The following is a 72,089-nucleotide window of genomic DNA, read 5'->3' as shown; positions in this document are numbered from 1 at the left end:
TTCGATGTGATAGATATGAAACTCGTTACTAATGATATTTATCACCTGTTATTAATATGTTGGTACGAGGTAGTGACTGAAATTCCGTCGCCGGTTCGATATTCTCAAGGGATTTACGTGGCATCTGTCTGCAATATTTCTGCTAGCGCACTAGTCTTTCCCGTGGCGCACATGTTTGCCCGTGCCGTGCCAATAGGCATAATTAATTACCCTGACGGTTTTTAGGCGATCTCAGAAACATCCCATTGGAAAGCTCGCAAAATTTGAAATTTGTCTTACTAACAGCTGGCACCGGTGCCTCATCATCAGACTTTGACATGAGGTCCAAATTTAAAAGGAGAATGATGGAACCAATTTGGGTATGTATTGTTGAAGTATAAGTGAATTATTATTTTTTATTAATTTACGATTTTTGTTGAATTAATTTGTGCACGCAATTCAATATAGCATCAAAACTAGGAGTCTATAGTTCTAGTCCGTTGAGTAAGCTTTCACGTGATGACAGTATTAAAATATAAGTGAATTACCATCACTTTAGCCTTTTGGGTAAATTAGTTTGTACATATGCTGCTCAATATATACGAAGAGAGGACTGTCTATTCAAGAGAAGATTATAACGGGAAAGTAGACAAATTATCGTTTGCACAAATCAAATACAAATATAGATGAACAACTTTTTGATCCAGATTTATTTTTTGCTATATGTTTTGATCATGCACATATACAAATAAACGGCTAATTAAACACAAGCAGTACCGTAGAAATAGTAAAAACACATCAGCTATAGAAGTTAGTGGACTAGGATTTATTTTTAAATATTAATTAAAAATGTTAGTAAATAAATAAATATGTCACTTGGCTACCTCCCCATTTTGTCAAAATCCACCGTCTTCCATTCCATCTAAAACCTCGCCTTCCTCCGGCACTTCCGGGAGAATTTGCATAAGCAAAATCATAGATACTACAGTAAATCGTGAGTGCATGAACATTAAAATGCAGTATCACTAAAATCATGACCGTTCATTCGCGATCCGACGGACAGGAAAATACAAAATGCGATTTACTGTAGCATCTCAGAGGATGCGTATCCCTTCCGGGACCTCCACCCGCCCCGCCTCCTAGGCTTCTAGGTCACCACCAGGTCGATCCTTGGGATCTCCTCCATTCCAATCTGACGGTTCATCCCGATACTGCCTCAGCCCTCAGAGCTCGCCGGCGTCGTCCGCCGGGGGAGGTTCAGCTTGGACACCTACAAGAGTCGGTGCACGAAAATCGTGGACTGCCGGGGTGGCAGAATCTTGTAGTGCACTGCCCGCTCCATCCTGTGTGAGGCACGGTCGCCGTGCCCCGCCACTCCCAGTGATGTTTCGCGAGGATGGCAGATGCGACAGTTCTGGCCGGTATGCTCCTGTCCAGAGGAGATGGGGACGGGCTGTCGTACTTCTCAATGGAGCAAAACAATTTACACACCTCAGCTACAACACAGCATTCCAGATCGTGAACACCCTTCTTGTAGGCGACAGGATCTATATGGCAACAACCTTGGGCATCATCCTTGGTTTGGATTTGACATCATCAAGCTTCTTCAGAATCAACCTCCCAGTCAGGGTGATGTTCCGTGGAGAGATCATGCTATCACGGGCTAGTGCATCCGGGGTTTTTCTTGTCCATTTGAAGGATCTCCATCTGGCTCCATGGGGGAGGGGGGGGGGGGACAATGGCAGCGTGGGAGACTGGTTGTTATTCGATATATACCATTTGTTTGCGTGATATGTGTGCTAATGTGAGGGTCTCAAACCGAACGATTGGGGATAGGCGTACTACTGGTGTTTATTAGATGCAGTGGGAGACAAAGCCGAGCTTATTTTCTTGAACATTGGTAAATCTGTACTCTGCTTGGATGTTAGGAGCAGGGTACTGCATAATGTGTATGACGTGACAAAAACGGATCCATGTCAGGGTCTGATCGATCCCGTTATGATGGTCTGGCCTCCCATCTTCCCTATGCTGAAGGAATGATCCTGCGTGGTTGTCTTCGGGTGATCTGTAATCTGTAATCTTTTGCATTGTGCTAATCTCATTCTGGTTTGTGATGTTTTCGTTATTCTTACAACTAGTTGAAAATTGTAGTTTTGATTGCATTACTAAAGAGCAGGCTGTCATTGTCGTTTTGGAACTGGCAGTGGCTTCAAAACCAGCAATGATAGTAAATCTAAATAAATAGTAAAAACATAATTATCTTGAAACGAATGTGCTCTCTGCCATTTATTTAAATCATATTATTACCATAATCTTGAACACATAACTTGCCACTCGTTTAGATAGAGAGACGGAGGTGGGGAGACAGGGCCACAGGCTCGGGAGATAGGGCAACATGGAGACGTGGTGACCGAGCGATGAAGGGGAGACAGGCTCCAGAGATGGGGCGACTGGCTCAGGAGACAGGGTGATGAGCTCAGGAGATGGGGCGACAGGCTCAAGAAACGGGGCAACAGGGTGATGGCTCGGCGATAGGGCGACGGGGAGACGGCCCAACGACGGGGAAGATGGGCCCGAGAGGTAGAGACGGTCAAAGCGGTGATGGTGATCATCGCACCACTTCGACCGCCACTACCCATCGGGATCGGTTTCTGGAGAGTGAAGTGAGATGGGGAGTGAAATGAGGGAGACCGATTTGGGATTTATAGAAGGATTATCACTGCCCATTTGGAATATGAACCGGTTATCACTGTCGATTTGGAATATGAACCTACTATGACATATCACTGTTGGTTTAGAATACGAACCGGCAATGATAAGGATTATAACTGTGCTATAGATTTTCTAGGACTCTACAGTGAAACCGCGAAAATTGTGATTTACAACCTTGATATATAATAACATTACTTCTGCTATCAGCAACAATTAAGTACGGTGAGAAAACGAAATATGAGATATTGAGAATAGGGATAATTCTTTGTATGCCATTGCAATTTGCTCAGTTTTGTTATTTGTCATCACAAAACCTCTAATCCGCTATATACCATTGGGTTGCGAATTTGTTGTCTTTCATGCCATGGCCGTTACCTCTGTCAATAAGAACCGTTGAAAGTTTTCCAAAATGGTCAAACTACCCCTGTCTCTTGTGCTATATGGCAATTGGGACCAGACCGTAGCTTAAGGCCGACAGGTGGGCCTGGGTTCGCACCTATACGAAAGGGGGTTCTCGATCCCCAATCTCTTCCTGATGCTAATCCCTAGCACCGCTTCGTCTCTATGCTCGCTCGCCTACCGCCTCCCTCCATCTAGTCACTCCACCGGCCGCCTCATCTACTCGTTACTCCGGCTGCTCAAATCGAGCTTGGTCTTCTTCCTCATCTTCTCGGGGGGTCATTCCACTGGAGGCACGATCCAGGGTGCGCTCCGCTAGGAGCTCGTGCATGCAAGCACGCTTCATGAAGCGCCATAAGGGTCCGTACAACGAGAAAGGCCCGTACACTTCAAAGAATACCAAGAATGTTGCAGCAACTCCTTCCAAGTGCAAGATACCAGCTAAAGTGCAACATGATAGTCCAACTATGGGGACTTGGAGCAAAAGGAAGATGGATGACTTGTTCAATGGTTGATTGTATGACTTGTTCATTGCTTTCTATCTTTTTTTGCTTGTGCGTACTAGAGCTTTGAACCTTAATTAGCACTAATGCTTTTATATGTCCTACTCCACTTATGTGCTGAGTGTGGGTAATTATTACACTGATGGTTTGTGAAAATTTTCCCTTGAATTATGTGCTACTTATGTACTTGTTGTGAAAAATTCCTCTTGAATTATGTGCTGTTTGTACTACTTGTGAACTGCATGTGGAAAATTTCTGATGTATTTGCTTGTATGTTATTGACTGGCACATGTAAATTTCAGCATATTCATTTGTTTGCACTCTCAGTGGCAGTATGAGATTACAAAACTGTAGCTATTAAGTACATGTGACAATGACATAAATGGGATTACATTTTGAGGCAGCCAGACACATCAGGAGCAAATTGTTCTTTTTACACATCAGTCACTCGAAGACTAATAGAAAATAGTCAACAATGACATGGAAGGGTAAGAAATTGCAACCCGATGCCACCAATAGGATAAGCAATTTTATGATGGTAAATTCGGAACCAAATAAAATTGCAATGGAAATTAAAAATTTGCCCCTTGAGAATACTAGAAATGCCATATACACCAACATCAACATTGCTTTCTCCCAGCATTGATGTGCTCTAACAAATGCAGCTAAGATTAACGAATTCAAATAAAGCAGATAAAGAGTTCAAATTACAAGGTCGAGGCATATAGAACATAAATAGAAAGATAGTTGAGGCAGCATACTTGCAACAAGCACAATATAAATTCTGAAAATGCTGTAGTATAACAATGTAGATTGACATAATACTCTTCCCAGTAAATTAGAGCTGACAAAAGACACTTCCAGTCCATAAAACAATAAAGAGAGAAATTCAAAAACTACATCAACCTTCACTTAGATTGTACTAGACTGCCGTGCTTGTTTCGAATGTCATCCTGTACCATTAGCTAGAAGTCTGACTTCTAGCCAACCTTTTTCTGCCCATATTGCCACAATCTTGAAGGCCTTGCTAAAAGCTTGTTCTCACCCCTATAGCATATATACCATATTCTTGGCATGGCAAAATATATCGCTGGAGTGGCTTCTTATATGTGTGCGCACTGCAAGGCAGTCAGATACAGTTTTTTTAATAACGAAAGTTTTATTAACTCTTTTATCACATCAAGATGATACAGCCGTCAAAGATCGTGCTCCTGGCCTCTGCATAACTAAGATGCCCATATCCAAAAGGGGGGAAAAACAAAATATACAACTTTGAAAGGTGAAACACTACAAAGTGGGTCTAAAAAGTTCAATCTGCTATATGTAGTCTAGACAGCTACCCAAAACGGGTAAAGAGCACCATGACTGCCCGCTCCAAGTGCACACATGCTGTAGCCACCTGTAGCAAACATGGTCCTTTTAGGGCATGTGTGAGAACCGTCCAAATCAACTCGGTTTAATCAAATAGGCCGACCATCTATAAAGATGAGAGATAGCACACGCCTGTCATCCGGCATGCCACGTGCTAACCCATATCTAAAGATGCCCAATGCAGCCATTACTTGACTAAAGCGAGCACAATTCCGGTTGTCCTGGTATGTCCTCACATGCTCAAGATCACAACACATACCTTTACAACAAGCATATCATCTCAAGACATAATAAAGAGTGGGTAATTAATTTAGGATACAAGTCTTATATGATATAACAAGTCCACAACTTAATTGCTACAACTGAAGTTTAAAGATTGAGAGCTAACATTACTAGTTCGAGCTCTCAAATAGACATTAAAATATGCTAGAGAGAATATTACAAGGAAAGTTCATCATCTACTAATGTCTATGCGCAGCAGAAAAGTAACTAAAACAGTAAAAGGCGATGGTGCCATTTGCACTAAGGCACCACTGGGTTAGCATCAAGTGCAACATCGCTACTCTTGCCCTTCGCTGGCATCGACGGGCACAAAGTAGCCAAACACTAGCTCATCATCACCTACATAAACTCAACAAAAGCACCGTGAGTTCGAAGGTACTCGCAAGACTTAATCCATAATGAGTATGTATAACAATTTGGAATGATAGCAAGGAGTAAGCCACAAGTTAAGTTGCATTTAAGCATAAAACAATTCAACGGACACATGATGTGAGCATCTAACATAGACCACTACATAGTCTAGTCTCATGTGACAACATATCATAAACATAGTCAACAATAGAACAGTTCATCTCCTCAAGGAATCATGTCAAACATCTCCCGACATGCCACTTATAACCACATATAACCAACACATCGGAAACTCTATGATTGATGTGGATGGACATTAAGCATGCTTATAACCGAGAGTGCGATAATTCGAATTGATCTTACACCATACATGAGAGGTACATATTTATCCACACGACTTGGGTCCATCCACTTTAGCCCCTGAGACGACCTTTCTTATACCCAGAATCACCCAACTGCGCTTGCCCCTATGGCACCGGGGTTACCGCGAGCGTATCCCGGACACCTCCGGCTCCCCTCCACCTTGCTTCTCCTCATTCTTTTTCTCTTATGTGTCGTAGGGTCACAAGTCAAGTGTTAGCATGGCGTATAATAATCGGCTCATTTGTATATTCATTAAATATGTGGAAGTACGGAAAGTGCTTAAGCCAACATCAAATAATGGTCGATGCTTAATCGATGTAAGCGTCCTATGACATTCGAGTTTCTCCCCCGACCTACCCTAACACCGCCCACATCTCGCCTCATTCTCACAAACTCTTCATCCCAATATTAATTTTATTGTGAATAATAATTAAGCCCTATAGCCCGCGAACGATGGAACACCCCATCGCTCGACTTCTACCGGTGACCTAAGCTTGCTAAGCACATCGAGTTCATTTTACATTTGACAATTATATAATGACAACCCAGGTTACAATGGATCAAGAGATAAAGAATGTTAAGGTAGGGTAATACAACAATTGGGATCTACCCGTAAAATCCGATATCAGCTATCTAAGCATGCATGATGTATATAAAGTGATAATTTATCAATTAAAACACATATGATCCAAAGTAGGGGTGTAATATGCTTAGATGCTTGTCTTGCTCAGGTGCTTCACCCATAAACTCCACCTCATGACCAGCCTTGGGACCACCCATGTCACTCTCCAATGCACCGTTCTTTAAAACAAGCAACGATGCATCGAAATTAATATGCACGTAATGGTATGCGATGATTTGTAAATGTCATGTAACTTGGTGGAGAGGTGATGCACTGAGCTACGGATAAAATGCAATAATAATCATCTAAATTGAAGTACGAAAGCTCATGGTATAAATGCTTTACTTAAGGTCTATAAAAAAAGACTTTAATTAAGCTAGCTATCAAGATTAAATGAACTTCAAGAAATTAAACAGAACTTTAATACCAAAGTATATTTTTCCTACATAGCACTAATGATAGCATGAATTTTCCAAGTGGTTTCATAATTTTAGGACATTGCATTAATTAATTGTGATTTAATTAAGCTGGAACACATTTATTATTTATTTAATTATTAGAAAGTATTTCTTGAGTTCAAACATTTTTATAATGTTGGTAATACTCATACAAAGCTAACCTAACTAGTTTCATAATTTTTAGAGTTTGTATGAATTAACTGCAAAATATAGAAGCTATCAGCAAAGTAAACAATTTAAGGAAAAAGGTTAGATGAACAGAAACTTCGGAAGTTCCGAGTCCAGTTTGGAAGTTCCGACCCGTCAGAAGTTTCGGGTTGTGGTCGGAATGAGCCTCTCAGCTTGGAGCTTATATTTGAGTCGGATGTTTCAAGTTTTGACCGGAAGTTCCGATCTTTACTAGGGACCTCTCTGGCGACGATTCCGACAGCTTTTGGGGTAGGAATTTTGGATCTAGAGCACAACCTTGGCCTCCTCTACCACGTAGGATAACATGCATAAGCCGAAACCCGCCCTAGCTAGGTTGCCTCCAAGCAATGGTGGTGGCGGACATGGTTGAGCTCTTATGATCTCAATGCCGACAAATCCGGCTATGGGAATGAAATGGGAGGGGGTTGGGGGTGCTCACCACATCCTAGCAAGCTTGTGGCTCGGTTGTAGGAGTTTGGGAAGGGACGGAGCTTGATATGATGTCAGGGACCCTGAGGGAACGTGCCCACTTCGCTTGGATGTACACCGGGCCTCGTGACTTGACGAGGACCTGCATAGGCAAGGATGGGGACCTCGAGGAGGGGGCCCTGGCGACGCTGCATAAGGTGGTGACCGGCGTTGACGACCTTGCCCGGGCGGTCCTGCCACGCAAGGACCTGGCGCTTTGCGCAGACCCGGCCCGGGCAGCTTTGCAAGAGTCGATGCTGGCTTTTGATGCCTAGGGGCCGGTTGACTGCCCGGGGCGTCGAGACCCCGGGACTCTGCACATACCCGGGGCAGACAATGATGGAGGGCGGGGCACCGTCACCGACGACAGCAGGTCACCGACCCGGGGCGACAAGGCAAAGCGTCCCCAGGTGTTTATCCCCCAACCGTCCTCGTCCTCTTCGTCACCGTCACCTCCGCGATCTCCGCGCTGAGGACCACGACCGACGGCAGGTGGCGCGATGACTGACGGCCGAACTGGCCAGTCCTCGGGAGCAGGTTCCGAGGCGGAGGCTGGGACCAGCTCACAGTGGCTCGGGGGCCAGAGCCCACCCCCGAAGAGGAGCAGGTCAGAACCCAGGTCGGAGCCCAGGCCGCAGGCCCAGAGTTCCAGATCCCGCAGTCCCGATGGTGGTACCGCGGGCCCAAAACCACGTAAGCTCCCTTTTCTTTCTCAAGCTCGTTTTTCCCGTGTCTTTGCCGGAGGTTAACCTGTTTTTGTTCCAGGCCGCCCAAGGACTCTGCAGGAGGCCAGACATCCCCGGAGCAGCCGAGGCCTGCCCTTGAGCCGAGAGCCCCGGCCGGCTCTGAGTCGAGAGCCCCGGCTAGCCCTACCCTGAGCCCTCCGACCGGGGAGGAGGAACCAGCTGCAGGGGAGGTTGTCGCGACAGGTGCGGCCACCGTAGGGGTCCCCGAGCGCCTCTGCTGAGAGGGCTCGCAGGGGACCCGGCCCTCGACCATCCCCTGGCCAGGCCCCAGAACCCCTCCCCGAGGTGCTGGGAAGCGCCCGGGAGGTCATCGGGTGGCTTGAGGCGGCCGTTGCAGCGGAGCGGGCCGAGCTTGAAAAAGTGCGCACCGCCCTAGTCGACGAAAGGGGCCGGCTGGAGGAGGTCTGCAAGTTGCTGGAGACCCGCGTGGCCATGGCTCGCTCAGCCTATGAAAGGTCTATGCAGGAGCTGGCCGTGGAGCGGGAGGCACTGGAGGAGGCATGCGATGAGGCCGTTGCCGCACAGGAGAAAGCTGACCGCCTGGGATGGCTCGCGGCGGAGCACGACCAAGCGTCGAGAAAGCGCGCCAGCGTGCTGGCCGCTTGCGAGGAGCAACTTGCGCAGCGCGAGCAGCAGGTTGCCACACAGGAGGGGGCGGTCAGCAAGCGGGAGGAAACCGTGCAGTCTGCACAAGCGAACCTCCACCGCCAAGCCGACGACCTCGAGCGCGGACGCGCTGATCTTCTCCACCGAGACGGATGCTGATCTGGCGGTGTCATCTCTTGCCGCCTGGGAGGAGCATGTCGCCAACTAGGAGGCCGACCTAACTTCCTGAGAGCAAGCCATCGAGGCCCGGGCCAAGCTAGTGGAGCAGTCCCGGATTGAGGTGGCTACCCAACTCTAGGAGGTACGGGCCACGAAGGACATCCCTACCAGCACCGCCGACAGCATCAGTCTCAAAGCTTTGCTGAAGAAAGCCGTGGAGGAGCTTGATGCCGTCCACAAAGAGAGGATGAATGTGAAGGTGATGATGCAGGATATCCTTCGGCGGGCGCGGGACTCTGTGGAGGCAGCCAGGCTCGGGCGTGTGTCTGTGGGTTCCCAGTGGCTGGAAACGGAAACGCTACGCCATCTCACCCTTGGGTTCTTAGAGATCGCCCAGTGCCTCGAGGCTCTCCCTGCCGCTGTTCAGGAGCTGGCGACCCGGGAGGAGCGTGCGCTGGCCCAAGGTGTGGCCGAGCATGTTCTCGCTTACTATCTCAGTCGAGACCCTGCCTTCCCACTGGAGCCAACTCGGCAGGGTTTGGTTGAGGCAGAGGAGGCCACCGCCCGGGCAGCCGTCCGCGACGTCACCACTGAGGTGGTAGAATTTTTTGTGCGGGAGCCGGGCCCGAGCAGTGATAGCAGCGGCGATGCGTGCCCTCCTCCTTAGCCTGCAATAAGTTAGGAGTTTTGTTTTTTTTTCTGAAAGTTGTAAATATGGGAGTGATTCCCTTCTGAATGGTTCCTTTCAATATAATAGAAGCCATCCTTGGAATTGAACTCCGTTTTGTGCTTGTTTTTCCTTGATGTTGTTTGTTCTGATGTCCCGAGAGGCACTGGCCAAGCCGAGCCCGACAGTCTACCCCCGAGAACGAGGTTGCTCTAGCCACTCATGTTCGAGCAGTGGGACCACCCGAGCGCCCAGCTCCCGAGCCCTCGCGATTGCGTGGCTGCTGAGTCAAAGAGGCACAGACATACACAAACTTGTTTGCTCGAGAGACGAGTCCACCTGGCACAGTACACGCCACGACCAGTGAATGCTTTTCGCCCTGCGACCTCTCAAACAAATAGACCGGAGACGCGCGCAGGTGGAAATGCAACCAAGAGTCCCCACGGTTTGGTGGTGTCCGGGGTAGGACTGACCAGGCCGAGCACCGATAGCCCGCCCCCGGGGTCTAGGCGATCCCGACCACTCATGTTCGAGTGGTAAGATTACCCGAGAACCCCAGAGGCTCTGTAGTGCTCGGGGTACTACCAAGCCGGCCGGGCACCACAGCCACCATAAAGGACCTAGGTCGGCCATCGCCACCTGTACGATACACCGACTACTGTTTGTCTTTGTCGTTCCGGAAAAGTGAACACGAGGGCGGGGTTTTGCGCGGAGGAGACTGCCTCGCCGAACAGATTAGTATATGAGGGTCCCAAGGATAACTCGGGAACAATAATTTATTGCGTATGTATGAAAGGATATTCATATGACTTTAGTGACTCACCGAGTAGGTGTCAGCCTTCCGACCGACCAGGCTAGGAAAGGGTAGATGCCCTGAGCTCGGGGCACCCGGGAATATGGATTCCCTTGTGCAGAGCGCTTAAGCCCCCAGGACATCCTTTTAGCACCCGAGCACTGCAAACCAGGTAACGAAAACAAGGGCTAGGCAGTCCCAACCACTCATGTCCGAGCGGTAGGATTACCCGAGGACCCCGGAGGCTCGAGTAGCGCCCTAGGCACTGAGGCCCTTGTGGTCGGGCTGCTTGGTTCTCGAGCATTTATCTGTAAGCTTGAAAAATAGGCAAAGATTCTTTGATTGGTGCGCTCTGTCAGTGCGGTACTCATTATAGCTTGCTCTCGTTTTTGACCCGAGACCTCTCGAATGCTCGGACCGGTGAAGTGTACAGACAGAGACATGACCAAGAGGTCCAATGGTTTGGTGGTGCCCGGGGTAGGACTGACCAGGCCGAGCACCGACAGCCCGCCCCTGGGGTCTAGGCGGTCCCGACCACTCATGTTCAAGCTGTAGGATTATCCGAGAACCCCAGAGGCTCGGTAGTGCTTGGGGTACTGCCATGCAGCCGGGCACCACAGCCTACCACAACAGACTTAGGTCAGCAATCATTGCCCGGGCCGCATACCGACCGGCATCCATTTTTATCAGTGGGAAAATGAGAGAGAGAGAGAGAGCGTGTTTTCCTCGCACGAGTCGAGCATCTCACCAAGTAGATTAACATATGGATTCCAGAGGAAAAACTCGGAATGAGAGTAACATGGATGTATATTAATGATTTATACAGAAGTGACAAAAATAAATAGCAAGTGCTAACTCACATGGTTGGTGGCAGCTCCCGGCCAATTTAGGCAAGGGGAAGGCCCCTGACCGGGTTGGCCCGAGCACAAACACGCCCACCTATGGATAAAACTTGCGCAGATGCTCGATGTTCCACGCATTTGGGAGAGGCTACCCGTCCTCTGTGGCCAGCCGAAACAAGCCTTGCTGCGGGGCACTGGTCATGATGAAGGGGCCTTCCCACACGGGGGAGAGTTTGTTCTTTCCTTCGCGCATCTGAGCGCGTCGGAGAACTAGATCCCCAATCTCGAGTGACCGGGCCAGGACGTGGCACTGATGGTAGCGTCTCAAGCTCTGCTGATATCTGGAGGCTCGGACGGTGGCTCGTCGCTGACGCTCCTCCAAGTGCTCGACGTTGTCGCGTCTTCGTTAATCCTGTTCACCTTCTGAGTATGCATTCACCCGAGGGGAGCCGAGTGTAAGCTTGGAGGGGTGGACCGCCTCAGTGCCGTAGATAAGGAAGAAAGGCGTCTCCCTGGTGGCCCGGCTTGGCGTGGTCCGGTTGGCCCATAACACAGCGGGTAGCTCATTGATCCACCCTTTCCCATGCTTTGCGAGCACATCGTAGGTCCAGGTTTTGAGCCCCTTCAGTATCTCGGCATTTGCACACTCGACTTGCCCGTTGCTGTGGGGATGAGCAACAGAGGCAAAGCAGAGCTTGATCCAAAGGTCCTCGCAGTATTCCCCGAACAGGGTACTTGTGAACTGGGTGCCATTGTTGGTGATGATCCTGTTCGGGACGCCGAAGCGACTTGTGATACCGTGGATGAATTGAATCGCCGTGTTCTTGGTAACCTTGACGACTGGGACCGCCTCTGGCCACTTGGTGAATTTGTCGATAGTGACGTAGAGGTACTCATAGCCCCCGATTGCTTGGGGGAATGGACCCAAGATGTCCAGCCCTCAGACCGCGAAGGGTCAAGATAAGGGGATGGTATGAAGAGCCTGAGCTGGCTGGTGAATCTGCTTTGCATGGAACTGGCATGCCCTGTAGCGCCGAACCAGCTCAGAAGCGTCCTAGAGGGCTGTTGGCCAGTAGAAGCCTTGCCGAAAAGCCTTCCCGACCAGCGTGCGGAACGATGCATAGCCACCGTACTCGCCCTCATGGATCTCAGTGAGGATCTCACTGCCTTCTGCCCGGGTGATGCATTTCAGGAGGACATCGTCCGTGCCGCGCCGGTAGAGATCCCCATCTACAATGGCATAGCGTTTGGACTACCGTGCAATCCTCTCTGCAGAGGCATCGTCCCCGGGGAGGATGTTTTCTTTCAAGTACCCTCGGATCTCATTGATCCACGAGGATTCTTGAGGACTACCGGTAAGCGCAGCGCACTTGCTGGGCGGCGGCACCCTGACGGGACCTCCCACTGAGGGTGCGGCCTGGGTCCCCCCGACTGAGCTCGAGGGTTCCCCTTCATCCTGGTCGACACGCAGGTCGGATGGCCGTGTGAGCCTTTCTTCAAAGGTTTCAGCCGGGACGAGCGCCCGTGCGGAGGCTAAGCGGGAGAGGTCATCGGCCAGAGCGTTGTCGTGGCGAGGTATATGTCGCAGCTCCAGGCCATCGAAGTGCTGCTCCAGCCTCCTGACTTCCACTACGTACGCCGCCATCTGTGGGTCTGCGCACTGGTATTCCTTGGATACTTGGTTGACCACCAGCTAGGAGTCACCTTTGACAAGCAGCCGCCGGATCCCGAGACCCACCGCTGCTCGGAGTCCAGTGATGAGGCCCTCGTACTCCGTCATATTGTTTGTTGCTCGGAAATGCAGTTGCACGACATACTGGAGTACTTCACCTGTCGGAGAGGTGAGCACCACTCCAGCCCCCGCGCCTTTCAGCATGAGGGAGCCGTCAAAGTGCATGACCCAGTACCCAGGTCCGTCTTGCCCGGGGTACGCGGACAACTCTTCATTGTCGATCTCGGGAACCGGTGTCCACTCTGCCACGATGTCGGACAGAGCTTGGCTTTTGATTGCGTGGCGGCTGACGAAGTGCAAATCGAATTCTGCGAGCTCGACCACCCACTTGACGATACACCCAGTGCCTTCTCGGTTCTGCAGGATCGGTCCCACTGGGTATGTGGTTACCACCGAGACCTTGTGCGCCTGGAAGTAGTGGCGCAGCTTGCTGGAAGCGATGAGCACTGCATAGAGCATCTTCTAGGCTTGAGGGTATCTTGTCTTGGCGTCTCAGAGGACTTCACTGATGAAGTACACCGGTCGCTGTTTCTGTCGGAACTCGACTGCGGCCTCGCCCAAGGACTTGTCACAGCCTTCGAGCTCAACGCAGTGGTCGAGGCCAGCTGAGGTCCCGTGCTCGACCCCCTGGTCGGGGCCGGTCTCGAGTCCTGGAGACTGCTCGGGGGCGGCCGGGAGCTCGGACCTAGCACCCTACCCCGAGCACTCATCATGCTCCACCACCAGTACCATGCTCACGACCTAAGGAGTGGCCGAGATGTAGAGCAATAGAGGTTCGCCCTCGGTGGGGGCCACCAGCACGGGCGGTGAGGTGAGATACTTCTTCAAGTATTGGAAGGCCTGCTCAGCCTTTGATGTCCAGTCGAAGTGACCAGTCTTCTTCAGAAATTTGAAGAGTAGGAGCCCCCGCTCCCCGAGCTTGGAGATGAAGCACCCCAGGGTCGCCATGCACCCAGCGAGGCATTGTACCCCTTTGAGCTGAGCTGGGGGGCACGTCTGCTTGATGGCCCGAATCTTCTCGGGATTGGCCTCGATTCCGTGACTGGAAACCAAGAAGCCGAGGAGTTTGCCTGCAGGTACCCCGAATACGCACTTCTCGGGGTTGAGCTTCAGGCGGGTGGTGCGGAGACTATTGAAAGTCTCGGCCAAGTCTTCCAGCTGGGTGGCCCATTCTCGGGACTTGACCACGATGTCATCGACATAAGCTTCAACGTTGCAACCAACCTGCGTGTCAAGGGTAATGCACACGGCCCGCTGGAATGAAGATCCAGCGTTGCGTAAACCAAAAGGCATAGACACATAGCAATAAGTCCCCACCGGGGAAACAAAAGATGTTTTTTTCTTCATCCTGCCTGGCCATGCGAATTTGGTGATAACCCGAATTTGCATCTAGAAAATACAAAAGATCACACCCTACAGTGGAATCAACAATCTGGTCTATGCGAGGTAAAGGGAAAGGATCTTCTGGGCAAGCCTTGTTAAGGTCGGTGTAGTCGACGCACATCCGCAGCTTGCCGTTGGCCTTCGAGACGACGACGGGTTTTGCTAGCCACTCCGGGTGGAGGACTTCTCGGACGAAGTGGCATCAAGGAGCTTACTGACTTGCTCCCGGATAAACTCCTGGCGCTCGGGCGTCTGCCAGCAAATTTTCTACTTCACTGGCCGTGCATCTAGGCGCACAGTAAGGTGGTGCTCGATCACCTCCCTAGGGATCCCGGGCATATCCGACGGCTGCCATGCCAACACGTCAGCGTTAGCCCGAAGGAAGGTGACGAGCGCGCTTTCCTATTTGTCGCCCAGGTCACCACCAATTCGGGTGACATGAGACAGGCCTTTGCCCACCGCGACCTCCTTTGTGGGGATGGAGGCGTCGGTGGCGAGTCGGGGTTTGGATGAAGAGGGTCCCGGGCCCCCTGAGTGTCCTTCGACCTCGACCCGAGCAGAGACCAAGACTGAGTATAGCTTCTCGGCGCAGGAGACGGTGCTGCCGGTTTCGGTGGGCACGGAGATGGGGCCAGCAGGGCTCGGCATCTTGATCGTGAGGTGATGTAGTGCGTCATCACCATGAACCTGGCGAGTGCAACGTGCCCGAGGATCGCGTTGTAGGGGAGAGGGACCTCCGCGACGTCGAAGACGACATTCTCCGTCTGGAAATTGTCCCGGCTCCCGAAGGTGACGGGCAGCTCGACCTGCCCGAGGGGTAGTGTGTGTCCTGGCGTCACCCCATAAAAGGGGAGGGACGACTTTAGGCGCTTCGGAGGCACCTGCAGCTTCTTGAACGCCTCCTGGGACAGGAGGTTCAGGCCAACACCCCCGTCGATCAGCACTCGGCTGACCTTCACATTGCAGATGGTGGGAGACACTACCAGAGGCAGTCGCCCCACCCCTGCAGTACTTGCAGGATGGTCCGCCTGACTGAAGGTGATCGGGGTCTCCGACCACTTAAGGGGCCTTGCGGCCGCAGCGCCCGAGGTTGCCGAGCACACCTCACGCCGCATTGTTTTGACGCAGCGGCGAGAGGAGGGGGTGTACGCACCTCCGTCGATGAAGGCAATGGTGTGCTCGGGCTCTTGAAACCTGAGCTCTTGATTTTCGGGGACGCCCTTGTCGTCGCCACCCTTGTGGCGCTCCTCGCGCTCCTTCTGGCATCGCTCCACGAGACCCTTGACCAACCAACACTCAGTTAGGTTGTGCCAGTCAGTTTGGTAGATTTCACACCATTTCCCCGCCTCGGGCCTCGTGGGAGCGGGCTTTTTGTCGACAGTCGCCCGGCGTGCTAGCCTGCGGGCAACGCCTTCCGCCGGTAGGACGGGGGCAGCGTCATGCTTCTTCCTCTTTTTCTTTTCCCACTTATCAAAGCGGGAAGGACCTGCTTTGTTGGCCGCGGGTTGCTCAGGGCACGGGACGTGCCATGCCCGAGCTTTCACCACCTTGGTGCACTTGTCGACCAGTGCGAAAAGCTCCGCGGTGGTCTTGACCTGATGCGCACCTAGCTTCTCGAGCATCCGCTCGTCGCGGACGCCCTGCCGAAAGGTGACAATGATGGCGTGGGGGTGATCCGCGGGATGGTGTTGCGGACCTGGCTGAAACGCTGTATGAATCGCCTCAGCGTCTCCCCCTCCCGCTGCTTAACAGCATGGAGGTTGCACTCCAGGCCGGGACACATGAAAGTGCCCTGAAAATTAGCCACAAACTGGTGGCACAGATCATCCCAGGAGCAAATAGATCCTGGGGGTAAGTTCATAAGCCAAGAGTGGGTAGAGCCCCTCAAGGCCACGTGGAAGTAGTTGGCCATCACCTTTTCATTCCCGCTCGCCGCTTGGATGGCGGTGGTGTAGATTTGGAGGACTCGACGGGGTCGCTGGACCCGTCGTACTTCTCTGGCAGTTCTGGTCGGAACTTCGTGGGCCAGTTGACCCAATGGAGCTCGCTGGTGAACGCACGGCGCCGGCTGTGCCCTTGGGGGGTGAATGCCGTATTCTGGGCCTGGTTCTTCTCGGGTCCTCAGGGAACTCTGGGTACTCAAGGACCAACTGTTCTTGGCCCCGAGCACCCCCTCCCGGACTTGACTCTTCTCGTGTCCTCGGGGAACTCTGGGTACTCAGGGGCTAACTGTTCTTGGCCCCGAGCACCCCCTCCCGGGTCTGGCTTTTCTCGGGCCCTCAGGGGGATGGTCCCCGAGGGATGGTGCCACGTGGCACTGTGCTGTCCTGACCTCGGGACTCGGGAACCCCCGATTCCCATATCACCAACACCCGCCACTTTTGTTGACTCCCGTGGCCAACCACTGCACCATGGCACGGGCACTTCCCGAGACGTCAAGCGTCGGCCTTATCCCTCCCTGGTCTCTCTCCCTCACTCATCCATCTACTAGCCAAGCTCAAACGCAGAGAGCATAGCAGCACAACACAGCACGGCAGCGCCGCTGCTTCAAAATCTGTCGTGCCCGAGTGCCAATCCCTCAAGCTCGAGCATTGGAAGGCAAGGTGGAAGGTCACCACCTTCTCACAGAGCTTCCTCCCACACGAAGCCCCACCTTTCCTTGTTGGATTTCACGCACCCACGTCATCTTCCTCTTCTTTTGCGCATTCCTCCACCCTCCGTTGTCGACCTGCCACTACGAAGCTCTCCCCGACCGACCGAAAGCTCAACGAGCTTCCCAGAGCTCTCTTCTTCCTTCCGCGTGTGTTATTTTGGGCTTAGCCCGTGACCGACGCTCCACCCGTTGTACGACATGCGCCGCCGACCTGCCACGCACATCGCTGGCTGAGTCGCCACCGAGCCTGTCGACCGATAACTGTGCTGTTGAGTTCGCATGCCCTAGTAGATGCTATAGGAGCCTTCGACTGAGTCGATCTCACCGTCTTTTAACCGCTAGCGTACTGAACCGAGTCACTGTCGTGCTTCATCCGCCGTGCACCGCTGCTCGCCACCTTCTGGCCGTTGCCATCGGCCAGGTGTGCCCCGAGCAGAACCGCGTGCGTCTGCTAAAGTCATTGCTGCCCTCCTCCGTCCGTGGCTCGCCACCATTCACTACCGGCGAGGCTAGCAGAGCTGGCCGGCTCGCAGCAGTGTGGTGCATTCGGCCTCGGGTCAATTTTGACCTGGGTCAACCCGTCGGGCCCCACTGTCAGCCGCAGGGGCTAGCCGGTGCCGAGTGCAAAAAGAGATTAGGCCCTTTTATATTCGATTCAATTAAAAAAATCAGTTGAAACATTGTAAAATGCATAAGAAAAAAATATAGCTCCAAAAATAGTGAAACCAATTTTGTTAGCCTTGTATTATCATACTCTACATGATAAAAATATTAGCAACCATGAAATATGTACCGGAATTGGATTAATTAATGAAGCAAGGTTTAAGCTTTGTTAAATTAACTATTGATAACTCCCAAATTGATGAGGTCAATTTTGTTAATACTATTTTAATATACCCTGTGCAGTAGAAATAATCACCTACATGTTAGATATGATTAAATTCCTATTTAGGGTTAAGCTTTGTGTTAAGCTTAATTAATCCAGGAAATGATTAGATGTTTAACGATAATTCAAACTAAGGAAAACCTTTAATCCTTTAAAACTTATGCATGCTACATTGCATCTCCACTGTTGTCATACATTGTGGAGCATCCGCCATTGCATGTCATTCATGCTCATCATTGCATGCATTCTTCAGTAGTGAACAAAGGTTCGGATCGTGATGTGAGCGTGATCGAGGACAACGCCAACCTTTCGTATTTTTTTGAGTTCTGTGCGGGAAGTATCGGGCAAACCCTAGAGCATCAAGGCAAGCATCTAAGCATACTGCACCCTTTGTTCAAATTGAATGGAGTCTAAATTGATAAATTATGCTTTATGTATGTTTGCATGTGTCGAGTTCAGTGTCGGACTGATATGGGTAGAACTTATGTTGATGCATTATCTCTACCTTGATTTATTGATGAATCCTTATCCTTGTAGCCTTGATGATATAGTTGGTGTCTAGCTTCAAGGATTATTCAAAATGCTTAGCAATGCTTAAGTCCTCAGTTTAAGTGGAGCGTCGGTGCTGCCGTTGTTCACGAGCCTGGGGCTTAATCACTATTCACAAATACAAAGATGAGGTTGAGATGGATGGTTGAGATGTGAGATTGAGGTGAGATATGGGTGGTATTAGGGGTATATTCTACCCAGGAGGAGTCCTCTGGTAGTTCAGGAGAGAAGCCCGGATGCCATAGATCGTTTGCATCGTTTAAGGCCGTCCATCGATGCAGTTAGCTCTAGCACTTTCTGTACTCACCGCATCCTGATCTAATGGTAAGGTAAGCCGATTATCATATGCCGTGCCGACACTTTCCTTGCGGCTCTATGGCACATAAGAGAAAAAGAAAAAGAGAAGCAATGTGTCGGGGAGCCAGAGCATGGCCGGGACTTACTCGCGGTAACCCCGGTGCCATAGGGGCATTGCAAGTGGTGGTTCCGAGTATGAGAAAGGTTGACACGAGACCCACTTGTGAGTACTTTCATGCGTAGCACAAACCGAATTATCCTCGAGTCGTGTAGGTAAAGTTGTACCCCCTGCAAGGTGTAAAAATATTTCAAAATATCGCGCTCTCGGTTATGAGCATGCTTCCATTCATTTGCATTGATCGTAGAGTTTACGAATGTAGAATAAGGGTATGGTATGATGGAAATGATCGATAGATATTGTTGATGGGATACTATGGTTCCTATACATACATGCTCAAGTTGTGGATTGCAGGGTACACTAGTATATCGGTTAAGTATAAATGCTCACACATAGTTGTCCAGGTTGCTTACCGCATATGTTTTACTTAAACCTATGGCCTTACTCTTGCTAATAGCTCAATGCATGATCCTTGGAGTCGGGCTATTTATATGTGCCCTATATGGATTAAGTCTTGCGAGTACCTTTGTACTTATGCTACTCTTTCAGGTTCTGCTGGTAATAGTGAGGCGGTGCTTGGCTACTTCGTGCCTATTGATGCAGGTGGTGGGCAAGAGTAGTGCATCCTACTCTAGTGAGACGTAGCTTTTGGGGTGGAGCCTAAGGGCATATGGCTCCACTCTCCTTTTGCTATTGTTAAGGTTTTAATCTTCCACTGCATAGTTTCTCTTTTGTTGCAAACTGTTGTAAATGATCATGCTTAAGAACTTGTATTATAACTTTAATTATGTAACACCCTAATTTTTCGAATTCTAAAATTTCTCAAAAATTTGATAAGTTCAACATGAGTTTAAACATTTTTAAAAGAGAGAAAATCCTATTTTATATGAAAGAAGATATAATTGACATAGGATATAAGTGAATATTTTGCATTCATGCTGAATTAGGCAAGTAGTATTTTATTTGAATTTTTGATGAATTTATTTGAAGAGTTTTTGCCTGAATTTTGAATTTGAATTTGGATTTTGAATTCAAAAGAAAAGGAAAAAGGAATAAAACCTCTCGCGGGCTGCTTTTCCTTTTTCGGCCCATTTTCCCCAGCCCAACCCCCTCTCCCTCCCTTCTCTCTCTGGCCCATTTCCCCGCGCCGGCCCGCTTCCCTCTTTCCCTTCCCTCCTGGGGCGTGCCCCTGCTCCGGCCCAGCAAACCGCGCTGTGCGCCCGAGCCATCCCAGCCCCGTGCTGCCGCCCGCCGCTGAAGACGCCCTGCGCCGAGCCGCCTTCACCGAGTTGCCGCCAGTGGGGCCCGCCCGTCGGAATCGTCTTCCTCCCGGACTCAGCTGCCATGTCCGAGTCGATCCGTCGTCGCCCTGGAGTCCTAGCGCACCCCGCCCTTCCGAACCCGCCTATTTAGCTAGCCCCGATCCCCCTCAACCCGTTCCCATCGCCAACTCGTCGAAACCGAGCCTTCTCGCTGAGATTCATCTCGCTGCCGACGCCATAGCCGCCGCCGCTGCACGAGCTCGTCGCCCCGCCGATCCCGAGCATCCCAGAGCCTTCCGAGCCCACCATCGGAACTGCGTGACCCACCCGAAGCTTTTCTGGCCCTCGCCGCCGCTGATAGATCGCCAGAGCGCCCTCTCCGACGAAGACCCGAGCCCTCCGCCACCCCTCGTCGTCGCCGAGCATCTCCAGTGCCGAATCGCTCTCGGTAAGTCCTCAAACGGGTTACCCTCTCCCTCCTGAAGCTTATCCGCCACTCGTCATTGCAATCCACATATCGGAGTGTCGTTCCGACCAATTCTGGCGTGTCGCCGCCGTGCCCGAGCTCGGCTCCGCCGTGAACTCCCTCCCCGTCAGTATCCATCTGTCCTGAGCCGTCCGATCTAGTCCGCACGGCCCAGATTAGATCACCCTTTATACCCCTTCAGCCACCAATCCCATACCGCCACCTGTCCACTTAAACCAGTCAGCAATACCTTGCCACCTCATCTTGCCACGTCGACATATATGCTGATGTGTCATCCCTGTCATCGTGCCATGTCAGCCATGCCAGCTCAGTCAGCAATTCAAGCTTTTCCAGTACAAAGATAATTCCAAAAATCCCAGATAATTCCTTTAATTGGTAATTTTGCAATTTAGCCCCTGAACTTTTCTGAAATAACAAAAAGAGCTCTATCTTTTTGCAGTTAGGTCCCTATACTTTTTCATAATTACATTTAGGTCCCTCTATTTTTACAAAAAGGTCCCTAAACTTTCTATTAATTCAATATAAGCCCTTTTCTTTTTCCAGATTTAACCCTAGACTTGTTTTAGCCCTAACTTTTTCATCGTAGCTCCGATTTAAGCGATTCTTACGCCGATGGATTCGTTTTTCAGTGTTCTTTCTTTTTAGCTAGTTTTTATCTCGTTGTTCTTTTGTTTTGTGCTCTGTTCTTAGTGTATCTTGTTTGTTTGTTTGCCGATGATTGTGCGATTAGCCGATAATGTCCCGGATCAATTTGAAGAACATCAAGACCAGGAGCAAGAATACACTGAGCAGCAACAAGGAGAAGGCAAGTGTCCTTGATCATATTGAACCTACGTTTTTAAATGTTTTGTTTTACAAAACTGCATGCAATGTCTGTCAATATGATGGGTAGTCACCTTTGTTAGGGTTTTTCCCTAGATATTCCCTTATCATCCCTTGGAACCTAGATGGGTTATGGTCAGGAGTCTTTTATGGATAGATTGCTTAGCCTTGCTTTTGGGATGTTGGGAAGTGTCATAATTTTGACTAATGAACATATGCAGTAATGATGGTTAATATGATGATGTTTTAGCAACATGGAACCTTAGGTCTTGAGCATAGGGATGTTGGTGATAGTTGTCATGGTTATGACATTGGGTTAGTGTTTGCTCAAGTAACCTAAGTAAGGACTGGTTCGTGGAGCGACAACCCAAGAAGTAACGTACCAACCACGAGGCTGATATGGGTAAGGCGTGGCATACTGATTAGAGTCTGTCCAGTGTGCATTGGGTCAGCACAAAATGGGCCTTCTGGGTAGGAGCGTTGCTTGCGTAAAGCCTGGCGGTGAAACCTAGTGGGCAGACACACACTTGATTAGTCTCTGGTTAGTGGAAAGTGTCATACAATGATTCTTGGTGGCACACCACTGGCGTGTGTTAAGTGTCTTGCAAACACGGCAACATGGAATTCACTGACTCGTGGGTAAAGTTGGACAACCTCTGCAGAGTGTAAAACTGTTATAACAGTCGTGCTTATGGATATGAGAGACTTGGATCCTCACATGATTAGAGGGTGGATGGTTTTGGTTCTGGTACAGGGAGTACTAGATGGTGTGGTTTTGATCTTAGTACAGGGAGTACTAGACGGTTGCGGTATGCAGGGTGGGGAACCTTGTATGCTAGATAATGGATTGTTGGGTTACATTCATTCAATACTTGTCTAATGCTTTTGAGTCCAAATGTGTTTTCATTACTCGCATTTACGCAAATAATACCTTGTGTCAGCCTATTCTTGATATAAGCCTGCATGTCATTATTTTCCCACACTTGCTGAGTACATTATGTGCTCACCCTTGCTTTCTCCTGCAAAAACATATGCTGCTCAGTGGAAGACTTTGAGGATTTCCAAGACGACGATCTGGTGTTCTAAGGAGCATGTCTTCCAGTCGGTGCCTGTAGAGTATTGGTCGCCAATGCTTTCATCCCGCTGCCGTCGTTTAGATGATGTCGTTTAGGTTAATTTTGAGGTTGCTTAGGTGAAGTCTTTTATTGTAAGAAGTGAACGTTTAATTAAATAAAGTATTACTTTTGTTACTTCACCTATGATGTTCTTATGTGTGTTAAACTTCCTGGGCACACATAAGCCGCACTTGGTTTTGGCCGTTAAAACCGGGTGTGACAAATTACTCGCTCTTTCTTAAGCTATATTGTGATTTATATGTTAGAAAGGCATGTGTTCCGATCTTAGGCACAAAACACGTGCTGGAACTACCGAGATAGTATTGTGATTAATTATTGAGGTTGTGATTATAAATAATGATCCTTCTGATGATTAATTAGAATACTATTTGGACGGTTCCTCACAGCGTGGTATCAGAGCTTGGTTTAATCAAGTAACCTAAACAGCATCCTAAGCATTGTTTAGTAAGTGTGTCAACATCACTAAGCAACCAACTAAATTTCTTTAGTGCATCTCTTGCTAATATGTATAAACTTGCTATCTTATACCCCTAAGTGTAAAGTGTGGATATGAGCGACGCTTAAGTTGTTTGTTTCCGCATTATGATGCATCGACAAAAAAGGTAAAGAATGCATCCCGATGGCGGTAAATATCGAGGGCTCAACCAGTGCGAGGCAGGGGCCTGGTATGTTCCATACGACGAGGATACAGAAAGTGAATACGTTTGCAACAACTATGAATTGTCACTTGTGCGGCAAGATGCACAAGCACCGTTCACGCTACTTATTCTTTCTAGCACGAATGGTGACGATTGGTTATATAAATGCTTGTGATCTTGATATTTGTTGTGGAGAGACGCGCTCGAGAAAGAAGCGGTAGATAGGAATCGAGCATGCATTCATTTTTCCCTATTGCTCATATGCATGCATCTTTCCCTATATACGGTATTAAGGGTCCAAGCAAATGATAACCGGCGAATGCTTTTAGGCTATGAAGGAATTTGACTTTCCCGTCTTCGTCTTATCGTTGCAGCAGGATGAGAACCCTCATAGTCTTGGAGATCTTCACAAGGGTTCTAATGAGAATAAACTCTCCGCTGCCTCCACCGCCAAGCATGGCGGATATGCTCATGCAGATTGAGAACAACGGTCACACTCACACGGTGCTCCTTGAAGTTCTCATGCGTAACACGGCCCCTCAAGGAGGAGGTGGAGCTGGACGCCAACATAACTTCGTCAATTTCTTACGGACTCAATCGGCCACCTTCACGCAAGTTGAGGATCCTCTCGATGCCAACCACTGGCTTCGTACTTGTCACGTCCCAAATTCTTAATCACGCATTTAAGCAAAATCATGCTTCTTAAGCATTATGCTTAATTTTGCGTAATGGTAATTCGGAATACTAATGCACTTTGTTAAAAGTCAATTGGATAAGAGAAAGAAAATTGTGAGAGAAAAGGATAGAAATTGCATTGGAAATACCTATTTTCTCTAACACGTAGGCCCCACACCTCACCCATTCCCTCTCTCAAGTGGGCAGCACCCCACCTGCCCTCTCTCTCCTCCTCTTACTCCCCACGTCCCCACCCGAGCTGCAGCAGCTCCCTTCTCACTCTCCCACTCAAGCTCACTCTCTCTTTTCTCCCAAAATCCGAGCTCAAGTGGAGGATTCAAGGTATGCATGTGGTACCATTGCATTCTCTAGCTCATTATCTACTCATCTATCCAATCCATTTTCGTTTTCGTGGAAGAATTGAGTAGTTCTTGAAGTTCTTGGCGTTCTTGAGCTTTTTGGAGCAAAAATGGAGTTTTGGTCGAAAATGAGCTCTAGAGTTGTGTTGCTGGTTGATGAGTAAGTTCCAGGACCCTTATACTAATCCTAACATTTTCCCTTTAGGCTTGGAAAAAATCACAACTCGAATCAACCAAAAATCCACTCGAGAACAGCTTTTCTGGGCTCACCCGGATATTCCGGACTCACCTGGAGACTCCGTGTTCAGCAGAAATGGTCCGTTGAATTATGTTCAAAATTAGTTTGGGTTTAGGGTGCGAGTTTGGTTTAGAATATTTTGATTGGGGCATATGCATGTTTGTGTAGCACAGATTTGTAAAGTGAGTCAAATCACCCAAGGGGAAAAGTCGTGAAGAACCCATGTCTGTATCACTCGGATAATCCGGTCAAACCCGGAGACTTCGGGTAGTTACGTTATCGAGTAGCCGAGGGCTTCGTTCGGAGCCTCACTCGAAGTGTCCGGCAAATCCCGGATAGTCTGGACCAACCCGGAGGTTTCGGGTTAAGTTAGAGTAGTGGCTAACCGAGAGCCTTCACCGGAGGATGGCCCGAATACTCCGGGCCAGTCAAATAAAATGCAGCAACTGAGCGCCTCTTCCGGAAGTTCACCTGGAGGGTCCGAACCCGAATACTCCGAACCAATCCGGATACTCCGCATGGCTGTTATTTTTCGGATTTCATTTAGATCGTTTAGTATTGCGTTGTTTCGCATATCTATTATTTCTAGCATGTTGTTAAGCTTTGTGGCATACCTTTTTGTACTTCATTCATACTCATTACATTGCACGCATTGATCCTTTTTAGAGAACACCGATTCGTCGATCCCGGAGGCCCAGGGCGATCCCGAGGTGCCTCACCTATTTGAGCCAGTGCATCGAGGCAAGCAACTAAGCATATTGATCCCTCTTGTGTAATTGGATAAGTTTAAAATTGATGAAATATGCTTACGTATGTATGCATGTTTAGTGAGTCAGTGTCAGGTACCAATGGGTAGAACCTATGTCGATTGCATTCTTCTACTTTGAATACTTGTGTATTTACATTCCTTGTAGCCTTGAGATGTTGTCAATGTCTAGGTATGAGTTCGACTTATATGCTTAGCCATGCTTAGGTCATTCGGTAGAAGTCGAATGATGGTGCATCCCGTTGTTTGCGAGCATAGGACCTTCTAATGATTACATACACTTGTTGAGGTTTAGATGGTTGTATGAGTGGTGAGTATGAGACGAGATGTGGGTGGTGCTAGGAGGTGTTTTGTCCTGCTCGGATGTGGAGTTCCCCTGGATAGGTCGGTAGAGGAAACTGGACACCGTAGATCGCTTTGCGTCGGTTAAGCACGGATCGTCAGTGTTGTTGGCTTTAGCACTTACCTTACTCACCACATGCTGATCTAATGGTAAGGCTAGCCGAATACCTTCACAACTGTGGCTTTTTGGCGTGGATATCGACGGTGTGACCGGGCGGGGTTGTAGTGGTACTAGTTTGCTCCGGGTGTAGTTCTAGTACTGCCGCACTGAGCGATGCATGAACCACACGGTTGGGGCTAGTTGGGAAAGGTTGTCATGAGTACCCTCTTGTGTGCACTTTGGTCAGTGGCACAAGCCGAATGGTTCTCGTGTTGTGTGGGTCCAGGAGTATCCCCTGCAGGGTGTATAAACAGTTCGAACTTCCGTGCTCTCGGTAATGAGCATGCTTCTGTCCATCTGCATCGGTCGTAGAGTTTTGAGTATGGTTTGTGGTTCGGTATGTGAGAGATAGTGATGTTGGTTCTTGTTACTTATTGATACACATCTTGGTTACAGTTACATTTGTTCAGTTGTTAGTTGCAGGGCAGTTTTCATATGTTTTGGTTAAGTTTCAGTCGCTCACACATATGTCTAGCATGCTTAGTGCATATGTTTTTCCTAACCTGTGGCTCATCCTTGCTAATGATCTATGCATAATCCTTGGAGTCGAGCTATGTATATGTGCTCTATATGGTTTAAGTCTTGCGAGTACCTTCGTACTCATGCCTGCGCTTTCAGGTACTCCTGCTGCTGAGGAAGAGGCTGGTTTTGGCTACTTCGTGCATGGCAATCTTGGTGGCGGGCAAGAGTAGTGCATCCTACTCTAAAGGGGGTATGTTGAGACGGTGCCTAAGGGTATGTGGCGCCGTTCTCTTTTGTTGTTCATAAGTTTATCTTTCCGCTGCGTAGTTCTTTTGTGGTTAGGAGTTGAGGGGATTTGTTGTAAATTGTTGAAATCAGTTGCATGCTTAATACTTGTAATATAAATGTTTATTACTTGATCTTTATTAAGCTATGTTGTGATGTACATGTTGGAAGGCATGTGTTTCGATCCTTGGGCACAAAACACGTGCCGGAACTACCGGAGCGGCATTCTGCTTAATCGCTAAAGTTATGATCGTGTCAGTGATCGACTTAGTGATTAATTAGAATATTGTTTGGACGTTTCCTCACAATACTATAGAGCAGAAAATCACACTCCTCAGATGTGAAGACCACGAGAAGGCACTTTTCACCACTCATCAACTCCAGGATGCGGCGGGTGCGTGGTGGACCAACTACTTGGCCATGCACCCCACCAACCGTCGAGTGTCTTGGGCAGAGTTACGTCAGGCATTTTGTGATTATCATATCCCCAAAGGGATAATGGAGATCAAAAGGAGAGAGTTTATGGACCTCAAGCAAGGAGGCAGGACCGTCATGGAGTACGTGCAGGTGTTCAACCACCTTGCCCAATATGCGCCGGATGAGGTCACACCGACGAGCGGAAGCTACCACTTTGCCAATAGCCTCACTTCGAAGATGCAAGACTGGCTATTCGCAAATGAGTTCACCAACTTTAACAAGTTGGTGAGCACCTCTCTCACGGTGGAGTTCAAGCTGACGAACCACCAGGAGGAGAAGAAGCACAAGAGGGTCCCATCACCTTCCATGGGCGGGGTTTCTCAATGCACCCACACGGAGAGTCAGCCTCCACCATCTCACATGTCGGCCTGGAGTGCTCCACGGCCGATGTGGATAGTGCAGCATCCATCTTTCTCCACACCACAAGGGCAGCCTCCATGACCCACTTCATCTCAAGGTAGTGTGACAGGTGGTCCCGACGGCCCTTGCTACAACTGTGGGTGGGTGTGTCGGCCACTATGCTCGAGATTTCCCCTACCTAAAGCTGGGAGCCGTGGTGACCGCTTCAAGGCCACCACCCGCTCAATTACTCTACAAGCCTCCCATGCTATAAATGTTCCCAAGCATGGCTGAGTGCGTCACATCACCAACGAAGGGGTCCAGAAGGATGACAGCGTGCTCGTCAGTATGCTACTTATGAATTCTCATCCCATAGTTGTTCTTTTCGATTCTGGTGCATTATTCATAAAGGAGGTTTATTCTTTGGGACACAATAGACTTATCAAGACCCTGCCTTCTGCCTACCATATCAATGCACCCAGGACTAAGTTAATAACCAATCAGGCTGTTCCTAAGGCCAAGATTCTCATTAAGGGAGTTCAGTTTTCTACAAATTTGATCTTGCTAGATACTAGAGGAATGTACGTAATTATAGGAATGAATTAATTAGCCCAATATAGTGCTCAACTTGATTGCGCCAAGAGAATCGTTTCTCTCAAAAGCCCAAGGGGTGAACGGGTTTCTCTTCACCTTGAAAAGGGAGGTCTCCACCTATATGCTCTCAAGGTTGTCACAGTCACAGATCTCCTGAATATTCCTGTGGTTTGTGAATTTCCTAATATCTTCCCAGAAGAACTACTAGGAATGCCACCCGACAGAGCAATAGAATTCTATATTGATCTTGTGCCCATAATGGCCCCGATTTCGAAGAAGTCATATAAGATGCCACTGGACAAGTTAGCAGAAATGAAGAAGCAAATTCAAGAGTTGCTTGCAAAGGGCTTCATTCGTCCAAGCTCCTCACCCTGGGGATGCCCGACGCTCTTTATCAACTAGAAGGATGGTACTCCGCGGATATATGTTGATTACCATCCTCTGAATGAGGTCACTATCAAAAATAAGTATCCACTTCGTAGGATCAATATTCTATTCGATCAGTTGAACGGTGCCCAAGTTTTCTCGAAGATTGACTTGAGGTTGGGCTACCATCAAATAAAGGTCCGACTAGAGGATATTCTGAAGACGGCTTTCTCCACCCGTTACAGACTTTATGAGTTCACCATCATGTCTTTCGGCCTGACCAACGCACCAGCATTCTTCATGTATTTGATGAACACCGTGTTCATGGAAGAACTTGATAAGTTTGTTGTGGTTTTCATCGATGACATTCTTATATATTCCAAGACTAAAGAGGAACATTCTGAGCACCTCCGTATTGTTCTTTGACGACTTCGAGATCACCAACTCTATGCCAAGTTCAGCAAGTGTGAGTTCCGGCTCAAAAAGGTTGGTTTTCTGGGTCATGTCTTATCAGAGAATGGTGTTGCGGTTGACCCAAGCAAGGTGCAGGATGTGCTCAATTGAGTTCAGCCCAAGAATGTCACCAACATCCAAGTTTTCTTGGACTCACGGGCTATTACCGTCGGTTCATCGAGAATTTATCCAAGATTGCCAAGCCTATGACTGAGCTATTGAAGCAAGGCAGCATGTTCGAGTGGTCCGGTGAATGTGATTTAGCTTTCCAAATCTTGAAGAAACTGCTCACGACCGCTCCCGTTCTCGCTCAGCCAGAAGTGGACAAGGGTTTCAACATCTAGTGCTATGCTTCTAGCATAGGCCTCGGATGTGTCCTTATGCAAGAGGGCAGAGTTGTTGCTTATGCCTCATGTCAGTTGAAGAGCCATGAGGTGAACTACCCAACCCATGATTTAGAACTCGTGGCAGTTGTCCATGCCTTGAAAATCTGGCGTCATTATCTATTGGGAAATCTCTGTCGTATCTACACGGATCACAAAAGCCTCAAATACATTTTCACCCAAGCTGATCTAAACATGAGGCAGCGAAGATGGCTCAAGTTGATCAAAGACTATGAGCTAGAAGTTTATTATCACCCTGGCAAGGCGAATGTGGTCACCGATGCCTTGAGCCGGAAAGCTCATTGCAGTTGTCCTATGGTCGAGCCCGGGAATACCACACTTTGTGATGAATTCCAACGGCTGAGACTCGAAATGGTTCTGATGGTTTTCTTGCAAATTTGGAGATCAAATCCACTCTCCTGGATGAGATCAAAGCTGCTCAGAAAGATGATAAGGGCATGGACTAAATCCGAGACAAAGTGAAATAAGGCAAGGCCACGTGTTTCTATGAAGATGGTCAAGATGTTATGTGGTTTGGGAACCGTCTAGTGGTTCCGAAGGTAGAAGCTTTGAAGAAGAAGATACTGGATGAAGCTCATAACTTCCTGCTGTCCATTCATCCAAGGAGCACAAAAATGTATCAAGATCTTAAGCCTAGATTTTGGTGGACTCGCATGAAGCGAGAGATCGCTCAATATGTAGCTGAGTGTGACGTCTGTCGAAGAGTGAAGGCCGAGCATCTTAAGTCGGCTAGTACGCTTCAGCCTTTGCCCATTCCCTCCTGGAAGTGGGAGGAGATCGGCATGGATTTCATAACCGGGTTGCCAAAGACCTCTCATGGGTATGACTCAATTTGGGTCATATTGGACCGACGAAGTCCACTCATTTCTTGCCTGTCAAGACCACCTTTTCGGTCAAGCAATACGCGGAGCTATACCTCATTCAGATTGTTTGCCTCCATGGGATTCTGAGTAAAATCATTTCCAATCGAGGCACTCAATTCACTTCCCATTTCTTGAAGGGCCTTCATGAAGCTATAGCAACCGAGCTCTTCCATAGCACTGCATATCATCCTTAGACTGACGGTCAAACCGAGAGGGTGAATCAAATCTTAGAAGATATGTTGAGAGCTCGTGTCCTCACATATGGGAAGAAGTGGAAATCTGAATAACAGTTACCAAGCGAGCATTGAGATGTCGCTGTTTGAAGCTTTGTATGGCCGACGCTGCCGAATGCCGTTAAATTGGTCCAAATCTGGCGAAAGGGCTTTTCTCGGCCCAAATTTGGTCAAGGAGGTAGAAGAGCATGTTCTGACGATTTGCAAGTATCTCCCACGGCTCAGTCTTGACAAAAAAGCTATGCAGATCGCCGCAGATGAGATCTTGCGTTTGAGATTGGGGATTTCATCTATCTTAAGGTATCGCATCTCAAAGGTATTCGACGCTTTAGAGGGAAGCTAGCACCTCGCTATGTTGGTCCATTTCAAATCATTGCTCAGCATGGAGAAGTGGCCTATCAATTGGACTTGCCTTAGTCCCTCTCCGCCGTGCACAACGTCTTCCATGTCTCTCAATTGAAGAAATGTCTTCGAGTCCCAACCGAAGTCATTGAAGTTGCAAACCAAGAATTGCAGCCGAATCTCTCCTATTGCAAACATCCGATTCGTATTCTTGATGAAGCCAAACGGAAGACGTGGCGCAAGTCAATTAAGTTTCTCAAGGTTCAATAGAGTAATCACTCTGAAGGTGAAGCGACGTGGGAATATGAGGATCGGCTTCACGCTGATTATCCCGAGTTTTTCTCCAAATTGTGAGTGCTGTATTAGTTTCTATTCCTCATAGCATGGTTAAATGGTGCTATATTAATATAAACGTCATGAAACACCCTACATGATATTGAGATGCATTCACTTTTCAGTAGACAAAAGTTCCATCGTTCCCAAGCACCAATCCCTCGAGCCCGAGCCCTGGAAGGCCACCACTATCTCACCGAGCTTCCTCCCACGTGAAGCCCTACCTTTCCCGGTCGGATTACACACGCCCACGTTGTCTACCTCTTCTCTGTGGAATTCCTCCGCCCTCCGCCATCGACCCGCTGCTACAAAGCTCTCCCCGATCGACCGAAAGCTCGGTGAGCTTCCCCTAGCTCTCTTCCTCCTTCCGTATTTTGGGCTTAGCCCGTGGTCGGCGCGCCTCCCGTTGTACAACCATGCGGCGCCTACCTGCTACGCACGTCACTGGCCAAGTTGCCGCCGGGCCCATCAGCCGATAGCCGCGCTGTTGAGTCTGCATGCCCTCGTAGATGTTGTAGGAGCTTTCGGTTGAGTCGATCTCATCGTCATTTCGTCGCTGGCACACTGAACCAAGTCGCCGTCGTGCTTCATCCACCGTGCACCGTCGCTTGCTGCCTTCTGGCCATCACCATCGACCAGGTGTGCCTTGATCAGAACCACGTGCATCTGCTGAAGCCATTGTTGCCCTCCTTCGGCCGTGGCTCGCCACCGTTCGCTGCCAGCAAGGCCAGCCGAGCCGGCCGGCTGGAAGCGGCACGGTGCAGCCGGCCTTGGGTCAATTTTGACTCGGGTCAACCCGTCAGGCCCCACTGTCAGCCGCAGGGGCAAGCCGGTGCCTAGTGCAAAAAGGGATTAGGCCCTTTTTATATTCAATTAAATTCAAATAAATTGGCTAAAACATTGTAAAATGCATAAGAAATAAAATATAGCTATGAAAATAGTGAAACCAATTTTGCTAGCCTTGTATTATCATACTCTACATGATAAAAATATTATCAACCATGAAATATGTACTGGAATTGGTTTAATTAATGAAGAAAGGTTTTAGCTTTGTTAATTCATAATTAATTATTGATAACTCCCAAATTGATGTGGTCAATTTTGTTAATACTATTTTAATATACCCTGTGCAGCAAAAATAATCACCTAGATGTTAGATATGATTAAATTCCTATTTAGGGTTAAGCTTTGTATTAAGCTTAATTAATCCAGGAAATGATTAGATGCTTAACGATAATTCAAACTAAGGAAAACCTTTAATCCTTTAAAACTTATGCATGATGCATTGCATCTCCACTGTTGCCATACACTGTGGAGCATCCGTCATTGCATGTCATTCATGCTCATCATTGCATGCATTCTTCAGTAGTGAACGAAGGTCTCGAGCATGACGTGAGCGCGATCGAGGACATACTGCACCCTTTGTTCAAATTAAATGGAGTCTAAATTGATAAATTATGCTTTATGTATGTTTGCATGTGTTGAGTCCAGTGTTGGGCTGATATGGGTATAATCTATGTTGATGATTATCTCTACCTTGACTTATTGATGAATCCTTATCCTTGTAGCCTTGATGATATAGTTGGTGTCTAGCTTCAAGGATTATTCGAAATTCTTAGCAATGCTTAAGTCCTCGGTAGAAGTCGAGCAACAGTGCTACCGTTGTTCGCGAGCCTAGGGCTTAATCACCCCCTTGTGTGTACTTTTGCGAGTAGCATAAGCCGAATGGTCCTCGAGTCATGTGCTGCAGGGAGTAAAAATATTTCAAAATGTCGCGCTCTCGGTCATGAGCATGCGTCCATTCATTTGCATCGGTTGTAAAGTTTACGAATGTAGGATAAGGGTATGGTATGATGGAAATAGTCGGTGGATATTGTTGATGGGATACTATGGTTCTTATACATACATGCTCAAGTTGTAGATTGCAGGGTACACTAGTATGTCGGTTAAATATAGATACTCACATGTAGTTGTCCAGGTTGCTTACCGCATATGTTTTACTTAACCATGTGGCCTTACTCTTGCTAATAGCTCAATACATGATCCTTGGAGCTAGGCTATTTATATGTACCCTATATGGATTAAGTATTGCGAATACCTTCGTACTCATGCTTCTCTTTCAAGTTCTGCTAGTAAGGGTGAGAAGGTGTTTGGCTACTTCGTACCCGCCGATGCAGGTGGTGGGCAAGAGTAGTGCATCCTACTATGATGAGGTGTAGCTTTTGGGTGGAGCCTAAGGGCATATGGCTCCACTCTCCTTTTGTTGTTGTTAAGGTTTTAATCTTCCACTGCGTAATTTCTCTTTTGTTGCAAATTGTTGTAAATGATCATGCTTAAGAACTTGTATTATAACTTGAGTTACTCGCTATTTCTTAAGCTATATTGTGATGTACATGATGGAAAGGTATGTGTTCCGATCTTGGGCACAAAACACGTGTTGGGATTACCAAGATGGTATTCTGCTTAATCATTGAAGTTGTGATTATGAATAATGATTCTCCTGATGATTAATTAAAATATTGTTTGAACGGTTTCTCATATATCCTAATTAATTCGAGACAGATGGGGACTAGGAAGAGCACAGAGCCGAGGGTGATGGAGTTATTAAGTGCGTTAAACAACTACTACCTCCACTTTACGCAGGTTGTCTTGTATGTCTGAATATTCAGGGTATTTTTGTTTGGACTTTTGCTTCTAGATTCTCTGAAATGCTGTGCTTTTGGGTTTTCTGAAAAGCTAATTTTGGATTTTAGCTGTTGGATTTTACAATAATTTTTTAGCTTCTCAACACACTACTTCTCAGAAAATCTACTCTCAGCTAGCTTCTCAACTTCTAATTCATTTCCTCATAAGCAAGCTTCTGGTTTCTCTGGAAACTACTTTTTAGCAAACCCGTTTGTTTGGACTTCTAACTTTTGAACTTCTGATAGAAACAAAAGCCAGAAACAGTGGAAACAAACAAGCCCTCGGTATATGTTCAATTTAGTGTGCGTTTTTGGCTGATATTGTGTTGAGGACTTGAGGTAGTGACTGTTGAGTGCTCTTAATGTCTGTTTCACCCTTAGCTTCACACTGTTCCCTAGTCCTATCAGCAGCTCCAGCAACACCGGAGCAAATTGGCACCACCATAATTACTGGCATCGGCTTTCTCTCCGAGGCCTCCACGTTGGAGGCCTTCCTGTCCGGGCTCTTAGCATCATGCACCACCACCGTATCATGCTTCTCCTCATCTACCTCTTGCCACGGGCTCAGTCACTGGGCTACACACAAGGCAACTTACACAAAGTGGAGGTAGTGGATGAAGAACGCCTCAGTGTCTCATTCATCCTCAGCTTCGCACTATTCCCACACCAATATAAGCACAATATCAACTAAAACGGGGAAGCATTTAGCTAAGCAGTTGCATTTTTCTTATGTATACAGGGATTTGCATTTTTTTTTCATGTGGTTGCCGTGGTTACACATTTGATCCAAAGTTCTGTAAATCTAATCTAACGGTATATAATTTCTTACTGATACACATTTGACGGAGCTATCTCAAAGCCATACATAACGTGGGTTGCTTAACGGCAGTTAATTGATTTCGTTTTCACAGGGGAGAGCGAGCGCCTGCGGACAGAGCCAGCGCCCCATGTACAGGCATTCGATGCTTCGACCAAACCAGTGGAGGCGAGCACTTGGGCAAAAGTTAAAAAAATAGCTAGTGTGTGTCGCGTCTGTATTAGACAGATAGACGCTTAAACGAGCTCCTAATTTCATTTAAACATTTAAGCATCTATACAATAGTTGTTTTCGTTGTAGTTTAAAGGTCTTGTACGGCTGCTCGGTGATTCTCTGTCTTTAAGCAGCTATGTAAACGTCTTTATATTTTTTTTATAAGTAAACGTCTTTATATTGTACATGGTCTTGAGATAGCTCCGTTAGACTTATCCTGTGCTGGCTGGACCGAACCCGGTCGGCTCAGCCGACTCGGTCCTTCGCCATCCCATTCCTCCTCAAACCCAGCGAAGCGGCCGACCGAACCGACCCAACCCTCCCCAGTCCCCCCGCTCCATTCTCCACCCCCAATCCCCGAACCCTAGCGCCGCGCCATGGCCCGCAAGCGCCGCGCCCCCTCGCCCGCGCCGCCGCCGCCTCCTCCTCCGCCGCAGGAGGAGTCGTCCTCCGAGGAGTCCGGCTCCTCCTCCGAGGAGGAGCCTCCTCGCGCCGCAGCACCCCAAAACCCCTCGCAAAACCCTCGACCCGCTCCCTCCGCCGCCGACTCGTCGGAGGAGGACTCCGAAACAGACGCGCATGCCTTCCAGCTGCGCCAGGTCGCCCGCTCCCCGAGCAAGGCGCCGGCCCCGGCCCCCCAGCCCGAATCCGACGACGAGGAGGAGGGCGAGTCGTCGGAGTCGGAGCCCGAGATCCCAAAGCCGGTTCAAAAGAAGGCGGCGGCACAGAAGTCCAAAGCGGAGCAGGACAGGAAGAGGTCCGCGCCTGAGCCCGCTCCGTCCGGCAAGGCCAAGAAGGCCAAGGCTGCGGCGCCTGAGGCTACTCCGCCTAGCAAGTTGAAGAAGTCCAAGGCCGAGTCAGAGAAGACGGCGGTGGCGCCTGAGCCCATTCCGTCCGGCAAGGCGAAGAAGCCCGGATCCAAGCTGGAGCACCCTGCGCTTGATCCCTCGCCGTCCATTAAGTCTGAGAAGCTTGCGAGGACTCTGCGCACATGGACAAAGGATGATGAGATGAAGATCTTAGAGGTCCTTGCCACGCATGTCAAGAGTGAGGGCGTGCTGCCAAAGACCGAGTACCTTCTTGGTGCCCTTCGTGACCGCCTCAACAGGAAAAACTGCAGCTACACGGACATGTATGAGAAGGTGCGAAGGCTCAGGGAGCGTTATGAGAAAGCAGTGAGCACGGGCACACTGCCAAGTGAAGAGGATGAGCTCCAGATGTATAATCTCTCAGAATCAGTCTGGGGAGAGAAGGCAAAGGAGGCTATCGCTGCCGCTACATCTCAAAATGATGGCATTCTGAAAAAGAGTAAGAAGGGACAGGCAAACAAAGAGAAAATGGATGGAAATTCAAAGGATGCCACGTCGAAGGAGACCGTCACCAGTATCGCCAATCGTGATGGTAATACTCAGAAAGGGAGTAAGAAGGGGCAGGCCATCAAAGAGAAAACAGATGGAAATGTAAAGAGCAGGGTGTCTAAGGAGGCTACCACTACTGCTACCCCGAGAAAGAGTAAGAAGCATGGAAATCACAAAGAGGAATGGGATGAAGATGCAAAGCGCACGCTGAAGGAAGCCACTACTGCCACTCAAAATGGCGGTGCTTTGACCAAGAGCAAGAGGGGGAAGACTGACAAAGAGAAGATGGACAGAGGTACGCAGAGTCTCGTGCCAAAGGCAGCCACAAGTGCCACTCACAATTGTGGCACCCCGACTAAGAGTAAGGAAGAGGAAACAGAAAGAGATGCTAATGTGCAAGGCATGCACAGGGGTTTTGATGACTTGCAGAAGTTGTATTCCAACCTTGCTGCTTATGTGGAGATAATTGAGGTGCAGCATCCATGCGGGGAGACTCTGAAGAGAGCATTTGAGTTTATTGGTGATGAGAAGGCACATGCTCTGGACTCGAAGATCAAAAAGCAAAGAATTGCGGAGGCGAAGGTGCAGATCCATCGAGCGGACATAAAGAAGCAGGTTCTCAATACATTGATCAGCTTGGTGGACTAAACCTTTGTGGTGTTCTCAAGCTTATTATGTGGTATACCATTCTACTTGAGTTATTATGTTTCCTTTTGATCTATTGAAGAATTATCATAACTCAATGTGTTAGAGTTTAAATGTGTCAAGAATGGAATTTCACTTCTCAATCAATTATTGAAATATTGCAATCCTCTATAGTAAATGAGTTTTGACATACTTGCAATTAAAATTTGATCCAACTTCATCACATATCTCTATAAAAGAAGTATATCCACATTGGGCACATGGACATTGTGTGGGAGTTTGATTGAACATGTACCAAACTGCCCTTGTGTAGGGACTGAGGAGGCAGTCAATTTGTCAAGGGAGGCAGAAGATCATTGTAGCATCTCATGAATTTTGCTCTTACTAAAATGTCTAGCTTCAACTTTAGTCTAATGCATGGTTATTTACTAGATTGTTAACCACAAAATTTTGTAGTAAGTTTCAGAATTAACCCATGAGTAATCAGTTTTAACTTTTGAGTTGGAATTTCTCTGCAATAATGACGTGTAATGCTTTTCATTAAATGCTGCAGCACTTGATGAAAGTTGTAACTAGTGTATTTAGATGAATTTCGTATTGTAGAATTCTCAATTCTAGTAACTTTAACTGTTATTAAGTGCCACTAATATTAGTGGCATAAACATTTGAACATATGTTTCACCTTGAAAGCAACTTGTATGTCAGTAGTTGATCAGTTCAGTGGTTTACTATCTGTTAGAGCTCAATTTGGCATGGTTGTTCCATTAAGGTTACTGAGACAAGCTACAGTTACAATTTTTTAGAAGTTGATAATTGGTTCCGACAAGATAATTGGTAAATGGTAATTAATCTGTCCTGTCTAGTAGATAAGACTTGATTTCTCAAAATCCCTACACTTCTAGTTTGATATGAGCACAGCGGACAATAAACTATGTTCAGTGTTATTGTAGCTCAATTTGGGGTCTTGATACATGAAATGATTTGGTGAGGTTCAGCACAGATTCACTGTGAGCCTCTTAAACCATGTTTCTGGACCTCAACTTGGGGTCTTGATACAAATGATTTGCAAGCTTAAATTGTAATTTTGATATCTGTGTGCATTGTTAACTTGAGGATGATAAACAGCTTACGTTTCACATCTTTGCTGATCAATTTGGGATCTACTTTAAAAAGTGATCCAACTCAATATTATAGCTGAATGTTATTCTACCCTGCTCTGCCACCATGGACTCATTCAGAGCTCTTACGGGCCAAAAAATCTGTCCATGGGCACGTGCACACACACTTTGATATTTGATCTGTGTGAACCTTGTTTGTCCATAACCCCATTTCCGTTTCTATACTTCAATTGTATTTTTATGTGAGACATCTGTGCTTGCTGGGTAATCTACATTGCATTTCATCTTTTTACTTTAATTTATGATGTTCAATTGTTGATGCGCTTACACGAGTCCTATTCATTGTTCATAATCAGATGGCTGGATAGAAGATTCAAGCTGCAAAGGGTGATTTGGTATGAATTTAAGGGGTGAGATGCGAAGTGTTTAACCGGAGGCGATTTATGTAGTTGTCAGCAAATATCATGTGAGTGTTAGTGATGAGATGTTTGTATTTCTTCTAGGCTATTGATTAAGCTGTTGATTCTGCCAATCTTTATGACGTCCCTATGAGCATTTGGCCTTAGCAGGTATACTTAGAGTCTGTTTGTTTGGACTTCTGGCTTGTCTGAAAAGCTGTACTTTTAGCTTCTCTGGAAAACTGCTTTTGGATTTTAGCTGTTATATTTTTGGATTTTAGCTGTTGTATTTTACAATAATTTTTGGCTTCTCAGCACACTACTTAGAAAAGCTACTTTTAATTAACTTTTTAGGTTCTAGTTTATTTTCTCAGAAGTAGGCTTTTGACTTATTCAGAAGTTGGTTTTTAACAAATCCGTTTGTTTGAGCTTTTGATTTTTGGATTTTGATAGAAGCCAGAAGCAGTATGAAACAAACATGTCTTTAATGTGGTGCTGAAATTTTCAAAATGTCTAATAACTACTTCGAATCGAAACTATTTTTCGTCATGACCTGTAGTCCACATGATTTCAAGTAGTTTTGTTCTGTTACAGTGCAAGATATGTTTTGTGAACTATGTATGCTGCTCAAGTCTCAAATGAGCAGTCGGTGGTTTCTAAGTTGTGCCATCTTGCTGGGTAAGAAGCGTGAGCTGAGTACCTACACTTGTTATAGCAAGTTCGCAAACCAGAGGAGATAGAAACCGTGCGTGATCGCCGTTGACCTCGTGCCCTATGGCTTCGCCGCATGACTCCAGTAGAGGGGGTGAGACTGGGAATTCATTTTGCTTTGAACAGCAAGTGCTAGACATTGGAGCATTTTGCGTTTTCTGCTCAGCATGGTTCCCTTACCTCTAGGGTCTATTGTAGAACACGATTGCATATAGTAGAAAGTGTAGATCGAGTGGATAGAAATGAATTAACTTTCATTGATGTATTTGGTTTACATATATACATGTTAGAGAGGTGCCTATTGATGGCAAGCAGGCAACCATACATATATGATTTGATGATCATAAATAGGTTATAAACTAGTGATCGACTCATCTGAACTTTACAATTCTCGAAGTCTTTACATACCAATTCCACAAATATATTTCTGTAATATTAAAGTGAACAATAACTTAATGAATAAATCTGCTGGATTTTCACATGACTTCGTTTGCAAGATATTTTGCGGTAGTATACTCTGTGATATTACACTTTATATAATATATATGCATTTGAGTAATACAAGTAAAATTATCTTTATAGATAATAATATATGATTTTGATGAATCAATACCATACAATTTTTGTATGTGGTTAATCATTATGTGAAGACATACATTCATGTGGTGTCTCATATAATTATTTCAGAATGATTAGTGGAATTAGCTATAAAAATCTATTTTGATGACTTCTATGAAAATGCTTTTCCACTATATAAGAATATAAAGTCTGTATATGATCTGGTATTAAGGGGATCAGATAAAATAGCCAGTATATGTATATCTAACCATAGTCATGTCTTGATTTTTCTGATTAAATAATCCAAGATTCTTTTGTACCTTAGAGATATCTAGTGATATCCTTTTCTCCTGCTCAATGACATTTTGTTGGAATTGCACTATGTTTAACTAGCAATTTACCTGCAAATGCAATATCAGGTATGCTGCAATTTGCAAGATATATCAGTGCTACAAAGGTAATGAGATATGAAACTCCAGGTCCTAATATCTCTTCATCATCTCGAGATTTGAATATATCTTTATCTATTTCAAGGGATTGAATGACCATAGATATTTGCATGATATATCCATATTGAATATCTTCTAGATATATACAGACTAGTATACAAGTATTTATGAGAAAATATGCTTGACCTAAGAAAAAATTGGTTTTATTCAAATATTTCATCTCAAATTCCATCTTAAGATGGTCACAAGCTTCTTGTGTATTTTTGAAGATATTGAGATCATCTATATACACTGAGACGATACAAAATCTAATTGAGGATTTCTTTATAAACATATATGAGCAATCATCATTATTTGAGTAACTCTTTTACAGAAGAAACTCACTCAGTCGGTTGTACCATATTTTATCTGACTGTTTTAAGTCATAGAGTGACTTTACACATTACATGTTACGATTTACTTTGAAATTCAAAATTTTAAGTCATTAAGAGACTTTCATATATTATTTCCGAATCAAGTGATTAGATCATGCCAATAATATTTAATATCAGAACGTTACTCCACTCATAACTAGATGTTATATTACATAAAAATCTATGTCGAGTCTCCGCATGAGCACTTCTGCTACAAACGCCGCTTTATATCTCATCACCTCATTGTTTTCATTCCGTTTGCAGATAAAAACTCATTTTGATCCCATTGTGAAGGTATTTTGGGAAGTAGGTATTATTGATGTAAATACCTCTCTTTTCATAAGCGAATATAATTTTGCCTCAATTATCTCCTTCCATTTGATCTAGTCTGAGTGCTTCAGGCACTCTGCCATGGCCTATGGTTCTGGATGTACCTCAAGGTTTTTTTTTATCTATTTTGAAGAGAAATAAATGTCGACAATTGTAGTCTTTCTATTATATGATTCTTTTGAATCAATAAAATTTATTGATATTTCATTTAGCCCTTCCAACTCCTCGTGATTTCACACAATAATAGAGTTATGGTATTCTGATGTCCTAGCACCTAAAGCAATGCACACATTTGTGTCGAGTCTTGTATGTAGAGCATCTGTAGGCCTTGTATATTGAGTATTCATAAGGTGTCTATCTACTTCAGGTTGATTTATATTTACTATTTTAGAAGTTAATTTTTTTTATTTCCATGGATGCTTTTAATAAACATTATCTCTTGTGATCCTACTTCTCCCACTCTTATTTTTATTTTAGAGTTGAGTGATTTTATTAGGTACATCCACTCCTTCTAGCACATTGATTGTATGGATATGATTTAGTGACATATTTGTTGTCAGTAAATTCATTTGACAGATTATTTGCAATGTGTTGCAAATATATTGATCTATGAACTTATTGCCTTTATGTAAGGATTGAATGTATGTGATATTCAAATCTATTTGGCATTCATTGTGGTACTTGTGGTCCCCCCTAATGCTTGGAAGTTGACATAATTAGTGTACCAAGCTGTGAATAAGTCCCCTGATATAGCTAAATAGATGGTCGTGCAATTAAGTTTATGATTGACAGATAATTATATCTCATATAGATCAATTCTAGAGTTATGGTCGTGCAATTAATTTTAGGTCTCTCTGATGAGAGATTTCAGCTAGACCATTTAGTATGCACATAAGGCACTAAGTGCTCCACGCTAATGTCTAAGGCCATTCAATAATCATTAAAAGCACATGAAGTCAATTTAATAACATTATTCATTTCAATGGATTTAATCCTATGTTTAGGATAATTTGCTCTTAATTGGGTAATTTGAGCAATAAATTTGTAGATGCATCTATTAACACCATAAAATATCTTAATAGTCAAGATAATGATCGAATAAGACCAAATATATATCCTTGAATGTGTTCAAAGAAATTAAGTGGTTCATTTTTAATTTTAAGGTAAGAGGGCCTTAAAATTAATTTCGAGGCACATAAGGTGCACATAAAATCTGAGGACTTTTTAGAATTTTGCTTTATTTTGTGACCAATAGAATTGCCGATAATTTTTCTTATCATCTCTAAATTTGAATGTCCAAGACGATAATACCAAGTCTTGAATTTATCAAGAACTAAAAAATTATTGTGTAAGCAACATGTGTGACAGGATTGATATATGTATAATACAATCCAGATGATGTGAAAGAAATTTTCTCAAGCGCTTGCTTGTCATATGCGTTAGATTTGGTGATAAATAAATATTCATCGCCATTCTTAGTTTGGTATATGAAAATCATTTAGACTGATGTCTTTATAACTGAGTAAGGTATGAGTTGAATTAAGATATAAGAGTGCATCATGATCACTAATTATGTATCGTAGGGAGAAAACTTGTGGCTCAATCCAAATCCACAATTAATATATCACGTTCAGTGATGGCCATAGCATTTCCATGTTTCAGAGTATGGAAATATATTTGCTCCCAGAAAATTGTATTAGTGGTATAATTTTCCACTAAACAAATTTCGTCTTCCATCTAATTTCTTCTCATAAAATTTATATGTATATACAAGAAAATTCTATAAGAATTTAACTCATATATAGAATACATAAAGTGATGGTTTTATTGAGTATCATATCTCGAAAGACACTATTGTATATAGTTATATACAATATCATGTAGAATTATATAAGTCATATGATATTTTGGAGAATATTAGGAGACTAATTGAGATCTCCCAACATATCTTGGGGAATAAATTTCACAATCATGGCATATACACCCAGGATATCATCCTCCTTCTACTGAACCAAATCATTTTTCTTTACCTGAGGATGGTTCGAGAGCAGCCCATTGGCAGAGTGCCTTCTGGTTGTGCATTGAAGTGAGCTTCAAGCTTATCCCTTTTAACTTGCTTGCCTTTTTCAATGGATTTGAGATATAAATCCGCCAAAAGTTTGGGAGTCTGGCATTTGTTTGTACGATGATTCATACGTCCACACAGTTGACAAACTTGAGAGTAGTCAATATTATCATTTATGCTGAAATGATCTTTGCATTGTGCAATTCCACTCTTTTTCTACATGTTGGAAAACCTTCACTTGCCATTGGATTTCCTGTTGTTCCGTTTATGGCCACGAAATTTGTATCATCAGTGTTAGTATGTACATCAGGGAGGGCGTTGCACCCGTTGGGTGATTTTGATGATGATATTGTTGTTGCAATATCTAGAATGATGGATGAAAATTGCATAAAGTTTTCACAATCATCCAAAACCGTGTGATCACAGAATCTCAACGAAGAACATATTTTGTGAACTTAAGAGTTATATCGGGTAGTATAACAAATTGTTGCTCATAACACTCCTAGAGGGAGAGTGCAAGTGGATGTTCCTCCGTTAAATACTCATATTTGAGATCTGGATGGAGGTTATGCCATATAAATACAAAGTTACATATTTGGAATGCTCGGGAATAGGATTGCCATTATCTAGTGGTGGAGTTATGGTGGCAATATACTTTCAGGCAGTCAAATTGATTTTGACGTCCATTGCCCAGGTTAAGTAATTGTTGTCATCCAATGTAAGTTATGTTAATTCCTTTTTGGAAATATTAGCCATATCCCATATTAAATGACAATATATTAATTTACTAAGAGAATAAATTAATAGCAAATATTTCAATAGATTAAAAATGCTATTCAAAATATGTCAATAGGACAAATGATGTAGACCTTTAATATAGAATAGACGAAATATTCACTGCTAATGTATTGGACTCTACTTCTAAAGAAGTAGGTGACATGTAGTCACTGCCAAATACATAGGCTTTGCACATGTGAAATATTGGAAAAATACGTTGAAGGTAATCAACGTATGGTGTAGACCTCGCAGTAGTAAGCGAGCAACTCATTTCTATAACATGGACTTTATCCAATTAAGGTGGACAATACTACAATCACAGCTAATGTTATAGGCTCTACTATGGACCTATTTGGTTAGGCTGATGCTTTTGGCTTTTGGGCTGAAAAGCTGGCTTTTGGTTTTTGGCTTCTAGCTGATGGCTTTTTTCTATTGACTTTTGTAATAATTTTTTAGCTTCTCAGTACATCAAAAGTCAGAAAATCTCCTCTCCGCTTTTAGTTTATTTCCTTAGAAGCTAGCGTTTTAGCTTTTCAAAAGCTAGCTCAACAACCAGCCGTTTGGTTAGGCTTCTGGCTTTTGACAAGCAAAGTCAGCAGAAGCCCAACCAAACACAGCATACCTTGTATTTTGCCAATATTCTATGAAAAATGTAATAATCAAATTGATAAGCATTTTTAATAATTTCTTATGAATTATTTAAGTAGAAGCTCAAATAAATAATAATAGAAAAATATTATTCCAATTAAAAATGTGAAATAAAAGATTGCATGGAATAATTGAAAATGTGTAAAATATTGTAATATATTAATTTTGTTTTATGCAATAATACGCATTTTTTATGCAATTTCTAAGAACCTGTGGGGCTGAAATGCATGAAAGTATTGTATAACAGAGGTTATATTATATCAGCGCTTAATATATTGGCAACCCGAGGGGTTTTATGCAGTAGTACATATCACTATGCAATTCCTTATGACTTGAGGGTCTGGAATGCATATTTACATGATGTATATATATAATATAGTGCAATACATTTTTAACGAGAGGGTTTAAATGTAAAAATACAAGAGTCGCTATATTATTTGTGTGAATACACAAAAAATAGGGGGTCTTTTAGTAGAAAGATCACAAGCCTCAGGCAGCTAGCCGAATGGGCCAAGTCAACTTGGGCTGAGGCTCAATCAGCCTAGGCAGGGGGGGGGGGGTTGAGCCATATAAAATGGTGTATGGGTGGGTTAGGGTTTCCGCCCCCACCCGCTCGGTGCCTAGGAGCCATCGTCGTCATGGGCATTAAAGCCGCTTGTTCACGCTTGCCCGTCAGAGGCTAGAGACACAACCTTGAGGGCCGAGAGTGCCGCCAGGAGGAGCGCGGTCGACTGGCGTGGAAACTGCTAGTCACCATCAGGTAAGCCATCGGCGTGGCCGCCAATAGATGTAGCCGGTGGTACGGTTGGCCGCCGCCAGCTTACACGGTGCGAGCGGTTGCCGCCCTGAGGGCATGCGTCGCTGCCGGCATGTGCTGCCAAGCGGAGGAGCACCGCGTCTTCGTTGCCTGAGGAGGGCATGGTCGCCGCTAGGTGCAACAAGTGCCGCCGGATGGGTGTGGCCGAGGCTGGATTCGTCCGAGCACCACCAGAGGGCCGACGTCGGTTGGCAGACAGCCATCATGAGAGCAAGTTGCCGCTGCCAGTGAAGAAAAATGTGCGCTAACGATGCAAGTTGACGTCTGGGATGTGTTGTCATCGCCTTGCCGTCCCCATGATGTCGTCAATGGAGTTGACGAAGCCCGTGCAGCCATAGAACATGGCAAGGTTGATAGCGCATGATCTGCCGTCTCCAATTGGTGAGTTCGTTAGTCGGTGTTCTTGTTGTTGGAGATGCGCGTGCACTGGTGCAATGTGTCTTCCGGTCCTGCGTCGTGCTGATAACGTATTGTAGAACACAATTGCAAACAGTAGAAAGTGTAGATTGGATATAGAAATGAGTTCATTAATTTTTATTAATGTATTCAGTGTATATATATAATGTTAGAGAGGTGCCTGTTGGAGAGGTATCTCTCCCCAATAGATGCAAGGTAGCAACCGCCTATTGCTGTTGTGGCTTTGTATCGATCAATTGCAACAAGGTCCTTGCTTTGGCACACCCTAGGAGAGGATCGATATACTCTGGTCTGTGGATGCCCAGCTCTGATGCACCTTCCGACAAGAGGCTGGCTTCACAGAAAGACCCATCTGATGAGAGGAATGAGACGACAGATCAGGCGCTTGTCAACCAGGCGGCAAGCATTATAGATGAGGCCGATGTCCAAGAAGGAAATGATGGTTCTCAATGTTTCAGAGCATTGCGAATGACATCGCACTGCAACCTTTGAGCAGTCCCCCTTTTTCCAAAAATGCTCGAGCATTCCTAGTTAACAATGTGTAACAAACGGCCGTGAAAAAATACGTGATAACTTTAGTCTTCACTCTTCAGTAGCGGATGCTCATAGTATTGCATCCTAAAGAAGTACAAAATACTTGGGCACCCACCTGAGCTGAATTTCCCCATCCTTGTCTACAGGGACTCCGACTGCGGTGGCAAGGTCGCACTAGTGAAGCATCCAACTGACAGGTATTGCTGATTTCCAATCCCCTTTGCCATTGCGACGAGCACCATAACAGACAGCAGTAGAGTTTTGGGTGTTCCAAGTGTGCCACAGTTCTATGAGTCTGTACTGCATATTTTCAATGCCTTCGTTTTCCTGTGTATAATTTGAGGGTTTCTGTCATATTGCATTGTCTCGAGCACTACCTACGTGTTTATGTGCATCTCTTTCAAGTAAGGTGCTCAAAATCTGCCCTTCTCTATTTAGTGCACACAACCTGCTCGACAGAATGTCTCAATGACGTTCTCGGGTACATGTTTAGGTGGCAAGAATTAGTTGCTATGCTTCATAGGTTGCGAATTGGTTCTCTAATTTTGGATCAGGTGGACCGAAGCTGGATCATCAACTCCGCGCCCTTCACTCCCGCCTTCATCAACGGGGTGTTCATGCGATCTGTCGGATGGAAATTCGGTGCAGACGACAAGATAAGCTCAGGTCTGAAGCAGAAGTGGAAGATCACATTTACATCCATGGCATGTCTATCACATACACCAGATGCGTTTCCATGGGGAACCACTCCATGAACCGATATCTGATGGCGATGCATCTTCTGAAGCTCTCTGCTCTCTCCGATACAAGTAGAACTAGCAGATTTGCATCAACTTCCAGGAAGTTGGCCACAGCTACTACTACCACGTCTGGTCAATATCAAGATTCAAGAGCTACAAGAAACACTTGACGCTGAGAGCTGAGAGGGAATAATTTGGCAAGCATGGAGAATCAAAAGGCCAGGTATCATTTCGTTTATTAAATTAAATGACGATGAACTAAAAGTGGCATGGGTTATATAGCTTGTTGAGTCAAGTCTAAGGCAACCCTGCAATCATTAGTGGCAGAACCTCATTACCCCAAGTCTTTAGAAGTCTCCTAGCATTAGTTGGAGATCTTCTAACAATAACAGGACGCCGTAAAACTTGTCCTGTCTTGCAACTGACGTCTTTTGCTATTATTATGCATGAAGCTCTTGCGCATTTGATGATATGAGGTGTTGCACAACTTTAGTAACGGTTCTGTTGGATGGTCTGCATATGAAATCCGTCTCAATCCTCCAACACTTGCCCAAGCTTCTTCTGTATCTTGCATTCCCTTCTATTTTATTTCTGAATATTCTTCTATTTGTCATTGGTCTGCCAGTGCAAAATCCAACATCCGTCCATTGACACTAGTTCTCAAGTTTGATCTTGTATGTGCCACTGCTGACTGTTTTATGGCAGTGATATGTAGCGAACATGGTCCTCTTAAGATATGTATGCGATTTTTGTGATTAATGACAACACAGGCAATGGAACTAACATGTTTGTTAAGTATATGTATTAGTAAGTCTCATGGATGCAATATATGAAGAAGTCACCGAAGCTGAACTCAAGAATGGTTAAATTGAACGAGTTTAGAAGAAAATACACTCACCGGATGGTTTGGTGCTCAGAAAGAAGTACTCACTGGATGATCTGGTGTTCAGTGAAGTGTTTGACTCAGAGAAGAAAAGTGAAGTGGTCCGGTGCTCTGATTCGTGAACACTTGAGAGCATTTTGTCTCAGAGAGGGTTTTGCAGTTCAATACATCGGATGGTCTTGTGTTAAGGAGAAATGCACATTGAAGTATTTTTAGGAGAAAGAGAAGAAAGTTTTTTCAGTGCAGAAGAGCTTTGAACTTATCGGATGGTATGGCGATGAAGAGAAGGATACACCGGAGGTTTCATCGGAGAATTTTCTAGAAGGTTTTCAGAAGTGTGAGAAGTTGTACACACTGGATGGTTCGGTGATTAGAGGTATGCACGTCGGACAATGGACAATGCTGAGATGTGGCTCGTTTAGGCTCAAGTCTGCACACCGGATAGTTCGGTAATGGAGTTAAAGATTACACCAGAATATCTGGTGTTCACAAATAGATTGAGTAGAGTTCCAACAGCTAGTTTGTACTGCTGAACATACCGGATGGTTCAGTGTTTGTACTGTTGTTGACACCGGATCATCCGATGTTCAAAGTCTGTTAGAGCTGTTGGAGCAACGATTAGTTCATGGGGTTGAGGCTATCAATACCCCCCACTCGACCATTTGAGTGTGCTAGAGTCCAGGGAGATTCATAGATACTTGAGAAGACATCTAAGCCGCCAAAGTGTTTAAAGTGATCATCCAAGGCAATTAAGCATAAGATTAGTGAGTGATTAGTGCTAATAGGTCTAGGGAGAGTTGATATGTGTTGCTGCCTAGAGAGTGGATCAAGAAGTGATCCTACATTGTACCGAGTGGTACGATGGCACCTTATAGTCTTGATGACTCACCGGCACATTTGGCCTTTGTGGCTCAAGCTTGTTGACCATCCGACTTTGTGTAGAGTGATGGTAAGACTCTTGTACAGGGATGCGGAGACCCTTACCTTGGTTACTCAAGCTGTGAAGTGAAGACGGTGGCAAGTAACCGGAAAAGAGGCTTGTGATGATGCTTTGCCTTGGTGGCTTGGTGGCTCAACCCATTTGATGCCTTGGTGGCTCAAGGGTCGTGATAGGGTGCCGTCCGAGAGCTATAGCCTAGGTGACTGCTCCAACATGGACTAGGGTTGGAATTTATGCTATCGATACCATGGGATAAAAATCTTTTATGCCGAGTTTGCTCTCTCTATCATATTTACGTTTCTGCATTTCCTTCTTGTAATATATCCCTGCATGTTTATCTTTATAGAGTAGTTTGCTAGGATTGACTATAAGTTGCAAACATTTGAACGGTAAAGTAGACACACTAGATGAATCTAGAGCACATTTAAATATAAATTGATATAGGTTTATCTTGTGAAGTTTTTGAAGCCAATTAATTTTAAGTGTTATAATTCATCTCCTCTTAGTACGTCACCGATTCTTTCATCAAGCTATTATGGACCTCTACAAAGACCAATTTGCCCTTGGACCCATATGTTACGAGTATTCGTTTCTCCTCTCACTTTCCCCTCCCCTATGGTGCCAATGCCTGTGCCGTCAGGCGCATGGAGGTGGAGGCGGCCATTGCGCAGCAACCCAGCTTTGAGTTTGACGTGCTTCTTGTAGCAAACTATGGCGCAATAACATGTATATATTTGAAGTGTCATATGTATATACGTTCCAAATACATTCGCAAATACAACCTGCAACATTACTATCACAGTTATATCAGCGTCTGCCACCGCAACAATGCAAGCTATATTTTGAAATGTTATTCTAAATTGATACTCTATCTGTAACACTTGGACCCCATTATTGCCATTGCAGGCGCTACAGGTGAACGTGGCAACTGCTATTTTATGCCTTAGTATAGCAACCGACCATAGATAACATAGTTAAAAAACGACTAGTGTAGCAATTCGTTACAGATACACCGTGCATGAATTTCTTCCGAAAGCAATGAAAAATCATCTGGTTTGGTGTCAGAATAGATCACAATTTACATGCATACCTCTCTTATCTTATACAGGAACTCCATACTTGACATGTTACCTGAATCGTTGTTACCTAACCTGTACACGTAGAGGCTGACGGGCGAAAATTCAGACTCATACTCGTACCTATTGGGCATCCAAAACTCACGGGTCGCCCTAGGTTTTCCTACTCTCATAGTCAGGAGCTGGGCTCTCCTAATTTTTTCTGTCTACCCGCCTCATGCCAGAAAGAAATAGACTCATCACCCCGTTAATGCTCCACTCCATTTTTTTAGTTGACCACTCTGCTCCTCCTTCTTGACCTCAACGAGCTCTCTCCTCCTTCCTGTAAAAAGTGTTACGAACCATGTGATCAAAGCAACCACCCATGGTGGTTGTGCTTGTTCATTGGGAAGTGATGTCTTCCAATCAATGGGATGTCCATTGAACATGTATAAAAGAACATCAAATCAATGAATGAACTACTCATTGTCTATTACAATTTATACCGAAACATGTTATCAGCACGCAAAATTCATCGCTAATTGGCCACACTGACGCAAGATCAGAGGGTAAGCATCATGGAGTCATTCAATTCGATAGACAACAATCATGCATTTGGGGAAATTCTTACCTCGATGATGGACCTTGAGACCGCAACCCTGTGATTTCTTCCTCAATTCCAACTTCGCCAATCTATACACCACCATCGTAGTCGTGGTCGTCATGGTGGTGGTGCTACACTTCACCAATATAGCGCCACAGCCAACCCGAACGACGACTACAGGCAACCCGACATAGTGTGGCTGCCCCGTCTCCAAGGAAATCGTCCAGCCCTCATGGTCCACCCTTAGGTGGGTGAACCACTTCTAGGCGATGGCCGGTCAACTGCTCAGCCCTCGGTCTGTGGAGCCGGCCATCTGTGCGAAGGTGGCTCCTCTTCAGGTGAAGTAGATAGAGAGATCAACCGGCAGTGGTTCTTCTTCGCGGAGTGACTGGCCAACATCTCTTTTTGATGTAGTGGAGTCTATGACATCGGTTGCGATTGTAGTGTCGTCTGTCTTAATTGGACGAAGTCCATATCATAGCAGCGAGTTGCTCGCCCACTGCTTTAAGGTCTATACCATATCAATATGGTGAGTGTTTACCCAATATTTAATATATGAAGAGTCTATGTTTTTTACAATGACTATATGGCACCCACTTCTTTAGTAGTGGAGTTCGAGACATTAGCAGTGGGTTTTCGCTTTTCTTGTATTGAAAATCTACATCTAATGTCACTCTTGACATATTTTGATCCATATTTTTCTTAAATAAATAGCAAAAATCAGTGCAAAATATTTTTGATGGATATCTTCTATAACATTTGTATAACAGAAGGCAGTGGAGACTATAGCTTTAGCTCCGACTATAGTATCGCCTGTCCTTGCATGACGGAGTTCATGCTCATAGCATCAAGTTTCTCGCCCACTACTGTAAGTTCTATATAATGTTACATATCAACATGATGACAACCTTCAAAGTGTATAACAAAAATTTATAGCACATAGGCTATGTTATGGCAGTGATTATCAAATCACCTATTCCATAAGGAATGGCATCCATAACATTAGTATTGACTTTGTCACCTATTCTTTATATAATACTACATCTATATTCAAGAATCATCTTGATTTTAAATTTTGCACTATTATAACATGTTCATGTTATTTAATTTATTATTATAGTAAATTAATTGAATACTTGGTCATTTCATGTAGTACATGGCTCATATTTTTAACAAAAAGTTTAATAGTAAGGCTGTGTTTGTTTACTGCTTCTGCTACTGGCAGAAGCTAGAAGCCAGAAGCCAGAACAAACGAGGTTCTGGAGAAGCCAGAAGCCTGTTTCTGAGGAAAATGAACTAAAGCTGAGAAGCTCGCTAAGATGTGCTTCTCTGACAAGCTATGTGCTGAGAAGTCAAAAATTTATTGTAGAAGCCAACAACCTATTTCCAAAAGCAGCTTTTCAGAAAAGCAAAAAGCACAGCTTTTCAGAAAAGCTCAAAAGCAGAAGCTCAAACAAACACGGCCTAACTATATAACTTGGGCTATGGACATAAAAATCAATTTATCGTCCTAATAAATAAATCAACCTCAACCTCAAGCCCAAGAGGTATATGAACAATGCAAATATGATGCCTTCTATTTTTAAGGTATCACTTCCATCAAGATCTCAAAAATATTTGATTGAAAACGATCCACTTGCTCTTTGGATATCACTCAAAAAACGCTATGAACAACAAAAGGCTATTATTCTGCCAAAAGCAATAAATGAATGATCACTCATTCATTTTTAGGACTTTAAGTCTGTGGCAGATTATAACTTCGTTGTTCATAAAATCTAGTACAATTGTGTTCCTGTGATCAACCCGTCTTAAACAAGGATCCACTTTCCTTCTGGCTAATAGGGTATTACGACAGCAATATCGCACCTCGAAGAAATTCAAAGGAAAGTGGGAATGCAATAATAAGCATAAATTTCATGGATCTAACAAGGGTGACGGCATTTTCAAGAAAAATGACCACAATGATAACTCACAAGTTTGTCATAAGTGTGTAGATGTATGAGTTATCATACCAAGAAGTACCACCCCTAAGCATTTGGTTGATTTATACCTTAAATCTATTGAGAAAAAAACAAGTTCAATGGGATACGTTTGAAGTTCACTTCAACATACAAACCAGAAATAATATAGAAGCAAGTTGTTCTTAATATGTTCCTTAAAAGAATAACAACAACATGATCTAACAAGAAACTGGATGACTTTCTCAATAAAGATAACATGTTTATGGAATACAATTCTCAAGACATGTTTGAAGACCTCAATTAGTCTCCTAATATCCCCATAAATTGTTATCAACGCATCTAAGAACTACTAAATGATGTATTTGATTGTTGTCATTATGTCAAATATTGTATCTCCAAAAGATATTATTGATATATATTTTATATATGAGTCAACTTTGATTTATTATATATATAGATTTTTACGGGAAACAATCAAATGAAGGAGGAAATATGTCAGCGGTCAATTGTACCACTAATACAAAATCAAGTGAAACTAAATAGTTCTAAACTCTTAAAAGGAGGAAAGAAAATATTATGATTATCGTTGAACGCAATGCATTGATTGTTGATTCAGGACGAGTCACGACTATTCTCCCTACGGGTACTCAAATAGTAATCGAGGATACATTATTGTATATTGATTATACACATACCCTATTAAATTACAAAGATATTTTTCAAAATAGTTTCCATGTGGAAACTCATGAGGATAACAAAGATGAATAACTCTTCATCACCAAGAATAACGGGTATGACAAGCAAGTGCTCGAGAGAAATTCTTCATTTTTATCTGAATTGCATCGTACATACATTAATCCCGTATCATATATTGTGTTCAAGATAATTTTTTATAATCTTGATAAATTCAAAACTTGGTATGATCGCCTTGGCCATCTTGGTTTAGGGATAATGAGAAAAATTATCAGCAATTCTATTGGTTACAACACCAATGTTGCAAAATTCTGAAAAATCCTTAGATTTTGTGCGCATTGCATGTGTCACATAAATCAATTTTTTGGTCCTCTTATCTCAAAATTAAAAATCAGCCACTCAATTTCCTTGCACATATTCAAAGAGATATATGTGGTCATATTTAGCAATTATCTTGACCATTAAGATACTTTATTGTGCTCATAGATGCATCTACAAAATGTATTGCTCAAATGATCAAATTAAGAGTAAATTATCCTAAACACAGGATTAAATCCATTCAAATGGACAATGTGTAAGATCTAGGATACCGATTAGAGAGGGTGAACAAGTGGTTTTAAAACTAATTGCTTAGCGATCAATAAAATTTGCAAAAAATAACTAGAGATCACTAGAGCAATATTTAGCAACTTAGAACTATATCAATGTTTGCAACAATTTATATTCTGGAAAATAAATTGCATAAGTTAAATTGTATGAATATAAGTAGCATCAGAGATGACACCTGAGTTTTATCCCATGGTATCGATGACTTGCCGATCACCCCTAATCCACCTTGAGGTGAGGTCAAGCTTCTAACCGCTTATCTATCAAGTATGCAATTCTCACACTAAGAAGGGGCGCACACCGAGCAACTTGATCTTAAGTCGGAATAGAATAATGAACTACTCAACACCTCGATTTTACTAGAGTAGCACTTTACCGCTCCAGCAAGGCGTGCTCAAAGCCTTTCACAATTACCACTGTGGCTCCTTCACATACTTCTTTGAAGGACTTAACAATGCAATCACCTCCAAGCCGTCTAGAAGGAAGCAACCTTCAAGAGTAACAAGTCGACAACGCTTGCTGAAAGGATCACTAATGCCACAAAGCTCAACCGCTACAATGCAATGCACTAGATGCTCTCACACTCTTAAATATGCAACCACTAAGCCAAGAGAGAGGGAGAGGAGGATGGAAAATGCTCAAGAGTTCAGAAATGAGGGGTTGCTTACCCCTTTGAACCAGCAAGGGGTCTATTTATAGCCCACAACTCAAAATGTGGCCGTTCCCCAAGATTTGACAACTCTGCACATCTGGCAGTCAGACTATAGTTCACTTGGCAGTTAGACTGCTGCCAATACAATGGCTATAAAATGTGTAATGATGACTCTGACATCAGTCTGGCGGTCAGACCATCACTTGTCTCGATCAGACTGTGAGCCTGGAACAGAGTACCAAAACTCTCTGTTGCCTGGCGATCAGATTACCAAACGGAGCAGAGAGTATGATCCTCTCTGTTCCTTGGTAGTCATACCGGAACACACCGCTGTCAAACCGGGATTGAGCCTTGTAAAAGTCTAACTTGTTTATACAACGGTCAGACCGGCCATGCCCGATGGTCAGACCACCACACCTGGAACCTGAAAGAAACTTCCATGTCTATACAACGCTCAGACTGGCCACTACTGGCAGACCACCACAACACAAAACACACAAAAGACAGTTTTTCTTGGGTTCTTCTCAAATTAAATTCCTCATTCTAGATGAAATACAAGTTTGAGAAATTGTGGCACTTTTGATATCTCAGGTAAACGCACATCAACCTCACTTAATAGTACGACATGTATCCTATCAATCCGATCATTCTCTTCTTTAATCACCATTGACCGGAAAAAATACCCTACATTTTATACCTTTTCCTTGAGCTAGCCATTTGCATATCTTCGATACATGCTTCTTCTAGCTTAGTAACATCTTTGAGACTAACCTTTTCATAACTCAATTAAATATGTTAGTCCATAAATTTTATATTATGATTAATTACGAAAACTCGAATTAGGGACCTACATGCTTCAATCTCCCCCTTTTATTAATTGATGACAATAACACTAATAAATGATTTGATTTTAGTTTTGAGTCAACCTTTAGCACATAGCATAAAGAAAACTCGAAGATAAGTTTGAATAGCAAATAATTTAAGATAATGAAATTAAGTAGAGATAATTTCTATCAAAACTCTTGGTGAGGTAAGCTCCCCCTACACATATGCCCATAAGATTAGAATAAAATTTTGGTACAAGTCAAAGATTTGAATAAAATTTTGGTGGAGTTTACCTTGTATTCTTGGATCCGAGGAAAGAGATATTATCGATGAGATTGCCATCACTAAAAACAATTTCCTCAGGGCATCCAACAAAAATATTAGAACATAGAAATAGAGATGAACAAAAGGATAAAAAATTCGACATAGTTCATCACATTACAATACTTCAGGTTCTTAATCAACATAAAATAATAAGATCGCACATAGTTCACATGCAATCATAAGAAATACAGATGCAAGAAATGTTTATGAGATACGATAAAATGATAGAGAGTCTCATCCCCACACAGCTAAATAAGGTAGATGACTAAAAAAAAAAGTAGCTTCTTCTTGTGCTTCACTTCATCCATATTCTCCCCCTTTAGCATCAAATACCAAAAGGTCTAGTCATCCTGAGTCAGAGGTGGAGGAGGCCTTGGATATATGATGTAGAAATAATTGGTGAAGCTGGCGAACTGACTCTGAAAGCTCTACTGTTCAAGAGATAAGTTGTGAAATATGTCATTTAACTCTTGGTTTTGTGCAATGAGAGCAGCAAAGTCTTCTCGAGCAAGAGAGACGACCTATCAAGTGGACTGGAACTCTATCATCATAGGCTGATAGTAGTTCTGTTAAAAGCTTATCTTAAAAGAGTCCAGCTCTAGAGTCAAGCTTGCCTGCTTGATAGATGCCATGTAAGGATCAAAGAATCCAACTGAAGGTGTCCACTGAGGTGGAATAGTCTCTCGAGCTGGTGGTGCTTGATGAGGAAGAGGTTCCTCATGCTGATCTCCCTGAGCTACATGAACACTCTGATTTCCCTGACATCTATGAAGAATCCTAGGATTCACCTTGAAAGGTCTATATCCCAAATGCTTTTTCTCAAAAGAGGTTGGTAGAAGTTAGACTTCATTAGAACAAGTGACATGATATATGGAACAAAATATAGATTAGGAGTGATGCTCACGGTGATATCAACAATAGCCTTCAGAATAAACTTGATCACATCAATCTTACATCTGTTCATAATATGATCGATGATGTTCTAATAATAATCATGAATTGCATCACTATTTCCACTTTTAGGAGCAAAAGTGGCTCTCACAATCTTGTTGATAGTTACAGGTAACACCTTCAAACCAGTTAATGTGCCAAGGGTGACTTTTGAAATGACCCCTAGCGGCTCGTAGTAATTGCTCCACACATCTTCAGTCAAACAATCTTCATCATTCACACCAATAGATTCATATACAACATCAGAGGGAATTCGCACAGCTCTTGCAAAATTCCTAAATGAAGCCTCATACTTCCTGGTTCCAGTCATCTATTCAATCTTCCAAGATTCATGTGAAATTTCAATAGTTGCATAAAATTTCCTTATGACAGTAGCATTCCAATCACATTTGAAATTCACAAGCTCATAAATACCTAACTCTTGAATGATCTCCGCAAGACAATGCATGCTAGGTTGTCCTTTCACATAATTCCAATCAATTATTTTTGCACATAGATGGTCTTTTTCAGAATGTGACCATAAAAAACATCTTGTTGTACCGTGGTATAGAATTGAGGTTGAGTTGCTTCATTCTCTAAAGCATATTGATATGTATTTCTTGATCTAGTGTATTCCACAGCAGTCCAAGATTTCCTATGCCTCACATATGCTTGATAATTGATCTCAACATCCTCATCACTAGCATCTTTCATATTATAATCACTAATATTCCTAGCAAAGGATGAGGATTCCTCAACAATATTTCCCTGTGGGGGTATCCAGACGGAGTCCTGAGGATCATCATCGGAATCTGATTCCACCAATCTTATTTGGCTTAGTCCAGCTAGCCAACATCTTTTGCAATTTTCACCCAAGTCCATTCCCACTTCCACTGATCATATGAGATATCAAAAAAAGTATTAGACAAAGGAAAAGGATGATATACGATGAAACAACGAAGATAACCTCTGTGTCTATGCTGGCAGTCAGACCGTCACATCTCGTGGTCTAACCGTGAGCATGCAACAGATCCCAAACGATGGATTTTGAAGGAATTAAAAGTTTGAACCGATCAAACTATGAAGATAGCCTAATTTAGATGCTAGCAACCTATTCCAACTAATTTCATCTTAAATCCATGCCTCAAAAGATATATCCTCTCTTTTAAACCCTAAGCATGTATAGCCTTAAAATCCATGGAGAAAAAGAGGAGGAAACAAGAAAATACCGAGAGGCCATGACGAAGGAATCTGCTGTGAGATCGAGAATGCTCTTGGATCAATCGAGGATGAAGGATTGGCCCCGCTTGATATGGCACTGAGAGCACATGTGAGAGAGAGAAAGCATGGGTTGTTCTGGAGTGGATGGGGACCGTTGAAGGAGATAAAGAAAGGAGTCAATCTAGTCATATTAGGAACTAGTGGTTAGACTGTGAGTAGGGGCGGTCAGACCACTAGAGTAGCAGAGGTGAGAAACCTCTTTGTATAGCTCTATCGGTCAGACCAACAGCCTGGCAATCAGACCGCTAGAATTAGCGAACTCTACATTTTAAGATTGAGCTAGGAAGCAGGATTTTGAGATATGATTTTTGATAGCTCCACCAGCAACATAACTCAATCATAACCATATATGGAGTATTTCAAATCAAGATTGTGCATCAATTTGGCATGTTCAAGAGAGAAAATACCATACGAAATATGAGCATCTAATTTAATGTATGATGCTAGAACATTAAAATGCACAAACATCATGCACCCATTGTTTCAAACAATATTTGAGAAGTCAATGATGTTAAGTTCATTTCTCAGTTCACAAAAACGATTTTCATTTGGAGGTTTGGTGAAGATATCTGCCAATTGATTTTTGGTTCTCACACTATCTACAAGGATGTCGCCTTTGCTCACATGATCTCTAAGAAAATGATGGCGAATATGAATATGATTGGTTCTAGAGTGTTAGACTAAATTTGTAGCTATTTTCACGATACTTTCATTATCACACAAAAGAGGAACAATTTTAAATTTAACTTCATAATCTAACAAAGTTTGCCTCATCCATAGCAATTGAGCACAACAACTACCCGTAGAAACATATTCCGCTTCAGCGGTAGATAGAGCTATGGAGTTTTGTTTCTTGGATGACCATCAAACTAAAGATCTTCTTAGAAATTGGCAACTTTCGGAGGTGCTTTTTCTATCTACTTTACAACCTGCATAATCAGAATCCGAATATCCGATTAATTCAAACTTATCACCTTTTGGATACCAAAGCTCTATACTAGTAGAGTATTTCAAATATCTTTAAATACACTTAATGGCCATTAAATGATATTCTTTACGTGATGCTTGAACTACAAAATAAAATCTTGGACACATGCACACACTAAACATGATACCAGGCCTAGATGCGGTAAGTGAAGGATCGAGATAGCGCCTAGAGGGGGGGTGAAAGGCACTTTTTCAAATATTAAAACAGCACAGCGGAAATAGGTCAAATATAAAATGTCAGATGTTTCGACTGATATTGGAAGTTCTGATTGATACGATCAAAATTTCCAATTTGCCAGATTTTCAAACAAAGCTAGATCTAAGATGCAAGATGTAGCAGGGAATGATGCTACTGAATTTGAAGTAAAGCAAGCAAATACGTTGCATAACTCAAGATAGTAAACTAATCGTTTGAAATTGCCTAAGAGGTATGAAATAACCAAAAGTGGAGACAAGATGGATTTGTTCCTGAAGTTTGGGTCCTTAAGGGGATCCTACGTCTTTGTTGAGGGGTTCGGTCACTCTTGAGTCGGGTCTCCTTCAACCCTTTTCCTCCCGAGGCTGCACAAAGAACTCCTCAGCTCCACTTGGTATTCCTTCCCTTTCGGATGCAGAATCTGGCCTTCACAAACTTCTCACGATGCACCACAAGTGCATTGGTAGATCTTGAGTGACTCCTAGCTGTCTAGGAGACCTCAATCTCCAAGAGTAACAAATGAGCACGAATAATGTTTGGAGATGAACCCTAATGCTCAAGGACTTCAAAGATTATGACTAGCACTCGAATCTTCCTCTCAAAACTCTCACCAAATATTGAATCACTTAGAATGGAGAGAGGAGAGATGCAAAGTTGCTCTAGATGTGTTTCACAAGAGAAAGGGAGCCTCAGATGGCTTGGGAGAGGTGAAGGGGTATATATAGAGTACCACCCCAAAAACTAGCCATTATGTGCTTTTCAGCCCACATCAGAACTTCCGTTATCCCGATTGGAACTTCTGATTAGTGCAAAGTAACAACATCGACCTACTTCACCCAAACCAAAACTGGAATAAAACACACATCAGAACTTCCAACCTCATAAATCAAAACTTCCGATTAGCAACAAAACTCCATTCTGAGAACCTGAGGTTTTGATAATATTAAACAGTTCAACTCATATCGTAACTTCCGATCTCAACATCGTAACTTCCGATTAGCAAAAAAAACTTATAACCCGAGAGCTCGAGACTTGAGGAAACTCAGACATTTCGATCCATATCGGAACTTCTGACTAAAACATCAGAACTTCTGATTAAATCAAAAGGCAGGAACCTGAGCGCCTTGAGTTTTCAAACAACTGGACATTCCGACTCAGATCGAAACTTTCGATAAAACAATTAGAATATCCGATTAGACCAAAACTTTTTTAACCCAAATGTCTGTGTTGTGAGTTGTGTCTCTCATTCAAAGGATAAACTTTGAGCACTAAGTTCATAACAAAGCCTTCAACATTATATCCCTCATAATATACGGCATTCCTATACTCAATTCAAAATTAAAAAGCTATAACCGTAGGAGTAACCAAGGGTCGTCTTCTTTCTTCATTTTTGGGGATCGCCAACATTGTTTAGCTTTCATCGTTATGACTTTTACCTATTCAAATACTTATTGAACACATTAGTCCCTTAATCGTTTGTTGTTAATCATCAAAACCCACATAGGGGGTCTAGATGCACTTTCAATCTCCCCTTTTTGATGATTGATGACAACATGATTTAACCTTACAAGACATTTTAAATAATTTGTTTTTGAATACTAAGATATATTGTGAGCTCCCCATAAAGGTGTGCATTGTAAAAATTTGATTTGACAAATGCACAATTTTAAAGGAAATTTGATAAAGAACTCCCCCTATATCTTTGCATTCATGGGATGCAAGTGTGAACATGTGTGACATTCTGGTATAAAAGAATATGAATACATAAAACATGTCATCTCACTATATCAAATGAAATTTCATATGACACGACAGCACACAAATATGAAGCATAATTAAACATATGACATAGTATCCATAAGACGTAAGGTAGCACATTTCATAACACTAGCACAATAGAGTTCTTACAATAATTAAACAAGGTTCAACACATAAGCTTGAGTAAAACAAGTTCAACGTCCGACTGACAACGAAGGAAAGGAAACAAAGATGTTCTAAGAAACGAGATTAAGATTTTCTCTCCCCCTTTGGTATCAAGACACCAAAAAGGAAGAAAGAGAAGCGAAGATAAACAACTACTCAACGTTGTCCTCCTCTTGGTCGCACTCCTCATCTTCTGCATTGGACTTAGAGGCATGAGTGGGAGAAAGATCTTCATGAAAAGGATCCTCTATCACGTCCTCTTCGTTGTCCTCAACCTCGGAGCCATTGGGAGAGCAAATGTCAAGGTGCATGTGAATCTCCTTAACTCTCTTGGCAAGCTTCTTCTTTGTTGCCCTCTCTTTCTGAACCCTCACTAAGGTGCTTTTGCATAAGCAAAAGATAGAGTTTAGGAACCATAGGATGGAGAAAGAAGAAGCTTCAGCTTGTGGTGACTCCACTCTCCTAGAGGAATGGACATGCTTAATTAACCTTACCAGCAGCCTAGTGTGCTTCTGCTCCTTATGAAAAGTAAGATTTGTGACCTTCTCAATCATGAACATGATGTAGGGAGCATAACGACAACCTCTTTTCAGATCAATGGAGGCAAAGCAAATTTCCTCCCAAATGAAGTTAAACACATCAAAATTTGTGTTCACCTTCATCCTTGCAAGCAAGTTCCTTGTATAAGATAGAATACTATTGGCATCTCCATTCTTTGGAGGTATGGTCTTCCTGAACATCCTATTGAAATAGGCACAGAAAGGAAGAAGATCTTTTATTTTGCCAAGCTTATATTCTTCATCGATATTGTACATGAACTCCATATCACTTGTTTTCATGATATTTTCACTATGGATCTGATCTTTGTTGTGAAGATCATCTGGTGTGAAGCCCAAAAGTCTAACAAAAGCTGAATACTTGACTTTATACCATGTACCATTGGTCATCCAATAAATAGTTCTTGCAGCATCCTTCCCAACATACAGAGTAGCATAGAATTGAACAATCACTTAATCACACCAAGGATATTCAAAAGCCATGATTATTTTCAAATTATGATGATCACAAGTAGCTACCACCTCATTAAAGATAGCATTATCTTGTCTCTCCATATACGTCCAATCAATCCACTGCATATGAGAGGTGTGATACTTCGGAAGAATCACTGACTCATAGAAGTCCTGCTAAAAGAAGTTCCAGAAATGATTGTCAGTGGAGAACCTGTCATACTCAAAAGGATCAGATTCTCTTTACTTTTTGACAACAAAAGATATGCCCTTGTAGCTAAGGCAATGTCTTGGATGATTATTGGACCTTTCAGGCACTTGCATCCTTAAGGGTCCAATTTCCCTCTGTTCCTCCATCTCAACATCTTCCTCAATTTCTGCTTGGGCACTAGAGGTACTTCCTCTTCTAGGTGGTAGAGAACCACCTCTATCAACATTTGTTGTTTGAGTGCTCCGCTCAGTGCTAAGAATGGGCATAGGATCAGGATTTCTGCCCCTTCCAACTATCTGCTTTATTTTGAGTCTTCCCCTTGAGCTTTCCGGCAAAGATGGATCAGTTCTAGCTTTGATTCTCCTCTCATAGACATGTCCTCCTTCCATTTCTACTGATCCTAAGATAAAGATGATATGGATAAAGATTTAGGATCAAGCGGGAAGAAGATCGGATGAAAATCCAGACTTAAGTGCTGAAAATCCTAAACATCGGAAGCTCTGATGGTTTCAACCTCAAGTTCCAATTTGATCGGAAATTTCGGATTCCCCGATCGGAGGTTTCGATTTTCATGACCTAGCACCAAAATCAAGATTTCTACAAGATTTTCTGACAACTATGAAAAGTGAACTTAGATCTGACAACTAGGAACCACATGCCAAAATCTGGGAATTTCAACAGATCAGATGTTCTGATCTAAATACCAAATGTTTCAGTTTGTGAAAATTGCCAACAGATCAGTAGCTTGAGGGATTTGAAACTTGAGGTTTGGATGGATTTTTCGAGAAGTTGATCAATCGAACACTTTGGGTGTTTTACCACTTGTGATCAGAGAACAACAATCAATCAAAGCCATGATCACAAGAGAATCAGCATGATCCGAAGATCAAAATGGACAAATTGGTATGAGAATGAACCAATAAATTTGACGAGCAGTTAAAAAAACTCAAATGGAACTAACAGTGGTGAATTAATCAAGAGATTAGACTTGTATGAATCCAATAATTGTACTAGGACTAAAATTCATTTATAATGAGATCCCCTAGCACTTAGATTCACATTTTATGCATAAGTCACCCAAGGGTCACTTAATTGCAAAAATATAAAATTGTTCACATCGTGTGGTTTGTGTATGCTCATTTAGAGAGTAACACGTTTTCAAGACATGATCACCATCTTAGTTCAAACACCTAGGCAAATGAAACCATTGTATGCAAGGAGTCAAGCCATGTTTCGAGAATCTAGGATATTTAGTTTATTTTTGAACTTGCAAAACCTATACTCATCTAGGGGCTTAGTGAAGATATCCACTAATTGTTTTTTCCGTCCTTACGTGTTGTATGTCTATGTCTCCCTTTGTGGAGTGATCTCTAAGGAAGTGGTGTCGGATATCTATTTGCTTGATTCAGTAGTTTTGGACAGGGTTGTTGACTATCTTGATTGCTCTTTACTTGTCACACAAGAGAGGTACTTTGTTCACATTAATTTCATAATCTTTCAAAGTTTGTCTCATCCAAAGCAATTGAGCACAACAACTACCCGCGGAAACATATTCTGCTTCGGCGGTGGATAGGGATACGGAATTTTATTTCTTAGAAGACCATGACACTAGAGACCTACCCAAGAATTGGCATGTACCCGAGGTGCTCTTCATATCCACTTTACAACCTACATAATTTGCATCAAAATATCCAATGAGATTAAAACTCGAACCATTGAGATACCTATAAGGAATCGGTGACGTCCTAAGAGGGGGGGTGAATTATGACACTTAGAATCTATTCGGCTCTAAAAACTACACAAGATAAACCTATATCAATTTCTATCTAAATATATTCTAGGTTTATCTAGTGTGTCTACTCTACTGTTTAAAAAAGATTGCAACCTATCTAGGAAGGAAAATTGCAAAAATGTAAATGCGGAAACATAAAAAAGGTAGAGAGAGCAAACTCAGTACAAGAGATTTTTATCCCATGGTATCGATAGCACGAATACCACCCCTAGTCTATGTTAGAGCTACACCAAGGATATGCTCCCGGTTGGCACCCGATCATGGTCCTTGAGCCACCAAGGTCTCAAGTAGGTTGAGCCACCAAGACAAGGTCTCACCACAAACCTCTCTTCTGGTCACTTGCCACCGTGATCACTTCAGAGCTTGAGCTACCAAGGCAAGGGTCTCCGCGTCCCCGTACACATGTCTTGCCACCACTTCACACCAAGTCAGAGCGTCAACAAGCTTGAGCAACTTTGGCTCAAGTTACCGGCAAGTCACCAAGACTCCAAGGCACCGATGTACCATCCGATACAAGCTAGGATCACTCCTTGATCCATTCTTTAGGTAGCAATCACCTAGCAACACTCTCTCTAGGCCTATAAGCACTCACTCACTAATCATGTGCTTAATTGCCTTAAATGATCACATTAAGCACTATGGTGGCTTGGATGCCTTCTCAAGTGTCTCTAAGTTTCTCTGAACTCCAGCAACCTCAAATAATCGAGTGGAGAGTTATTTATAGCTTCAAACCCGCCAACTAGCTATTTTTTCAATAGCTCAAAAAAGTTGTTAACACCGGATGATCTGGTGATAGAAGTAATACTAATGATTATAACCTCAGAAACTAGCCATTGGAACTCCACTCAAAGCCTCTGTGAACACCGAACATTCCGGTGTATCTTCAACTCCATCGCTGGACCATCCGGCATGTTGTCTTGAGCCTGACCGAGCCACTTCATGCTTCTCTGCATAAAATACTCCAGTGTAAGGCTTCGGTGTACATAGCATATACCACCGGACTATCCGGTGAGTTGTCTTGAGCCAACCGAGCCACTTGAACTCTCTCTTCACAAAATGCTCCAGTGTGTACTACATATTGAGCACCGGACTATCCGGTGAGGTGATCCTCACCCACTGTCCAAAATGCTCCTGTGAGCACACTTCCTAAGCACCGGACCATCCTGCGAGGTCTTCTGCTTTCTCTTTGCACTATTCATTATCCGGTGTGTTGAAATTGCTTAACACTAGACTATCTAGTGAGGTCAACTGCATCTGGACACAAAGCTCTAGCGTGTGCAAACTTGTCCAGCGTCGGACCATCTAGTAAGGTCATTTTCTCTGGATCTTCTCTAATTCAACCAAACTTTGTCTCGGCTTCAATGGCTTCTTCATGTATTGTATCCATAAGATCTAGTAAAGCATATACTTGACACACATGTTGTCCTATTGACTATATTATCATTAATCACTAAAATCATATGCATGCCTTAAAGTAAATGCTATGATCTCCCTAAAGCCATGTTTCCTACAATACCAAAGCCCTAGGTTTAGTGTATGAATAAGATATATAAGAATTCTCTTAACGGCCACTGAGTGACACCCCTTCAGAGTGACTTGAAATCTTGCATACATGCATACACTAAGCATAATATCGGGTATAGATACACAAAGATAAAGTAATGAGCCTATCATGGATTGATATACCTTTTGATCAATGGATTTACCATCATTGTTGAGGTCGAGATGGTCATTTGCTTGTATGAGAGTGCGAATAGGCTTGGTATTCTCCATGTCAAATCTCTTGAGCATATCCTTGATGTATTTGGTTTGACATATGAGCGTCCATTCCTTGATGTCGGTGACATGGGAACCAGGGGTCCCCGAGTCCCGAGGCCAGGACATCAGAGTGCCACATGGCGCTCTCCCTCGGGGATTATCTCCCCGAGGTCCGAGAAGACCAAGTTCTGGGAGAGGGTGCCCGGGGCCATGAACAGTGGTCCCCGAGCACCCGAGTTAACTGAGGACCCGAGCAGTCAAGTTCCGGGAGAGGACGCTCGGGGCCATGAACAGTGGTCCCCGAGCACCCGAGTTCCCCGAGGACCAAGAAAGAGCATATCCGGGAGAGAGTGCTCGGGGCTATGAACAGTAATCCCCGAGCACTCGCAGTTCCCCGAGGACCTGAGGAGTCCTTCACCGGTGGTCCCCACAGGGGCTCAACGGTGAGGTGTCAATTGGTGAGAGGCCCGATGCTGTATTTAAGAGGGCGCGTGACCTGTCACTTCCAACCACTCCTCCCAGGCCCGAGAGGTGTGGGGACATTTAATGCGCAGGTCCCATCGCGCGTCATCCGGTGCATCTCGTGATAACGTCGCAGGGCTTGAGGCATATCGCCTGCCGCCCTACTGTATCAGGCTCACTCAGACTAGGCGGGCACGCGGGGCTGCTCGGTGGCTGCCCGGCGGGCCCTCCCCGTAGCACCTGCCAAAAAGCAGGATGATGACGACAAGACCGGACGGGGGTGCGTTTTCAACCCTCCCTGTAATATCAAGCTGCAGCCCATAATGGTTGCTTTCCATTTATGACGTCTTGGAACTCACATCATCCTTTCTGGGCACGCCACCCGCCCCGACGGGGTATAAAAGAGGGGCGGGCTCCCCGGAGAAGAAGGACGAACGACTCTAGATCGATCAAGCCCATAAAAACAATCGAGCTCACTACAAGTCAAGTCCCTCAAGACCGAGGCAAGCCGACAAAGAACAAGAAGCACGAAGCTCTAGACTTAGACAAACATCCTTGTAACACGAGAGATCCTCATAGAGGCATTCCCTAAGCATTTATAGCATACACACAGGAGTAGGGTATTACGCTCCGTGCGGCCCGAACTTGTCTAAAATCCCTGGAGCATTTATTTTCTCCTGCATCCGATCATCCATTCCACCTGCATCTCATTTACTCCCATTTATTTCACGTACGAGGTAGATTCAGAATCATCCCCCCGGCCGAATCTCAAAGGGGGTCCCTCCGGATCCCCGCTTGTGGAGTTCATCCTCCGACACTTGAGTTGTTTGATTTGAAATCCTAGAAAGAACTTTAACTCCCCCGTCATTGACATCTCAAACCTTTTGATCGTCATTTTACTAGACTCTTCACTAAAAGATTTGTTAGTACTATAATATCATCGACATATATTTGGCACACCAATAAATTATTATCAAGCTTTTTAATAAAGAGATTAGTATCAACTTTCCCAATTTCAAAATCATTTTTGACTAGAAAATTCTTAAGTCACTCATATCATGCTCTAGGAGTTTGTTTAAACATATAGAGTACCTTATAGAGTTTATAGACATGAGATGGGAACTTGGGATCTTCGAAACCCAGGTGTTGTTCAACATATATCAATTCTGAGATGGGTCCATTAAGAAATGCGTTCTTTATGTCTATTTGATAAAGATGGATGTCTAATCAACTATAGCATGTTAATCTGTATGGTAATTCACTTATTGAGATTTTCAAATCTCACTCTTACTATCTTTCCATATGTTTTTAGGTGATTGCAAGCATATGGGATGGGTACCTGCACGTGCGATCACCTCCATCTTTTATGTATTTTGTTGTAATGTCAGTTTGGTGATATTTAGTCATTCTTATTATATGAATGACCTGTCATGGTACTTGTGTATGTTTGAGACATGTTCTTCTTTTGCTATGATATTTTATATTGTTAGTATGGTACTGCTATATGTATTTTTGTGGTGTTGATCAGTTAAATCTTAACATATAGGAGGGGTGATGTCAATTTCTTCTTTGATAGGCTTGTAAGTAGGTTAGTAAGGCTCTGGATTTGTAATGGTACCTTAATATCATAGGCATAGAGGAGAAAATTTGGCAGAGAGACAAACAGGCAACAAGAGAAAGATAAGCCCAGGGTGTCACGGGCTCGTCCACACGAGCAGGATAAAAGAAGAGCGAGAAACGACGTCCAACGGAGATAGGGACGGAAGGGGCAGAATCAGAGGAGCATTTCAGGTCTACCCATGAACACACGCGAGCGAAGATAGAGACCTGCACCCGGTCCCACTCTCGCAGGTACCCATCCCACAATGCCCGTGCGCCAAAAAAAAATGCACATAACTGCTCCCATCGAGCACGATACCCACATGTACCTCAACCAAGATACAATATGATATCCAGACAAACACCATTATACACATATCGAAGGGAAACATAGTTGAAGCACACGCACAGAGGTATTAAGGTACCAAGAAGCTGCATTTGTCCATTCATTTACTCTTCAGATTCTTCGATTACATCGCTAGAACCTGCAAAAGTTTCCAAACAACAGCTGTTTCGGCTTTGCTCAGCATCCTCAACAGCCATCACGCAAATTGCACGGTACATACTTCAATTGTTCACAGCGGTTCACAGATACAAGGGCATACATAAAAAGACTTAAAATACAAGCGCAGGCACCAGATGTAGAGGCTATTTTTTGTTCCCACGAAACAACTTATCAGTTACTGTTGTTGAATCCCGAAATGAGCCGGCGAACACTTCTTTAGAAGAATGTCCCTTCTGGAGGCTGCACTAGCTTGCGGTTGTGCGAGGCAGCCATCTCTTTTTTGAGCTGGATTAGGATATTTTCCATTGTGTAGTCTCGCTGCCAGTTTGCAAGCAAACCAAACTTCTTTGAATCAACCTACATGCACCCAGACCAATGGATATACCAATCAGAAAATTAGTCGTTAATGTGTGCGCTCGTGCGCGTGTGAAGTGAGAGAGAAGAGAGTGATTACCACCCCAGTCTCGTGATTAACACATGTCATGTTGATTCTTGAATGGAATCTGACAGATGGTGGCTTCTCAGGATAATCCTTATCGCAGAACAACTTTAGCTGGTAGATGCGACCCTCATGAACAGTCTGTCAAGAGAGAAACAGAGGAAGTGGAAGTGATTTAGACAAAAAGGGTAGAAATTTGATGGGGAAAAGTAGCATGGCAAATTCGTTAAGAGAAGACTGCCTCTATGAACATTGAATGATTCCTACGTGTCCCAGGCAGTTTAATCCTATTTATGCATCTAGCACCACTGTTGAACAGCTATAGGAGATTAAAATAATTCAAAAAAGCATGATACAGGGAAAATGTAAGGTGGCGAGTGGAAGTTACAGACTAGTAGTGGTTCAAAGGTTGGCCACATATTATATCTTCAAGAAAGACAACGGGGAAATACTCGAGAGGATAACATTGTGCACTCACATTGTGTGGGCCAATGATGGTACCAGTCCATGATCGCATGTAGATGTCATCTGCATCATCCATTCCATAGCTCACTGTCCCATCACCAATGCCCTTCTCTCCACGTTCAAGCTCTTCTAATAGCCTGAAGTTTCTAGGAACTGCATTTTTTATTATCCGTCAGTTACAGAAGCAGGTAATGCAATGATTTCTACTAGTGATCTGCTAAATCAATAGCATACTGTATCAATGATATGGTTGGGTTGGTGGATGGAGAGTACTCACCCTCTCAAGGAGGCTCTAAGCAGCTAATTTACTTGGACTAAACTTATGAATTCATTACTTGCTTACAATGGTGATGTGTTCTCCTTTATATATAGGAGGTGGCCCTATCAATCTAAACTAACAAAAATTATCTCTAATACTAACTAAGATATCTTCTCCCTAACTAATCTAATCCCAAATCTTATCTCAAATTCGGCGCTACGGTAACGACCTGATGCAGTACGAACCAAATTAATTTAAACTAAATAATTATATCTCCATCTAATTTGATTCTCCTCCTGCCTAAGATACTCTCCATAACACTGCATCCCCCCAACTTGCAGCTCATCCTCGAGATGCTAGGAAGAGGCCAAGGCTGAAGACCGTGTTGAATCCGAATGGACGCGAGGCTGGCAAACGAGGATTGAAGTGTCATGGCCAAGACAACGGCGATGTTGGCTGCAGTTGTCATTAGGGGAATGAGTGACTGTTGAAGGCATGATGTCAACCGACAGCAAGGCGAACACCGACGAACGTGCACAAGTCCTCGACGGCGAGCTATCAATGTGGATGTCGGCGCCAACATGGGGAAGCACAACTGGACTGGCGATGACGGATGGGATCTCCCGGTGGTTGGCGCAGATGATGATATCCGTTGCAAGATCTGGATTCGTTGCTCCTCCTTGATGTGAACTTCAATCGTCTCAATCTCACTGCTCGCTCCCTCGTTAATAGCCATCGGTGCCTCTGCCACGGCAGACTGCCGCAGCACCTCATCAGTATTCGGTGGTGGTGGAGCAGAGCCTCCAACATCGCCCATGCCAGAGCCGCCGGGCTCGTGCGCGATCTACTCGCTCAGTAGCTGATTGACAACCACGTTGAGGGAGCAAAATTGTGCTTTGATGTGTGCGATGTCCTTGATGTTGCGTTCTACAGCGAGCAAAATCCAATCCAGCTTGGACGAGAAGTCGACCATGGTTGGAGGATTACCCATGACTGATCGGACGTGTGCGCAAGAAGAAGGCCGGCGTAGGCGAGCACCGACGGAGCTCGAGAGGGCAAGACTCGGCCAACGGCAGCCAAAGGTCAACGAAAAGGCAGAGCAGGGGCGAACAACATTAGGCGGTGCGGCTCGAGAGGCGCCTGGCTGGGGCATAGCAGGAGGCGTTGACTCGGTGTGGAGGCGGCCCGACGCGACAAGATTGAGGCGACCGTGCAGCGCAGGGAAGAACCGCATCGGGCGGGTGCAGGCGGCGCGGAGAGGCCGACCGGCACAAAAGGAGGGGCGTCCGTGCTGGAGACGGAACGGAGATGACGGGGAGGACGGCGTCGAACGGGGCCAACAGCGCTGGGCGGGGGAATGATGGCCAGCCGAGCGGCGCAGGTGCACCAACACAGGGGAGGCTGGGGCCAGGAGATCCGACGGTGGGCGGACGATGTTGGGCGGTGGGGGCGGAAGACATTGGGCGACGCGAAGAGGTCGACCTATGGGGACAAGTGACACGAGGCGGAGGAGTGACGGCCCGTCAAGTGGGGGCTTCAGACCTGCCGAAGGTGAAGCAACGGAAGGGGGCCAGCACGGGTTGGGAGCAAGCGCAGGTTGGGAGCAAGCGCGTGTTGCCCAGCCAGGAGGATGGGAAGACGCAATCTGTCATGAAGGAGACGACAGAGGATCAATAGGTCTCTAATACTAAAGATGATATGGTTGGGTTAATTGGATCGATAGGGATAACTGGCGAAGCGTACTCGCCCTCTCAAAAAGGCTCTGAGCAGCTAATTTACGTGGACTAAACTTATTAATTCATTATTTGCTTACAATGATGATACGTCCTCCTTTATATAGGAGCTGGTCCTGTCAATCTGAACTAACAAACCTTATCTCTAAGACTAACTAATATATCCTCTCTCTAACTAATCTAATCTGATCCTAAATCTTATCTCTAGTTCGGCGCTACAATAACGCCCTACTACAGTACCAACCAAACTAACTTAAACTAACAAACTATATCTGCATCTAATATGATTCTCCTCCTGCCTAAGATACTCTTCATAACAATAAAAGACCTTTAGGTATGAAGCAACAAGCAACATTAACGAAAAGCCTATTTAAGCCGAACACAAGAAGAGCAAGAGATTTGATGCACCACATGTGTGCACACACATGAAAAAGGTGCAGAAACATAAAACTAACAGAAAAGAGGGATTATTACGTTCTCACAACGGATAACATTGGACAAATATCTCGCACAAAATGGCCAAAAATCATGGCATGATCATTTTTGTGGCTTGCATTGTTATGGTTGGTAGATTAGGCAGAGTGGGTAGTTCCTAAACATCTGCATGACTGTCCCCAATGAAAAACAAAAAAGAGGACATTTTTATCTCTGTTCATCTTTAATTTGTATAAAAACATTGAAACTTACCCTAGGTAACAAATCATCATTAGCAGTTTAAAACAACGGTACAAGTCATAGTGTCATACATGAATAACAGAAATAACCTTGTTTGGGCAAAAAGAAACAGAAGAAATATAGGTTGCACTAATTGTCTCCATTTCACCCCTTACTCTCATTTTCTATGCACTTTTAGCAAACTAAGCTCACTATTGAATAAAAGAGACACCCATAGCAAAGGCTAATTAACCCAGACAAGTGATGAAAGTGCCATGGCGGCATATGGATCCCAAATGGATCCTCTTTCATCCACCAGGCTCAGAATCAACCAGACCTATTGGCACAGTATGTTGTTGAGAAAGTATGTCATCGCTCTTTTCCCTTGAAAACCACCAGCACAGCTGCAGTGCTACCCTCCACAGTCCACACCCTAATCACCCATTGATACAACGTCCATTCGAGTTACCAGAGAAAAAAAAAAAACCA

At 44.3% G+C, this 72,089-nt stretch overlaps 2 protein-coding genes across 2 annotated transcripts in view; one reads left to right on the top strand and one right to left on the bottom strand.

Moving 5' to 3' along the window:
- Positions 1 to 35,189: 35,189 nt before the first annotated feature.
- LOC133922269 (uncharacterized) lies at positions 35,190 to 38,564 on the top strand. The gene is made up of 2 exons (XM_062367514.1): positions 35,190 to 36,915; positions 38,356 to 38,564. The coding sequence occupies exon 1, from the start codon at positions 35,256 to 35,258 to the stop codon at positions 36,882 to 36,884; it is 1,629 nt and encodes a 542-aa protein (XP_062223498.1). The 5' UTR covers positions 35,190 to 35,255; the 3' UTR covers positions 36,885 to 36,915; positions 38,356 to 38,564.
- A 29,397-nt stretch (positions 38,565 to 67,961) lies between these two features.
- The window catches only part of LOC133922268 (ubiquitin-conjugating enzyme E2 variant 1C), a 4,753-nt gene continuing 625 nt past the window's right edge, over positions 67,962 to 72,089 (bottom strand). Inside the window, exons 2-4 of the mRNA XM_062367513.1 lie at positions 68,968 to 69,107; positions 68,505 to 68,630; positions 67,962 to 68,407 (exon numbers count right to left, since the gene is read on the bottom strand). Of these exons, the coding sequence (XP_062223497.1) occupies positions 68,267 to 68,407; positions 68,505 to 68,630; positions 68,968 to 69,107 (407 nt within the window). The 3' untranslated portion in view covers positions 67,962 to 68,266. The remainder of the gene's footprint in view (positions 68,408 to 68,504; positions 68,631 to 68,967; positions 69,108 to 72,089) is intronic.

The sequence above is a fragment of the Phragmites australis genome, chromosome 6 (assembly GCF_958298935.1).
Source record: "Phragmites australis chromosome 6, lpPhrAust1.1, whole genome shotgun sequence".
Classification (NCBI taxonomy): domain Eukaryota; kingdom Viridiplantae; phylum Streptophyta; class Magnoliopsida; order Poales; family Poaceae; genus Phragmites; species Phragmites australis.
The sequence above is the reverse complement of the archived record's forward strand: the minus strand, read 5'-3'. Positions and strand labels throughout refer to the sequence as shown.

Excerpts from the sequence above, each read along its gene's own strand:
- LOC133922269 (XM_062367514.1), top strand. The coding sequence starts at position 35,256 with ATGGCCCGCAAGCGCCGCGCCCCCTCGCCCGCGCCGCCGCCGCCTCCT.